The sequence below is a fragment of the Erinaceus europaeus genome, chromosome 1 (genome assembly GCF_950295315.1).
Source record: "Erinaceus europaeus chromosome 1, mEriEur2.1, whole genome shotgun sequence".
NCBI classification, from domain to species: Eukaryota; Metazoa; Chordata; class Mammalia; order Eulipotyphla; family Erinaceidae; genus Erinaceus; species Erinaceus europaeus.
Genome location: NC_080162.1, coordinates 130,275,072 through 130,347,160, shown reverse-complemented (window position 1 = coordinate 130,347,160; position 72,089 = coordinate 130,275,072).

Sequence of the window (72,089 nt, the reverse complement as noted above, 5' to 3'; positions counted from 1 at the left end):
ACAGTATTAGAATTCCATACAGTTACCACCACCAGAGTTCCATACCCCACCCCTTCCATTGGAAGCATTCTTTTTTTAAAAAAATTATTTATTTATTTATTTAAGAAAGGAGACATTAACAAAATCATAGGATGGGGGGGGTACAACTCCACACAATTCCCGACACCCAATCTCCATATCCCATACCCTCCCCAATAGCTTTCCCATTCTCTATCCCTCTGGAAGCATGGACCCAGCGTCATTGTGGGTTGCAGAAGGTGGAAGGTCTGGCTTCTGTAATTGCTTCCCCGCTGAACATAGGCATTGACTGGTCTATCCATACTCCCAGTCTGCCTCTCTCTTTCCCTAGAAGGGTGAGTCTCTGGGGAAGCTGAGCTCCAGGACGCATTGGTGGGGTCTTCAGTCCAGGGAAGCCTGGCCAGCATCCTGATGGCATCTGGAACCTGGTTGCTGAAAAGAGAGTTAACATGCAAAGCCAAACAAAAGAATCATGGACCCAAAGGTTGGAATAGTGATGAAGTGTTGGGGGGTACTCACTGCAAACTCTAGTGTACTACTGCTTTCAGGTATATATTTGCCCTAGTTTATGGATACCTGTGAAAATATGCTCTATCTCCTGGAACCTGGTGTATATCTAGGTTTTGGGACTTTGTTAGGAAGTGAACCACCTGGGATGGGATTAGAGAATACTATGAAAGGAAAGGTCTCACCCGAGTGATGAAGCTGAAGGGTTGTCGATCCACACCTGAAGTCTCTGGACACAGTCTGAAGTGAAGCATGCTGGGGTGGCACTCATTGTGTTGATTAGGTTGCAATCAGAGGATGCAATATTATTTGATAGGAATTGGGAGAAGCATACGGGAAAGTGGGCCCTACCCTCAGGTCCCAGGACTGGGGGAAGTTTAGGCTCTATAGTGGAAATGTGAGGTTCCTGCTGTCTTAGGGTTCGAGAAGACAATGGATAGTTACTGTTATCATCACATTTGATAATTGGGTTAGCTTTGAAAAGTCCCTTTGTTAGACATACAATAAGTTTTTCCCCTCTCATATTAATTAAATAGTGATTTATATTACTACAATTTAAAGGTGTGTACATTTTGGTCTATACTCCCAAAGGGATACAGAATAAGAATGCTCCCATTCCCAATCTTTTGTATCCCTTTGGGAGTATAGACCAAAAATCTCTGTTTCTGCAGAGGTGGAAGGTCTGACTTCTGTAATTGCTTATTCACTGGACAGGGACATTGGCAGGTCTCTCCATATCCCCAGCATGCTGCTATCTTCCTGTAGTTGGATAGGGCTCTAGAGATGTGAGGTTCCTGGACACACTGGTGAGGTCCTCTGCCCAAGGAAGTTTCTCTCCTCCTTTCTGTCTTCCCCTCCTCTTTCCATTTCTCTTTGTCCTATCTAACAAGGATGCCATCAATAACAACAACAATAATAACTACAACAATAAAAAACAACAAGGGCAACAAAAGGGAAAATAAATAAATAAATAAATAAATAAATATTAAGAAAAAAAGTAATCAAAATGAAATCCAGTTGACTTGAGAAAAGTGCTTCAGTCTGTTGATCAGACCCAAACCAGCCCTGGAATGAAAACAAAATGAAACAAGTCAGGATGATTGAATTGGAGGAAGAGAGACATTCTTAAGGAAGGAGTTGGGATCTTAGAGGGCAGATTAAAACTAGCTAGAAGGAAAATGAGATCTCAAAGGTCAGGCTAAACTGATAAGCTCTGGTATCCAACTGCTTTTAAACAGCCATTACATTAAAGTATTTTAAATGCATTACAGAAGTACTGACTGATTCTGAAAGAATTGTAATAGGTAGATATAAAAAATACTAGAATAGATGGACATCCCTCAAAAGGAAATCAGGGGGTTAGGATATATTAAAAGGTCTCTCTGAAGCCTATGGGTTATTGATAAATAACAAGAAGTATTAGAGAACTGCTCACTATTATTAAAAGTACACCTAAAAGATTATAAATCTAGACATATTTGAGAGAGGAAGACTAGGAAAGACAAAGTATCACCATTGTATGTAGAGATGAAGAAATACCTATACTCTAGGGAAACATCTTCAGGGCAAGAGAAGGCATAGAAATCTATCAGTGACAAAAAAAATAGTTACATCTGAATCAGATGTTGAGCATAAGAAAAATAATCTGGTAGTTAGAATCAGGGAAGTAAATGTAAACTAATGTAACTAATATTAACTGATAGTAACTTAATTATAAACAGTGTATCTGAAAAATTTATAAGCATACTAATAAGACCACAAGGCCAGTGACTTAAAGAACACAAGTATGACCCAGACATTGAAATACCCTTTGAGATTTGTGGTGTTTAGTGACTGAAGACCAATGTTCTGCCTCTGTCTCCCATTCTCTTTTCTCAAGTCACCTAACTCAAGTCATCTGTAAGTGCTACCTTTGCAGTGAGGTTAACCTTGACCATACTTCGTTAAAATGTCAAGTTTGTGGGAATCAGGCAGTAGCACAGCGGGTTAAGTGCAGTTGGCGAGAAGCACAAGAACCTATATAATGATACTGGTTTGAGCCCCAGGCTCCCCACCTGCAGGGCAGTCACTTCACAGGCATTGAGGCAGTTCTTCAGGTGTCTAACTTTCTCTCCCCCTCTCTGTCTTCCCCTCCTCCATTTCTCTCTGTCCTATCCAACAAGGACGACATCAATAACAATAACAATAATAACTACAACAATAAAAACAACAAGGGCAACAAAAGGGAAAATAATAAATAATTTTTTAAAATGTCAAGTTTGGCCATTCACTATATTTATTATTCTCTCTACACAAATTTTCAATGCATATAAACATGTATAGTTTTATTTAATGTATTATTGTATGTTTTATGTTATAGTATTCTGAAATGTAATACCTATGATATTTTATGTTTTATTCATTTGTATATCTTAATAATTTAGGAAAATGTCAACTACATAGGAAATATTCACTGTAGTAGGTTTAAAGATTGAATGTAATGCAAGTCCTAGAACTCTGTAGGAACCACACAATTCCAGAGGAGACATTTCAAATTGCTACGAGGCTATAAGTGTGGTGACAGTTTACTGGCTACCATGGATGGAAATCTCGGCACAGTGATCTGCACAGGTGCATGGTGAGCTGTGGGTTGATCCAGTCTGTGCTGGTGTACAAAGCATTGTGGGTAGACTGAATAGACTTAAAAGTACAGCCAACCAGAAGTCACTCTTTTTGGCTGCTGCTTCTTCTCCTGGTCAGAAGCACCTTGGTGGAGGTGCACCAGCTATCTGTCATGGCTACTTCTCCTGGGAACTGAACACTTGTGACTTTGCTAGCTGGTAAACTTTTAGATGCCTCTACAGCCAAGAACAACCTTTACCAGAGGTGATAATTGTTTATCTTATGGGACTAAACTTTTGATAACTATACTTGATGATAATTGCTTATTTTGCCTTTTACCTGTTTAAGCCAAAAAAACCTTTTATTATTCAAATCAGTTCCCAGCCCACTGCTGTGAATCCTTTTACACACCACAAAGTCTTTTTAAGTTAAATAACAACAATAAGAACTCCTCCAACAAGGAATTCTTAAGTGACCTGTAGAGCACACACATAGTTCTCAAAGACCCAGGTTCAAGACCCCAGATTCTACCTGCAGGAGGGAAACTTCGTGAATAGTGAGTCAGTGTTGCAATGCCATACCCTCTCTGTGTCTCTCTTCCCTCTCATCGTCACTCTATCTCTATAATTAATAAATAAATACAATTAAAAAATGTGAGAGGTAAGAAAAAAGACACTTTAGTTTTTTTCTTTAATTGTACATATTATTGGATAAAGACAGAGAAACTGATGGGGGAGGGAGACAGAGAAGGAGAGAGACAGAGAGATACCTGCAGCTCTACCAACCCTGGGTTGAGGGTGAGGGTGAATGTTTGGCTTCATGGTGGGGGTGGGTGGGATGACACACAGTCTTTTGGTGGTGGGAAAGGTGTTTATGTATACTCCTATTAATTTGTAGTCATATAAAGCATTATTTAGTTAATATGAGAGGGGAAAATTGATTGACTGTCTCAAACTTTTTAAATTACAGACTGAGTCTTTTTAATACATAGGCTGAGTCGTTGACATGTTGACTCGCTTAAAAGCTTATTCCAGGGAGAACAGAAGCAACCAGTGGCAGAGCTATATACCAATAATATCAAAGAACACACATTATGGTGATGTATATGATACAGCAAATCCTAACAAAGGGATATTTCAAAGTAAACTCAACTGTCAAATAATGTGATTATAGGAATAATTATCTATTGTCTTCTTAAACTCTAATATAACAGGAACCTCCCACTTCCTCTATAGAAACTATATTTCCCCCAGTCTTGGAACCACTAGGGTGGGGCTCACTTTCCTGCATGCACCACTCAATTCATACCAAATAACACTGCATCTGTCAATCCCAACCTAATCAATGCAAGGAGTATCACCTCAGCATGATGCACTTCAAACTGTGTCCAGAGACGTCAAGCATGGAATGTCAACCCTTCACCCTCATTACTCAGGTGAGACCTTTCCTTTCACAGGATTCCCTAATTCCATTCCAGGTGGTTCACTTCCTAACAAAGTCCCAAAACCTAGATATAAGCTAGGTACCATAAGAAAGAGCATATGTTCACATGTATCCATAAATTAGGGCAGAATATATACTTGAAAGCAAAAGTACCCAGTAGTCTGAAGTGAGTCAGTATAAAGTTCATAACGAGGGTATCTAAGTAGTGTCTACTTAGATACCCTCCTTACCTATGTCCTATTACAGTTCTCTCACTCATTCCAAAGCTAACCTTATCAAAGCAAGGACTGCAAAAGCTGAATAAGGGCAAGAGACTGGCATACTTTAACAATGACTCTTTAGTCACTGTCAGGTCCCCCCATCAGCTGGGGTCCTATTTGGGAAGTCCTGAGATTCCCAAACAGACATGATGGGCCAGACCTCGAATAAATCCCTCTCTCTGTTGTTACTGGCCATCTCTATCAGGAACAACAAAATAAACCCCTTTGTGAGCCCCCATAAGAACTTACCCTCAACGTGGATCAACAACAGTAGAGAATGTTCCATTCTCCAAAAGGAGGCTGGACAACATACTCTATGCTACACCTGAGGAAGATGGGTCCAGATATTGGGGCAGCTTGGAATGTTCCTACTCATGACCATAGAATGTGAGCTCAGATCTACAGGGATGCAGAGGTCACATAGTCTCCTAAGTTGAATATGGGCCCCAAATCACATCAAATTGATGGGGTTTACAGTCAACAATATTTATACCCCTTTCCCATATTAGGGAGCTACTCTCTTCCCTGATCCAACTTTTCCCCAATGAAGAAATAGAACTAGGGAGGGAGATATAAATTGTATATCTGTCTATGACAGCTGTCTGTAAAGACCAAGTACGATAGGTTTTTAATTTTAATTTTAAAATACATTTTTTTTCATAAGAAGTGAGTGCAAAAAAGAGGTCAAGGCATCACTTTGGTATAAGTTTTAGTAGCTTTCAAAGTTAGGGCCTCTTTTTTCCATGTTTCACATTCTACCTGCTGAGTCATTTACCAGTTGCATATATATATATATATATATATATATATATATATATATATATATATATGATTTTTTTTAACTTGGAGAGACAAATGTATTGTGTGTGCTTAACCAGGTGTGCCACCACCTGGTCCTTCCATTGAATGTTTGACATCATTCCAAGTAGGTTAAAACTTTTCGACTTAAAATTTTTTCTAAAAATACAAAACATGTTAAACTTGAAGTTGTTTCTCTAAAACTGAAGACATGTCTATTATTTGGTACAGTTTTTATTTTGTGGCATATTAATATTTCATTATTGAGATTTCTTCACTGTTCCAATTATTCTAATTGACATAAAATGTTGAATCATATACCTGGACTTAAATAGACATTAAAATAAAGCAAGGAGTGAATTTTAAATTGACAACATGGAGTAACTGTGAAGTTTGTCTAATTCATATAGTATTTGTATTCTGTTCAGAACCTTGGGAATTAAAAAGCTAAACTGGATGGTGATGCACTTAGACTGAATAAAGGACAATTTCTAGGTCTTTGGAGAAGTGAACTTATCAGACTTAGATGCCAAACCTGGACACATGGAAAGGCCACAGTATTATTCAGCATGGACATCTTTGTTAACCCCAGTGTATGTGGCGAGTCGTGATGTGAAATAGGAAAAACTTTCCTCTTGATATTTTCTTTCTTGAGAGGAAGCCCCAGGCTTCTCTCCACCTTTATTCACTCTTCTAGGTGTATGAGTAGTAAATAATTGTATTTAAAAAATTCAACAAAATAACTAGATAAAATCAGTTCAGCTCTAACCTTTCTTGGAAGCTAGTAAGTCCAAAGAGAATATAAATTTCATTTTTTCTCTCAATGAAAGATGTTTGGTAATTTGATTTATTGGATAATTTAGTTTGGAGGGAACTTTTGTATTCAAAGCTACACTTTCTACTACCGGTCTTCACTAATAGCATTAGTAGCAAAAAAGTATGTTTATATCTAAGGAGACTAAGACCTCATTCAGTACACATACCACCATATGTAAAGATCTAGGTTCAAGCCCCTGGTCTCCATCTTTACAATTGTGAAAGTAATGTGCTAATCTCTTTCTCATTGTCCACCCCCCCAAAATTTTCTCTGTACTATCAAATAAACATAGAAGTAGAAAAAAACACATTCTATCTAAATTTGTTTTGCTATTCATATCTAGGTGAGGGAGAGAGTTACTATTTATTGCCTTCCATTTTATTTTATTTTATTTTATTTTATTTTTTTTTTTTTGCTTCCAGGGTTATTACCAGGGCTCTGTGCCTGCACAATGAATCCACAGCTCCTGGAAGCCATTTTTTTCCCATTTTTGTTGCTCTTGTTGTTTTATTGTTATTGTCACCATTGATGTTGCTATTGGATAGGACACAGATAAACTGAGAAAGGAGGGGAGACAAAGAGGGGAAGAGAAAGACACCTGTAGACCTGCTTCAATAGGTGTGGAGCTAGCCCCCTGTAGGTATGGCGACAGACTCGAACCGGAATCCTTATGCTGGTTTGCGCCACGTGTGCTTAACCTGCTGCACTACCACCTGATCCCTTATCTTTTTTTCTATCGTTTTTATTAGCAATATTTAAGATGGGGTTTAAAAAAATTTAAGCTGGGGGCCGGGCAGTAACTGTGAAGCAAGTCTACATGTGTCTATTACCCCTCCCCCCTCATTGTCTTTCCTTCTCTTGATTTCATTCTTCTCTATCCAACAACAACAGCAGCATCAACAATAATGACAACAGCAACAGCAATAGAAAAAAGATGGCCACCAGGAGCAGTGGATTCCCATTGCAGTCACTGAGCCCCTACCCTGGAGGCAAAAAAAAAAAAAAATTGCAAACTTTTTAAGGGTGTAAGTTCATACCCATATATCTGTGCTTGTCACACACCACACACAGCAGCAAAGTTCATGTGCCCAGATAATCACCATAGTTCTTACAGAGTCTAAGGAAAAGGTATCTTAGCTCCTCTTCTCTTACTAACCCAATGATTGCTTTATTTTATTTTTGATTATCTACATTGGTGATTTTTTTTCATTGTTCAGCCTTTAGATGATGAGAAAAAAAATATATATATATATATAGCTATCCTGTGGGGCTTCCCTCCCCTTCCTCCTCCTTGCTCTTTTGTCTTTGGCATAATTTAACTCCAAAAGATCCAAGCACAACAGATTCAATGACTTTATGTCTCTCTATGAGAGTCAATAATAAGATAAAAGACATGTTATTTGATTCCTGCCAGGATCATTTCACTGACAGTGGAAGTCAAAGTAAAAGCTTTTCATTGAATGGTGCACAGTTGTAATCATAGATTGAGAGAACGGGTTTATATTTACTATTTTCTAAAGAAATTTCATTGCACTCTTTTGTTAAGTTTTTGCTATGTGAAATTCTTCACAGTTTCTTAAAAACAAAACAAAACAGGGAGTTGGGCAGTAGCACAGCAGGTTCATTGCAGGCGGCTCAAAGCAAAAGGACCTGATAAGGATCCTGGTTCGAGCCCCGCTTCCCACCTGCAGGGGAGTCACAGGCAGTGAAGCAGGTCTGCAGGTGTTTTCTCTCCCCCTCTCTCTTTTTTTATTATTATTTTTTATTTAAGAAAGGATTAATTAACAAAACCATAGGGTAGGAGGGGTACAATTCCACACAATTCCCAACACCCAATCTCCATATCCCACCCCCTCCCCTGATAGCTTTCCCATTCTCTATCCCTCTGGGAGCATGGACACAGGGTCATTGTGGGTTGCAGAAGGTAGAAGGTCTGGCTTCTGTAATTGCTTCCCCACTGAACATGGGCTGGTCCATACTCCCAGTCTGCCTCTCTCTTTCCCTAGTAGGATGGGTCTCTGGGGAAGCTGAGCTCCAGGACACATTGGTGGGGTCTTCAGTCTAGAGAAGCCTGGCTGGCATCCTGATGACATCTAGAACCTGGTGACTGAAAAGAGAGTTAACATATGAAACCAAACAAATTGTTGAGCAATCATGGACCCAAAGCTTGGAATAGTGGAGAGGAAGTGTTAGGGGGGTACTCACTGCAAACTCTAGCGGACTTCTGCTTTCAGGTATAAATTTTGCAGTAGTTTACCGATATGTGTGAACATATGCATCCACAGGATTCAGAGTTCCTAATATGTCCAGTTATAAACATAATGTAGGATTCCCAGCTCATGACTGCTAGACTAGTATATTCTTCATTTAAATTGCTTTACCCATGGGGCCAGGCGGTGGTGCACAGGGGTTAAGCATACATGTATAGTATGAAGTGAAAGGAACCAGGCGAGACTCTGGGTTCAAGACACCTACACCCCATGTGCAGGGAGGGGTCACTTCACAAGCGATGAAGCAGGTTTGCAGGTGTCTATCTTTCTCTCTCCTTCTCTATCTTCCCCTCCCCTCTCAATTTCTCTCTGTCCTATCAAAAAAAAAAATTAAGAAAATGTCACAGGAGCAGTGGATTTGTAGTGCAGACAGCAAGCCCCAGCAATAACCCTGGAGGAAAAAAAAATCACTTTACTCATATGTGAATCTTTTTTAGTGTAGTTTCTGCTTTCCTGAATCGTTAATAATCACTGCATTAGAAAACCACAATAGATGCACCTTCACAGTCCAACTTGCTATTGATTGAATGTTCAAGTTTCCCCAAAAATATTAATCTGAAACTCTTAATTATTATTTGGAGATGGGGACTTCAGGTTATGAAAGTACATGGAACATGAGAGAACTTGTCTCTTCTCTCTCAGTCAGGTAAGAGAATGCAAAATGGGAATTTTCATTTGCAAATTAGGTGCAAACTGGCCAGTCCCTTGGTGTTGGACATTTCAATCTTCAAAATTGAGGAATAAATTTTTACTGTTCATACCATCAAGTCTATCATGTCTTTCCTATAGCAGCCTCAACTGAACTAAAATGATAAATTTCCTACCTATAATTGAATAAGGATGTAGTGGAAAATGAAGCAGTGGGAAAAATTATTTTTATTAATGATCTTTTTAAAGACTTTAAAAATTTTTACTTATTTGTTGCCCTTTGTTGCCCTTGTTGTAGTTATTGATGTTATTGTTATTGCATAGGACAGAGAGAAATGGACAGAGGAGGGGAAGACAGAGAGGGGGAGAGAAAGATAAACACCTGCAGACCTGCTTCACTGCTTGTGAAGTGACCCCCCCTGTAGGTGGGGAGCCAGGGAACACGAAAAGGGATTCTTACGCCGATCCATGTGCTTTGCACCACCTGTGCTTAACCACTATGGCTTGACTCCTGGGGAAAAATTATTTTTAACACCATGCCACAAAGCGGTAACATAATTCACTTCTTCACTCAGGATTTTATTTTCTCTACAAATGGTCCTTCCCAATAGCAGGCTTCGGATTTTTCCACTGTCTCTTTCTCGTTATTGTCAGAACACTACTCAGCTGTGGCTTATCATAGCATGAGGGATTGAACCTTGGACTTGGGAGTCATAGGTATGAGAGTCTGTTTGCATAACCCTTATGCTATCTTCCCCACCATTAAAAAGTTTTTAAAAGAGTTTATTCATATATTAATGAGAAAGATAAGAGGAGAGAAACAAAGAGAATCAAATATCACTTAGTATATTTGCTACAGGGGATCAGACAGTGGATCTCACTAGAGTCCAACAATACATCCTCTGCGCTACTTCCCAGTCCACTCACTATAATTTTCATGACAACACAAGGTCCAAGTAAACAAGGAAATAACTGTATTTAAAGTAAAAACTTTTTAAAATCCTAGAGAAGCTAAAAGCTAGCAATCCAGGAAAAGTTCTAAGTTTTTCTATGTTCATTATTCCACAGACAATATCTGAACAACATAAAAACAATTCAGTAGAAACCATTCAGTCAATTATAAAAAGTCAATAATACACCAGGTAAAAAATGTAGCGCCTATGGCAAAGTATGGTAAACATAAACCTCTTCGGACTTTCTGATTTCTCAGACACACACACACACACACACACACACACACACACACACACACACACACGCATTTAAGCCCAGGATTAAAAAAATATATATTTGGAAACTTGCATACACTATAGTTTTCATTTTAAAATACATACAAAAGCTCCCACAATATCAAAGAAACAAATGCATTTACATTGCTTCATTCAGAATGTTCCAGATTGGGGCTGGGTGGTAGCACATCTGGTTGAGCACATATTACAATGCGCAAGGACTCAGGTTCAAGCCCCCCCTCCTAGTCCTTACCTGGATGGGGAAAGAACCACAAGAGGTGAAGCAGTGCTTCAGGTCTCTCTCTCTCTCTCTCTCTCTCTCTCTCTCTCTCTCTCTGTCTCTCTGTCTCTCTCTCACTCTCTTTTCCCCTTTCTCCTCAATTTCTGGCTGTATCTATCCAACAAATAAAGATAATAAAAAATAAATAAAACAAAATGTCCCAGATTTATTTGAGCAGAGAATTTATATTTATTTCTTGATCTCTCACTCTTATCCTGTAGAACACTTTGGCTTTATAAGAAAGCTGAGTATGGTGTGTCATAGCTTTTTTTTTCTTTCTGTGTCCAGAGACATCAAGAGTAGAATATCAACCCTTCAGCCTCATTACTCAGGTAAGAGCTTTCATTTCATATGATTCTCTAATTCCATTCCAGGCAGTTCACTTCCTAACAAAGTCCCAAAACCTAGATATAGACTAGGTCCCATGAGATAAAGCATATGTTCACATGTATCCATAAATTAGGGCAAAATATATACCTGAAAGCAAAAGTACACAATAGTCTACAGTGAGTCAGTATAAAGTTCATAATGAAATAGTATCTAATTAGACTTAGATACCCTCCTCACCTACTCCCTATTACAGTTCTCTTACTCATTCCAAAGCTAACCTTAGCAAGCAAGGACTGCAAAAGCTGAATAAGGGCAAAAAACTGGCATACTTTAAGGATGACTCTTTAGTCACTATCAGGCCACCCCATCAGCTAGGGCCCTATTTGGGGAGTCCTGAGATTCCCAAGCAGACATGATGGGCCTAGACCTCATTGTTTCTGGTCATCTCTATCAGGAACAACAAAAAAGACCCCTTTGTGGACCTCCATAGGACCTTGCCCTCAACTTGGATCAACAATGGTAGAGAATGTTCCATCCTACGAAGGGAGGATGGACAGTATACTCTATGCTACAGCTGAGGAAGATGGATCAATATTGGGGCAGCTTCGAATGTTCCTACACAAGACCACAGAATGTGAGCTCAGATCTACAGGGTTGCAGAGGTCACATAGGCTCCTAAGCTGAATATGGGCTCCAGACCAAATCAAACAGATGGTGCTTTGAGTCAACAATATTTATACCACTTTCCCATATTAGGGAGCTATTCTCTTCCTTGATCCAGTTTTTTGTTCCTTTTCCAGCCATGACATCATCTCCCCAGACAATAACTTGGATCCACTTGCATATCAGATTTCAGGCTCTAGGGCAAAAAAAAACCTAGTATAGCCACAGGCCCTTTATATAAATAAAATATGCCTATTAGCTATCTACAAAATGGAGGACCCCCCAACTCTTCACCTGCATTATTCCAGCCTTTAGGTCCATGATTGGTAAACAATCTGTTTGGCTTTGTATGTTAACTTTCTTTTCAGCCATCAGGTTCCAGATGCTAGCATGATGCTGACCAGACTTCCCTGGACAGACAACTCCACTAATGTGTCCTCTGCTTCCTCAGAGCTCTACCCTCCTAGGGAAAGAGAGAGGCAGGCTGGGAGTATGCATTGATCAGTCAACACCCATGTTCAGCGGGGAAGCAATTCCAGAAGCCAGACCTTCCACTTTCTGCTTCTACAGTGACCTTGGGTCCATACTCGCAGAGGGTTAAAGAAAGGAAAGCTATCAGGGGAGAGATGGGATAGGATATACAGTTCCGGTGATGGGAATTGTGTGGATTTGTACCCGTCTTATCCTATGGTTTTGTCAATGTTTTCTTTTTATAAATAAAATAATAATAATAAAAGAAAGAGAGAGAGAAACAATTCTGAAGATATGAGAGTGGTGATGCAATATCAACTTTTTGAGGGATACAACAAGTACTGATAATTTTCGGCTATAATATTAAAATTCACTAAGGACATGTCATAGAGTAAAAGTTATGTGGACTATATAAAAATAATTTTCTTAATATTTGTTTATTTATTCCCTTTTGTTGCCCTTGTTTTTTTATTGTTGTAGTTATTATTGTTGTTGTTATTGATGTCACCATTGTTGGATAGGACAGAGAAAAATGGAGAGAGGAAGGGAAGACAGAGAGAGGGAGAGAAAGATAGACACCTGCAGACCTGCTTCTCTGCTTGTGAAGTGACTCCCTTGCAGGTGGGGAGCCAAGGGCTCGAACCAGGATCCTTATGGCAGTCCTTGTACTTTGCACCAGTTGCGCTTAATGCACTGTGCATGACTCCCACTTCATAGCTTTATAAACCTCTCTAAATATATCACCACTGAACTGAATCACCTTGCTTGAAGAACCATTATTTCAGCTTTAAAATGAAAGTTCATTCACAAATTCCTGTGATGATTTCTTCTTTCTTTCTTTTTTTTATTTCAATGTTTCCATTTTATAAATAAATAAATTTAAAAAAATAGATGTCTAGCTTCCCATCAGGCCTTTTTAAAATTTTTCTTTATTGGGGAATTAATGTTTTACATTCAATAATAAATACAATAGTTTGTAAATGCATAACATTTCCCAGTTTTCCATATAATAATACAACCCTCACTAGGTCCTCTGTCACCCTTTTGACCTGTATTCTCTCTCCTACCCAACCCAGAGTCTTTTACGTTGGTGTAATACGTCAATTCTAGTTCATGTTCTACTTGGGTTTTCTCTTCTGATCTTGTTTTTCAAAATCTGCCTGAGAGTGAGATCATCCCATATTCCTCCTTCTGTTTCTGACTTATTTCACTTTACATGATTTTGTCAAGCTCCATCCATGATCACCTGAAAACTGTGAAGTCACCATTTTTAATAGCTGAGTAGTATATATCCATTGTAGTATATATCCATTGTAGTATATATCCATTGAGTAGTATATACCCATTGTATATATAGACCACAACTTGCTCAGCCACTCATCTGCTGTTGGACATCTGGGGGGTTGCTTCCAGGTATTGGCTATTACAAACTGTGCTGCTAAGAACATATGTGTAAACAAATCTTTTTGGATGGGTGTGTTGGGTTCCTTAGGATAGATCCTCAGGAGAGGAATTACAGGATCATAGGGAAGGTCCATTTATAATTTTCTGAGAGTTCTCCAGATTCTTCTCTACAGAGGTTGGACCAATTGACAATCCCAACAGCAGTGCAGGAGGGTTCCTTTAACCCCACAACCTCTACAGCATTTGCTGCTGTTATCTTTTCTGATGTGTTACATTCTCACAGGAGTGAAGTGGTATCTCATTGTGGTCCTTATTTGCATTTCTTTGACAAGCAAAGTCTTAGAGCATTTTTTCACGTGTTTCTCAGCCTTTAGATCTCTTCTGTGGTGAATATTCTGTCCATGATCTCTCCAAATTTTTGGATGGGATTATTTGTTTTCTTGTTGTTGAGTTTGGCAAGTTCTTTATATATATTGAGTCTCTGTTTGTCTTATTGAGTTAGGTGGGTTTCCTGTAGACAGCATATTGTTGGGTTTTGTTTTCTGATCCATCTTCCTACTCTGTGTCTTTTAATAGGTGAATTCAGGCCATTGACATTTATTGATATCAAAGACTGAAGATAGTTTAATGCCATTCTTGCAGATTTTTATAGTGTTCTAATATATGGCTATTTATGGTGGACTGACTCATTATAGGAGAATTTACAGAACTTCTTTCAGAGTAGGCGTGGTGATAGTTGATTCTTTCAACTGTTGCTTGTCTGAGAAGGTTTGTATGCCTCCATCTAGTCTGAATGACAGTCTATCAGGATACAGTAGTCTTAGTTGAAAGCCTTTCTCATTGAGCACTCAGTAGACATCTTGCCATTCTCTTCTGGCCTGTAGTGGTTGTGTGGAAAAGCCTGCTGCTAACTGATGGGTTTTCCTCTGTAGGTGACTCTTTTTTTTCTCTTGCAGCTTTCAGGATCCTTTATTTATTTATTTTTCTTTTTTATTTAAGAAAGGATAAATTAACAAAACCATAGGGTAGGAGGGATACAATTCCACACAATTCCCACCACCCAATCTCCATATCCCCCCCCCACGCCCCCCCCCCCGATAGCTTTCCCATTCTCTATCCCTCTGGGAACATGGACCCACGGTCCTTGTGGGTTGCAGAAGGTAGAAGGTCTGGCTTCTGTGCTTCTGTAATTGCTTCCCCACTGAACATGGGCTTTGACTGGTCGGTCCATACTCCCAGTCTGCCTCTCTCTTTCTCTAGTAGGGTGGGTCTCTGGGGAAGCGGAGCTCCAGGACACATTGGTGGGGTCTTCAGTCTAGGGAAGGCTGGCTGGCATCCTGATGACATCTGGAACCTGGTGACTGAAAAAAGAGGGTTAACATACGAAGCCAAACAAATTGTTGAGCAATCATGGACCGAAAGCTTGGAATAGTGGAGAGGAAGTGTTAGGGGGGTACTCACTGCAAAGTCTAGTGGACTTCTGCTTTCAGATATATATTTTGCAGCAGTTAACAGATACGTGTGAACATATGCTCTCTCTCACAGAAACTGGTGTATATCTAGGTTTTGGGACTTTGTTAGAAAGTGAACCACCTGAGATGGAATTAGAGTATACTATGAAAGGAAAGGTCTCACCCGAGTAATGAAGCTAAAGGGTTGTCATTCCACATGTGAAGTCTCTGGACACAGTCTGAAATGAAGCATGTTGAGGTGGCAATCGTTGTGTTGGTTACATTGTGATCGGCAGATGCAATATTATTTGATATGGATTGGGAGAGGCATACGGGAAAGTGGGCCCTATCCAATGGTTCCAAGACTGGGGGAAGTAGAGGCTCTATAGTGGAGATGTGAGGTTCCTGCTGTCTTAGGGTTCCAAAAGAAAATCGATAGTTAATGTTATCATCACATTAATTGGTAACTGGGTTAACTTTGAAAAGTCCTTTTGTTAGGGTTTGCTGTACAGTACCCAGTATCTTGTATATAGCTGTGCTATTGGTTGCTTGTGATCTACTAGGTCTAGGCTTTTGAGAGAGTCTGCATATCAATTACACAGCCTATATATTGAAAAGATTCGGTTTGTGTTTTGAAAAACTTTGAGACATACAATTAATTTTCCACCCTCGTATTAATTAACTAGTGAGTTATATGACTACATTTTAGTAGCAGTGTACATAAACACAATACCCACCACGTAAAGACTGTGACCCATCCCTCCCACCCACACCCAACCCCCACTGTCCCAGGAAGCTGCATGTCTACCCCTCACCACAGGGTTTTTACTTTGATGCCCTACTTACAATTTGGTCAGGTCCTGCTTTTAGTTTCCCTTTCAGATTTTTTTACTCAACTTCTGCTGATGAGTGGGATCATCCCATACTCATCTTTATCTTTCTGACTTAGCTCACTTAACATAATTCCTTCTAGCACTGCCCAAGATGGGTCAGAGAAGGTTGGTTCATTGTTCTTGATAGCTGCATAGTATTCCATTGTGTATATATACCACAGCTTTCTCAGCCACTCATCTGGTGTTGGGCACCGGGTTGCTTCCAGGTTTTAGCTATTATGAATTGTGCTGCTATGAACATAAGAGTACACACCTCTTTTTGGTTGGGTGTTATGGAGTCCTTGGGGTATAACCCCAGGAGAGGAATTACTGGATCATATGGAAGGTCCATGTCTAGACTTCTGAGAGTTTTCCAGACTGATCTCCACAGAGGCTGTACCAATTGACATTCCCACCAGTAATGTAAAAGGGTTCCTCTGTCCCCACACCTCTCTAGCATTTGTTGCTGCTGTGTTTTTGATGTATGCCATTCTTACAGGAATGAGGTGGTACCTTAGTGTTGTTTTAATGTGCATTATTCTGACAATCAGTGACCTAGAGCCGTTTTTCATATGTTTGTTAGCCTTCTGGATCTCCTCTGTAGTCAATCTTTTGTTCATATCCTCTGCCCATTTTTGGATGGGGTCATATGTTTTTTTGGTTCTAAGTCTGCTGAGTTCTTTATATATTTTGGTGATTAGTTTCTTGTCTGATGTATGGCATGTGAAGATCTTCTCCCATTCTGTGAGGGGTCTCTTTGTTTGTATGATAGTTTCTTTGGATGTGCAGAAGCTTTTCAATTTGATGTAGTCCCACTGGTTTGTTTCTGCTTTAGTCTTCCTTGCAATTGGGTTTGATTCATCAAAGATGTCCTTGAGTTGTAGGTGGGAAAGTGTTTTACCAATGTTTTCCTCTAATATTTGATTGTTTCTGGTCTGACATTTAGGTCTTTGATCCACTAGGAGTTGATTTTTGTTTCTGGTGAGATAAAGTGGTTCAGTTTCATTCTTCTGCATGTTACAACCCAGTTTTCCCAGAACCATTTATTGAAGAGAGCCTCCTTTTTCCATTTAATCCTTTGGGCCCCCTTATCAAAGATTAGATGTACATAGGCGTGGGGATTTATTTCTGGGCTCTCAATTCTGTTCCACTGGTCTGTGTGCCTATTTTTGTTCTAGTACCAGGCTGTTTTGATGATGATAGCTTTATAATATAGTTTAAGGTCTGGGAGTGTGATGCCTCCATTTCTGTTTCTTTTCCTCAAGTTGGTTTTGGCAATTCTAGTTGTTTTCAGGTTCCAGATAAATGATTGTACTGTTTGTTCTATTCTCTTAAAGAAGCTTGGTGGAACTTTGATGGGTATTGCATTAAATTTGTATATGGCTCTGGGGAGGATATTCATTTTGATGATATTTATTCTTCCAATCCATAAGCATGGGATATCTTTCCATTTCTTGGTATCAGTTTCTATTTCCTTGAGTAGCGACTCATAGTTTTCAGCATACAAGTCTTTCACTTCTTTGGTCAACTTTATTCCTAGGTATGTGACTGATTTTGCTGAAACAGTAAATGGGAGTGATTTCTGGATGTCTTCTTCTTCAGATTTAGTGTTTGCATAAATAAATGCCACTGATTTTTGTACATTGATTTTGTAGCCTGATACCTTGCTATATTGCCTAATAACTTCCAGAAGTTTTCTGCTGGATTCTTTAGGTTTTTCTATGTATACTATCATATCATCTGCAAATAGTGAGAGCTTTACTTCTTCCCTTCCGATCTGTATTCCTTTGATTCCTTTCTCTTATCTGATTGCTGTAGCAAGAACTTCCAATACTATGTTGAAGAGTAACGGTGACAGTGGACAGCCCTGTCTAGTCCCCGATCTGAGGGGGAATGCTTTCAGCTTCTGTCCATTGAGTATGATGTTGGCTGTAGGTTTGCTATATATAGACTCCAGTATCTTGAGGAATTTCCCATCTATTCCCATTTTTGTAGAGTTTTGAGCAAGAATGGGTGTTGGATTTTGTCAAAGGCTTTCTCTGCATCTATTGAAATAATCATGTGATTTTTGGCTTTGCTTTTATTGATGTGGTGAATGACATTGATTGACTTATGGATGTTGAACCAGCCTTGAATTCCTGGGATGAATCCTACTTGGTCGTGATGAAAAATCTTTTTGATATGTTGCTGTATCCGGTTGGCCAAGATCTTGTTTAATATTTTGGCATCTATGTTCATCAGAGATATTGGTCTGTAGTTTTCCTTTTTTGTTCTGTCCCTATGAGCTTTTGGTATCAGGGTGATGTTGGCTTCATTGAAGGTGGAAGGGAGTATTTCTGTTTCTTCAATCTTATGAAAAAGCTTAAGAAGTATGGGTACTGTTTCCTGAAAGTTTTGTAGAATTCATTTGTAAAGCCATCTGGTCCAGGACTTTTGTTGTTGGGGAGGTTCTTAATAGCAGTTTTAATTTCTTTGTCTGTGATTGGTGCATTTAGATTTTGTAGTTCTTCTTGGTTCAGTTTTGGAAGGGCATAAGCTTCTAGGAATTGTTCCATCTCTTCCATATTCTCTAGTTTGGTGGCGTACAGTTTTTATAGAAGTTTCGCAGGATTCTCTGGATTTCTGTGGTGTCAGTTGTGATATCTCCTCCATTGTTTACAATTCTATTAATTTGAGTCTTCACTCTGTTTTGTTTGGTGAGTCTGGCTAGGGATTTGTCAAATTTGTTTAATCTTTCAAAGAAACAACATTTGGCTTCATTGATCTTTTGTATGGTTTTTATTTTTGATGTTGTTTATTTCTCCTCTAACTTTAGTGATTTCTGTCCTTCTGGATGCTTTAGGGTTCCTTTGTTCCTCTTCCTCTAAGTCCTTGAGGTGTGAAGTAAGGTCGTTCATTTCAGCTTCTTTGTGTTTAATATGTGATTGTATGGCTATAAGTTTCCCTCTCAGTACTTCTTTAGCTGTGTCCCAAATATTTTGATAGGTTGTGTCATTTTCATTTGTTTCCCGGAACATTTGAATTTCTTGCTTGAGTGAATCTCTGACCCAGTGTTTCTTAAGGAGTATGTTGTTTAGTTTCCAAATTCTGTGACTTTTAATAATTGTTTGTTTGTTGTTAAATGTTAGTTTTACTCCACTGTGGTCTGAGAAGATACTTGGGATGATTTCAATGTTCTTGAATTTATTGATGCTCTCTTTGTGGCCTAACCTGTGGTTTATCCTTGAGTATATGTTATGTGGATTTGAAAAGAAGGTGTATTCCAGTTTTTGCGGTGAAGGACTCTGAAAATGTCCAAGGGGTCTACTCTGTCAATCTCTTCATCAAATTCTCTTGTATCTTTGTTGCTTCTCTGCTTTGTTGATCTAAGTGTGAGAGTGGGGTATTGAAGTCTCCCACTATTATTGTTATTACTATTGATGTATTTTTTAAATTCTTTCAGTAAGTGTTCGATGTATTTAGATGGGCCCTCATTGGGTGCATAGATGTTAATGATTGTTAAGTCTTCTTGGCTGATTGATCCTCTAATCGTTATGTACTGTCCTTGCATATCTTTTATTACTTTATTTAATTTAAAATCTATCATGTCTGAGATGAGAATGGCTGTCCCTGCCATTTTTTGTCGTCCGTTAGCCTGTATGATAGTTTTCTATCCTTTCACTTTAAGTCTGTGTTTATCTTATTGTGACAGGATTCTTGCAAGCAATATATGGTTGGATTATGTTTTCTGATCCATCCCCCAACTCTGTGCCTTTGATGGGTGAATTTAAGCCATTGACATTTATTGATATTATGGATTTAATGTATTGTAGTGCCATTGTTAAAAAAAAAAGTTTTTTTTTTGTTTGCTCTGGTAAATTGCCACTATTATAGTGATGTTCTTATTTATAAGAGGTCTCTTAGAACCTCTTTCAGGGCTGGTTTGGTGATGTTTGCCTCCATTAACTGTTGTTTGTCTAAGAAGGTTTTGATCCCTCCATCTAGTTTGAATGAAAGTCTAGTAGGATATATTATCCTTGGTTGAAACCCTTTTTCATTCAGGGTTCGATAGATATCTTGCCATTCTCTTCTGGCTTTTGGAGTTTGAGTGGAGAAGTCTGAAGATAATCTTATAGGTTTTCCCTTGTGTGTGACTTATTTTTTCTCTCTCTTGCAGCCTTTAGGATCCTTTCTTTATCCTTACTTCTTCTCATTGTGACGATGATGTGTCTTGGTGTCTTCAGGTCTGGGTTGATTCTGTTTGGTACTCTCTGGACCTCTTGAATCTTGATGTCCTTTCTGTTAATCAGGGCTGGGAAGTTTTCTTCTACTATTTCCTCTAGAATGTTTGCTTCCCCTTCCTCTCTTTCTTCCTTTGGCAGGCCAATTATGCGAATGTTACTTCTTTTGAGATCATCCCGTATGTCTCTGTTGTTGTTTTAAGTGTCTCTCAATCTCTTTTTAAGCTCTTTCACCTCTTTCTTCATTTTCTCTAACTCATCCTCTGTCTGACTAATTCTGTTTTCTGCTTCTGTTAGTCTGCTTTCCTTTGCCTCAGTTTCTTTCTTCATTACAGCCATTTCAGCTTTCAGTTCTCTAATTGCCTCAAGATAATCAGTATTTTCCTTGTGGGTCTCAACTGTTGTTTCCCTAATACTGCCATTCCTTTCCTCCAATGTTGTTTTCATTTCTGTGATTAATAAGTTTATTATTGCTTGCATACTTTTCTTATCTATGGTTACTTCTGGCTGATTTGTATTTTCTTTTTGGCTCTTGTCTTCATTCATAGGAGTAGCAGTTTTATTTGTTTTTGATCTACCCATTTTTTTGATTTATGTGTTTCTTTTTTTATGCTCTGTTGTTCCTCAGTTGTTGTGTCTTGAGCACAAGCAACACTGTACTAAATACCTTTATGACAATGCACTCACCAACCTCAGGAATTACAGTAGCAACTGAAGCAAGTATTGAAGCTTTTAATCACTACCAGTTAACCAAACAATTTCTCCTGTTCGTGAAAAAATAGTAACCAAATCCCAGTGAAGAAGAAAGAGAAAAGAAAGAAGGGATAGCAAGAATAGTCAGTTATGCAAATCTACTATACATTGTATATTCTAGGGGTAACAAGAGGGGAAAGGGAACTAGAGCAGAGATACAGACATAGAGAGTCCACTCTGAGTCAGATTTCTTCCCCAAAATAATCCACAAATTCAGAAAGGCAAAGAAGAAGGAAGGAAGAAGTGTATGACAAGATAAAAAAAAAAAGAAAAAGAATAAAAAGAAAAAAGAGACAAGTGAGAGAAAAGGGAAAAGATAAGAAAAAGAGCTGTAATTAAAGAGCAATTAAAGGAAAGGGTTTTTTTTGATTACTTTATTTTAAATTTAATTTAATTTTTTAAATTAGCTAGGAGGAGGAAGGAGAGGAGAGTCTGTAGAGGAAGCAGGAGTAAGGAGACAAGTTCCTCCCACAAGAGATAAGATGCCCACTACCCTAGTAATGAAAGATACCCTAAGAGTTAATTCTGGTCAACCTAAAGGTGGGTAAGATATATGCCTTATATAATATTAATAATTAAATAGAGCAGGGTAAAAAAAAAAAACCTGTCCCAGGTTACCTCAAACCTCGTGATCAGATGCAGCTGATTGTTAAGAATGAGGAAAAAAAAAACAAAAGACCTCAAGACTAGACAAGGATAGCTGAAATAGACAGTTATGCAAATCTACTATCCACTGTATATTCTAGGGATGGCTAAAGGAGGAAGGGAAGTTGAGCAGAGATACTTGCAGTGAGAGTCCACACTGAGTCAGAATTCTTCCCCCAAATAATTCCCAAATGTGTATCAGTGAATTCAAAAAAGCACACTGTTTGGTGGTGTGGGGTTGGAGCCTGTGGCTTTGGAAGCTGTAATATTAAGGAAGAAAGGATGACAAGAATGAGAAAAAGAAAAAAAAGAAAGAGAAAGAAAAATGAAAAAGATAAGAAAAAGAACAGTCATAAAAGAGCTGCAAAAGAGTTTATTTATTTATTTTTAATTATTTAATTAGCTATGTGGGTGAGGTGGGGGTTGGTTACTTAGAAAGAAAAAAGGCCAGAGGTTTCAGAAGGGTATAGACTTAGATTGAATGATACTCCCTGGTCTGATAGGAATTTGGTAAAGACAGAAGCTCAGCAGGGGAGCCTGCTAGGAGCTGCTCCCCAGGGACTGGTTATGGGGGGGATGGGGGAGGAGGTGTGCTTAATAATTAAAAGAAAAAAAATGTTTCCCTTTTTTTCTACTCTATTTCTTAACCCAAATTAAGTTATAGTCATCTCCTTTGTGTCACCCCTAGGACCCCATATTGACTGGCCTACTAAAGGCAGAAAATTCTACCGTTTCCAGAAGATGTGGTCAGAGCTCAAGCCACTAGCAGCTTCTCAGTTTGTGGGGTCACTTCACAAGCAGTGAAGCAGGTCTGCAGGTGTCTATCTTTCCCTCCCCCTCTCTGTCTTCCCCTCCTCTCTCTATTTCTCTCTGTCCTTCCAACAACAATGACATCAATAACAACAATAACTACAACAATAAAACAAGGGCAACAAAATGGAATAAATAAATAAAATAAATATTTAAAAAATAACCCCAAAACAACACTATTTCAACACCCATTGAAGGGGATATTAATCCCTGACAATGTTTCCTTGCCTTCATATAATGTCCTATATCTGTGTTTATTTGTCTTCATTATTATCCATTCTTTGTTATTCAGGTAATGTAGTTTATAAGGGATTTGTCTTTCTTGAATCCTTTTTAAATATATAGAAACACTGTCAAATGACAAGGAAACAGTACTTCTAACTTTGGTAAACTAGAGAATGCAAATTACATTACAATCACAAAGGGTAATCCTATTTAAATGCTAAAAGCACCCTTTTAAGTAAAATTCATAGTGTTTTGAATTTTGGTTACTATTAGCAGTTCTGTAATGATTTTTGTTGTCTTTCCATATCTATGTGTAAATTAGAGAAATAGATAAAAAATAGGTTATACCACAGAGAAAAGTTGTACTCATATGTCCACAACTGTTCTGTAATTCATTAACCCTCACCTTTCTCCATTTAAGAAAAAAAAAAGGATATACCTTTGTTAGCTTTCAGAGACTCTTTTTATTTATTCCCTTTTGTTGCCTTTGTTGTTTTATTGCTGTAGTTATTGTTGTTGTTATTGATGTCATTGTTGTTGGATAGGACAGAGAGAAATCAAGAGAGAAGAGAAAGACAGAGAGGGGGAGAGAAAGATAGACACCTGCACACCTGCTTCACCACTTATGAAGCGACTCCCTGAAGGTGGGGATCCTGGGGCTCGAACTGGGATCTTTATGCCAGTCCTTGAGCTTTACGCCATGTGCGCTTAACCCGCTGCACTTACCTCACGATTCCTAGCTTTCAGAATTTCTATCAGTTCATTTCCCAAAATGGTTACCTAAAATGCCTACATTCACACATGGCAGATGAATGTTCCAAAAGCCTTGTATAATTGTTTTCAGTTGGTATTTTACCCTATTAATTTGTCTTCAGGGTTAGCTATATTATTGGGTACGAATTATTAATTTATATTGAATTAATTTATCTCATTAATATGATTTTAAAAGATCCATACATTCTAAAGTCTACTTGGAAATCCCTTTTCTAAATATCTCCACTCATACTTTCCTTTTCACTTACAAAAAACCCTGTTATTTGTGGAAACAAAGTTTAAAAATTTACTATTTTAATTTGTTGTGGATTGCATTTTTTTAAATAATTTAAAAGTGCTAAAATAATCTCAAAGTGCCGAGGATGATAGTTCAGCCTGTAAAAACACAGACCCCTTGCATCAGATCCCTGACACTAATTTATGCCAGAGTTGAGTATAAGCTTTTTATTTCTCTCACATTCTCTCTTTCATAATAAATAAATAACAAATGCACTGTGTGCTTTTGTTGGAGTATCTCTTCAGCCTATTTATTATTCTCTCTCTCTTTAGAGATGGTAAGAGACAGAGAGTAAGAGAAACAGAAGGAAGGAATGCTACATCACTATTCCAACACTGGTGAAGTTTCCTTTTGTATGATGTTCCTGAGTGTTGACTGGGAACATGAACCCATGTCCTTGCACTTGGCCATTTTCTTAACCCACTGTGCTGCCACCCAGCCCCCATAACACTTGGCCATTTTCTTTGCCAGTTTTTCTTTCTTGAGTTATCTCCTGGCCCCCTATTGATTTCTATTTAAGTTTCTTCTTATCAAAAATCAGATTTTTTTTCTTCCAGGGATTTATTTTATTTTATTTTTTTTGCAGATTGTATCATTTTTTAAAAAATTTCTTTATTGGAGAATTAATGTTTTACATTCAACAGTAAATACAATAGTTTGTATATGCATAACATTCCAGGGCTTTATTTTTAATCGACAGTATTCTATTAGACTTAGTTTGCAATATATATATATATATATATATATATATATATATATAGAGAGAGAGAGAGAGAGAGAGAGATCACAGAGCTGAATTGTGCTTCTTGGTTCTGTTCTCCTTTTTATTCTCTAACTCAAAATTTTCAATGTGTATTCTAGGAGTTATAATTCAAAGGGTTTAAATAAATACATTGGTAATAAATGTAAAATACCATAGTACTCATAAGTACCCGATAAACATATTTTAATATAATTAATTAAATTATATTTAATTAATGTGATGTGATGGGCTCCAGGCTGTTTTAATTGAGCTGGACTCTTACACTATATCTGTCACAAAATTTAAATCAAAATGAATTAAAAATTTAAATGTAAAATCTGAAACCAGAAAACTTCTAGAAAAAAAATCACAGGAAAAAATTTTTAAAAACTCACCAAGTATTGGCAACGAATTTTTAAAAATTATTTTATTTATTTATTGGATAGACACAGTCAGAAATTGAGAGGGAGAGAGACAGAGCAACAACTGCAGCCTTGCTTCACCACTCCCAAAGCTTTCCCCCTGAGGTGGGGACTGGGAGCTCAAACCAGGGTCCTTGTGCATTATAATGTGCACTCAACCAGGTACCTGGCCCATTGGCAATGATTTGTTGTTGTTGTTGTTTTGGTACCAAACAGGGAGTAGAGTAAAAGTAAGCAAACTGACATATATTGAATTAAAAAGTTCAATACAAAAAAGAAACAATCAAGAAAACAAATAGTTTTTTTGTTTTTTTCCCCAAAGAAGACATTGAAATGACTGGCCAGTGAGCACATGAAAAGTTGCTTGGATCACTAATCAGAGAAATTCAATTCAAAACCACAGTGGGATACCACTTGAGACATGCTAGAGAGCAATTATCAAACAGAGAAGAGGCTACAGAAGTGGAGAATGTGGAAAAAAAAAAAAGACTCCTGGCAACTGCTAGTAGAGGTAGAATTTTTTTTTTTCTTATGAATGGGTGAAGAGGACTCATTCTTTCATGCTACAATTTAAACTTTACATGAAGCAAACAAAATACCTTTCTTCGGTTAGGATGTTCACATAAATTTGTCAATAAAAGAAGCAAGTCTTTGCTTTCTAGATAAATCATGAAAAAAGGATAAAATATAATTACATAATATAAATATATGGGTATATACATATATAGCTATGCCTATAAGTTAGTCCCTATTATGTAAACTTTGCTTTTAAGCGTTCCAATTATCCATAGTAAATTACAATCCAAAATCACTAGGTATCACAAAATATTTTGAAGAGGACATATTCACATGACCTTTATTACATTGTAGTTTACAGTTATTCTAGGTTATTATTATTTATTGCTGTGAAGCCTTTGCTGTGTCAAACATAAATTATACCTTACTGTATGTGTACGCCTCTAAGAAAAAGCATAGTATACATGCTTGGATACAGTTTTCAGTTTTAGGTATCCTCTAGAAGACTTAAGACATATCACTTATAGATAAGGACATATGATTGTGCCTACTTTTGTCATTTTTTAAAAAAATTATTTTGTTTTTGTTTTTTTACCAGAGCACTGATCAGCTCTGGCTTATGGTAGTGCAGGGGACTCAAGCTGGGACATTGTAGCTTCAAACATGAGAGTCTCTTTGCATAACCATTGTGCTATCTACCTGCCCTATTGTGTGTAGATGATATAGTTTATCATCTGTCTCAAGTATACATAATGTATGATATGTGACCATGAAAAGTCAGGAGTGGCAAGTAAAAAGTAAAAATAAAAAGTAATAGTAAAAAGGGTCATGTGAAAAGACTAAACATTATAAAATGGGTATTGTTCTTGAATTAGGATAATCAGAGAGGGCATCTTCTGGCTATAGGTTTTAACTAAAATACACTGTGAAGGAGGGTCATGTTCTCATGTAATGGAAGAGTACTTTATGTTAGAGTATCAGCCAGTGAAACATTTCTAAACACCAATAAATATAGATCAGATCAAGTAGAGACTTGCCTAAAAGACATTGATGAACGAAGAAGAGGAGGATATCTTAATTACTTTTGAAAGAGTATTTTTGGATGCTGAGCAGAGCACAGTCAGAATTAGTGCAGTAGAATCAGGGAGACTGGGCATTTAATGTTAAAGATACAAAGTTAATGAAAAAATGGAAAGATAAAAACATTCAACGTAAAAGATTTTAGTACAGATGTTGGCAAATGCTTTCTTTGTATGTCTGATAAATTGTAGAATTCTGGACTTACTGGTAAACTACTATATGTTAAGTATAGTTAGCATTACTTAATGGTATCTCATTGAGAATCCCAAGAGAAAGTTATTAATAAGTTTGTGTCACCTTGGAATGAACTGAGATATTGAACCTGGTTCTTCATTTACCCTATTGAAAAGTTTTACCTGTGATTCAGTTAGATACATGGGCAACGTGCTAAAGAAATTCAGATGACATGTTATAAGGTACTACAACAGACAGGAAAATAGTGTTACATTTACCAGAGAATCCATAGTTTTGCTTCAGAAAAGCAAATCTAGGGCACCAGAAAAACATTTCAGACAAAACAAAGATCACCAATAGTCCAAACATTCAAGTCCCGTGAGCAAGATAGATATCAGACTGCACTTATAGTGGCTACAAGAAAGTACTAGCAATGTGTCAAAAATTTCAGGAATTTCTGGTCAGTAAAGAAAAAGCAATTTCATATTCCACAGAGAAAGACAACCAGGAAATACACTGTTCAAATCAATAGCAAAAATGTATTGTAGAAACTGTAGGAATATTTCAAGGGATATATAAACCAGAGTTATTAGAAATGCCACTGAACCCTCTGGCAATCACAAGCCCTAGTAAAAATAGGTGGTTGATCAGTCAGTACTAAGACTTAAGGAAGGAAATTCTTCAGAGAAGTTGTAACTTCCACAAATTCTTACCCTTTCATGAACTCAACAGAATTATATACACACTTATATTTAATGATGATTGGTGAAATGCATATAAATGTCATAGTGCATGGTATCTCAGTATTTCAACTGAAATAAGTGAAGGATCCATACTATTGGTATGCTTCTAAATTCTGCTTCTAAGACCCCTCCTGTTTCATTGGTTTAACCCCTTCTGCTTAACATTGTATTCTATTTACATAACCACTGTTAACTAAGCACCACCCTGCCTCCAGGGCATTGGTTTAATCCTCATTGTTTTGCACGCTTTTTCCTTCTCCCCACCCCCATCCTAAGTACATCTTCTACGGACCTGACTCTTCCACCTCAGGATATATAAGGACAGGACTGTGATTAGAGATAGCTTAGATTGCACTGCGTTCCACATGAATAAAGACTGAATTGCGTACCACTCAGCCATGAGTCCCTGGTCTTCTCTCTCTCCCGCCTGCGAAGCTAGCCCGACACCATACTTCTCCTCTTCCTTCTATTTCCCATTCTGCTCCTCTTCTTCCTCCTCCTTCTTCTCAGTCTCCTTCTTTTTCATTCTTCTTCTTCTAGCGTTTGCCCTTCTTCAGTAGCCAGTCAACAGCAAAGCTGTCAGGAGCTGCTTGTTGCTGGCTTTGAAAGTGACTGGGATCCATGTGGATTCAGTTGGCTAGGAAGGATCGTCAGTTTCCCCAATGAATGGGTACTCACTGGATGCACCACGAGAAGGTCGATCCAATGCAACCCATTAATAAGGTTTTTCATTAATAAGGTTTCACTGTTGCAGGATGATCTTTTCAGATACAGATAGAAACAGAAAAAGCAGAGGGAGAAAGGGAAAGTTATGACAGTGTCAAAGCTTCCTCCAGCACAGTGGGAGAGGGTCTTGAAGCTGGGCTATATGCAGGACAAGACAGGCACACTATCCAAGTGAGTTATCTTGCTGATCCTCAAGACTTGTTTTCTAGAGTAAAATGAAACACAATAAACATTGGTAAACAAAAAGTATTCATTTAATTAATTAATTAATTTTATTATATTTATTTATTTATTTATTGAATATACACAGCCAAACCTTGAAAGATAAGAGGATAATGGAAGAGGGAGAGAGACGAAGAGACACCTACAGCCCTGCTTCACCACTCATAAAGATTTCCCCTTGAGGATAGGTACTGGTGGATCGAACCCAGGAACCTTGCTCACTGTAAAATGTGTGCTCAACCAGGTGTGCCACCACCAGGCCCCCCAAATTATTCATTTTTTAAAAAGGCAGGAAAATGTGCCTGGGGATATAATTCAATGGGTAGAAGTTGTTCCTGGTTCAAGCCTTGATGCTATACACACTAGAATGGTTTTCTGGGGTCTCTCCCCGAGCCTTGACTCTCTTTCCCTCCTCTCCTCCCTCTCTCCTTCTCACTCATGTGGATAAATCACTCTTTCAGATAGTTATTAAAATGAGAAAAAATATGGGGAAACAAACAGAAAGAAAATGAAATTCATGGCTAGAGTCATAGCTCAGTTGGTAAAGCTCAGGGATTGCTAGTCTCGAACCCTTGATTTTATCCCTGACACTGAAACCACCCAAAAGATGCGTGGACTTCTCCCTCTTTCCCTCTGTCCTTCATGCTAATTGTACTCTCTCTTGTGTGAATAAAGTAAAATAAAATTAAGAAATCTCATGAAGAGCCAAAAATTAAAAAATAATAACATTAAGTGACTCTAATTTTGCAAAACAAAATTAAGAAGTTTTTGAAACTATTATAATTTATATCTGAAACCTGATTCTAAAAATCTGGCAGCAAATAAAATGGAGCAGTTAAAGTCCTCTAAATTAAGACACCTTACTAAATTAATTTTAAGAAGAAAAGTATTGGATTGGAGGGGGCTGGGTCGTAGCACAATGGATTAAGCACACATGGTGCAAAGTACAAGGACTGGCTTAAGGATCCCAGTTTGAGACCCTGGCTCCCCATCTGCAGGGAGGTAGCTTCACAAAGCAGTGAAGCAAATCTGCAGGTGTCTATCTTTCTCTCCTCCTCTCTAATTTCCTGTCCTCTGTCTCGATTTCTCTCTGTTCTGTCCAGCAACAACAGCTATAACAATAACAACCACAACAAGGGCAACAAAATGGGAAAAATAGAATCCAGGAGCAGTGGATTCTTAGTGCTGGCACTGAGCCCCAGCGATAACCCTGTAGGCAAATATATATATATATATATAATATATATATATATATATTATATATATATATATATATTATATATTATATATATAAAATATATATATAATATATATATATTATATATATAAATAATATATATATAATTACATATATATAATATATATAATTATATATATATAATTAAATATATATATATATGTATATATATATATTTAATTGGAAAATAGGGATGGTATTCAATGACATAGTAGGAAAATATGTGGAAAAATGACTAAATATAAGGAATTATCTCTAGATGTTCATACTAGACATAAGAGAAGATAAATGGAAAATGCAAATACTTAAGATAGTTTAAAATTCATGAAAAAAGCTCAGTGACCAATTAATGAGAAAAAAGCAGTCTATATAGTTTAGGGAAAGACAGACTATACTTTCATAATAAAAAATCTCCAAATTTCATTACTGTCAAAGAACTACAATTTGTGTTTGTTCCCTAAATAGCCATATTGACTTGACCTTGAGCATGAGTCAATTTTATCTTCACTCTAGGGTCCTGGAGAAGTAAACTATTGCATCGAGTTCAAGTCTGGAGAAGCAAACAAAAAATTGCACATTGCCTTTAGAAGAGTTCTTCAAGTGTGGATATAGTACATATTATTGCGATGATGATGAGCACCAGAGTTATAGAAATAGTAGCTTTCTCCCCTAGACTCTAAACATGCAGATCTACTTTCTTATTTCACATATCTACTTGCCTTTCTATCAATTATTGTGATTATAGCATCAAAAAAGAATTCTTGCTTTCTACATTAAGTTCAACCTTTTGCTCAAGAATTCTTTTTTCCTTTGTTGTTCCATATCCAAACTATTAACTTTATTTACAAAACATTTAATATCATCTCTCTCCCTGCAATTATCACACACAAAGCATTTATTCATGAGATCTGTTCCCGGGAATTAGAGCAAAATTTGCTTTAACTCCCTTCAAATTTCTTGCATTTTCAATTTTCTGGCCTCATATAAACTCGTAATTTTCTGTATTTTAATAAAGGTGGTCTTTATATAGATAATCAAATCCTGATGCTGCTTTGCTTAAATCTTGACTGGATTATCATGAATCTTGGAACAAAATTCAGACTTCTTATAATATTCTAAAACATCTGACATTTGCTAAGGCCCTATTGACTGATTCCATTTTTTTCAAATACTCCAGCACACAGTTTGCAATTCCTCCTTTCATTTCACCTTCATGTAAAAGCCTTTGCATGACCTGCTTCCTCTTTCATATTTGCTACAAGTCTGGTACCTGGTACCAAATAAAATATAGCAGTTAAAATCCTCTAAATGAAGATACCTTACTAAGTTAATTTTAAAAAGAGAAGATTACCATGGATACTGGCAAGTCTGCTTACTTCTTTTCATTGAAATGTTATGTTGAATAGTACCAGAGTAAAAATTTTTCTGGAAGTTTAACAAAATCATAACCACCAATGCTTTATATGTATTAATATTTTTAATTTCATAGTTTGTCAGTACTGATCAATCTCTCTCTCTCTCTCTCTCTCTATATATATATATATATATATATATATGTAATTTCATTTACCACAGGGAAAGTTTCATTAAAAAAAAAGTGATCTTCCCCATCTGCAGGGGAGTCACTTCACAAGCAGTGAAGCAGGTCTGCAGATGTCTCTCTTTCTCTCCTCCTGTCTGTCTTCCCCATCTCTCTCTATTTCTCTCTGTCCTATCCAATAATGACACCAACACAATAATAATAACTACAACAACAATAAAACAACAAGGGCAACAGATGGGAAAATAACAAAAAAAATTATATAAAAAAGTGATCTGCTTGCTTATGTTTGTTTGATCAGAAGCCAGAATAGTACATAGCATGCAGTGAAACAATAAATATTTAGAATAAAATGTAGAGTGAATTATTGGGAACCATATTCTCTTGATGTCTTAACTGTGATTGTAGATGCCAACCATAGTGTGTGAAACTTACTAGCTTTCCTCTCTACACTTTAAAGATTGATATGTGAAGTTATTTCTAGATTAATTTTATCCTTGAAGAATGTAAATAATTTTACTTAATTCAAAATAGGTTTATAGGCTGGTAGGTGGTGCACCTGGTGAATTGCACACAGTACAGTACTCAAGGACCCAGGTTCAAGCCCTTGGTCCCCACCTGCAGAGAGGAAACTTCATAAGCAATGAAAAAGTGCTGCAGGTATCTCTCTTCTTTGTCTATCCCCCCTCTATCTTCCCCTGTCTTCTTGACTTATCTCTGTCTCTATCCAATAAATAATAGATAAATACAAATATGAAACTGCATTATCAGCTAATATACAGAGCCAACTGAATTAATTATCTCACTAATGATAGGACTCCTACTTCACGGGTGGTTAAAAGGTAGGAGTTATCTTCACACTGATCTACATTAAGAGTTAGAGCCCCAGGAGTTGGGCACTTGGGCAGCGGGGTTAAGCACATGTGACTTGAAGCTCAAGGACTGGCTAAAGATCCCTGTTGGAGCCCCTGTCTCCGCAGCTGCAGGGGATGCTTCACAGGTGGTGAAGCAGGTCTGCAGGTGACTGTCTTTCTCTCCCCCTCTCTGTCTTCCCCTCCTCTATTCATTTCTCTCCTATCCAGCAACAACAACATCAATAACAGCAACAATAATAGCCACAACAACAACAACAAAAACAAACAAGGGCACCAAAAGGGAATAAATAAATATTGAAAAAAAGTTAGGACCCCTTGGAATATACCTAAAATTGATCTACTAGCTTTTTCCATATTGGAGACCCCAAATATCATCTCCTATAGTCTTACCTTTAGATTTCTGATTACCAAACAATTTGTTCTGTTTTATATCTTAATGCTTTCCCAGCCACCAAGTTGTAGATGCTACCATAATGCAAACCTGAATTCACTGGACAGATGACCTTATCAATCTACCTTGTAATCCCAACTTTTCATACCCCTGCCCCACTAGGGAAAGAGAGACAGACTGGGAGTACGGATAGCAATGTCTATGTAAAGTGGGAAGCAATTACAACAATTACAGAAGTCAGACCTTCCACCTTCTGCATCCCATAATGATCCTGGGTCCAAGATCCCAGAGGGCTAAAGAATTGGAAAGTATCCAATGGAGGAGATGGGATATGGAATGCTGGTGGTGGGAATTGTATGGATTTTTTCCCTCTTATCCTATGGTCTTGTCTACCATTACTAACTCAATTAAAAATATTTGAAGATAAAAAAAACGAGAATGAAATTCTTTTTCTAGAAGCTGCAGTTTTGGGCAATAAATTAATTGGAAGTTTGAGAATGACATCCTTTAGCAACAGCTTTTTTGTAGAAGATAATATTCTATGACTCATGTTTTTGCTATTAGTTCTGCTATCCTCCTCCCCTCCCTCCTCTTCCCTTCCTCCCACCCCAAGATATCCTGGCAGTCTGGGGCACTGGCAGACCATTGGGGATGGGGTTGGTGTGATTAATTCATAGCCTGTTGGTGCTCAGGGCTGGGCTGTATTTCCACTCCAGGGAACAGAACCTGTCCTTAAGCCTCACCAAAGTCAGACAGGGTGTGTATTGATTCTAATATAACTTGTTTCACCACGAGTGAAGCTTTCTCTCTGCAGGTGGAGAGCTTGGGCTTGAACCCAGGTCTTTGTGCACAGTCTGTTAGCCTTTTCTAAGGTTATTCCTTTCTAGAATATCTAACAGTAATCAACATTTTAGCTGTCTAGTCAATTAAAAACTGGTATTCACATCCCTACTTAACATATACTAAAGTCAACATACAATAATTCTAATATAACCACTATATGGTTTAATGTCATATAATTTGAATTATATATTAATATATAGCTTTTAAATTTAATAATATAGTTTGTTAACATAACATTTATTGAATGTAGGCTAACAACAATATATATGAAAATTATATTCAATTTAAACCTGATATTCTTTGCAGTGATTACTATTCCTGTTGTGGCTATTGTCACTGGGGCTTTATGGTTCCAGGCCACCTTTTTTTAGACAGAAAGAAAGAGACAGAGGAAGAACAAGGGGAAAACACCACAGAACTGAAATTACTTCTACTATACCAAAGACCAGTTTTCAAATTCATTCAGGAGCACAGTAAAGCAAGTGTCTTCCCAAGGGAGATACTTTACTTCTTTACTTGGCCATTGATGATGATGATGATGATTAATTCCCATTTTGTAATGAAAAATAACACTCAGTTATTGAAGAAATTCAAACCCACACATTCATAAGCATATGGTTTTAGTTGAAATACCTGGCTTATATTCTGTTACTGAGAAGGATTTTTTCCTCATTAAAGAAATATTTAACACCTTTGTGTTCATGGCATAGGAAAATGGTTGGTATGTTTAGTCATGACAGCAGAAACAGGGATTTTCTCATATGTGAAGGAGAATACTAATATATATGAAAAATAACTGTTTCAAATAAAAGAATGTAATAAATAGGAGGCCAGGCGGTGGTGCACCTGGTTGAGTGAACATGTTGTGATGTTCAAGGACCTAGGTTCAAGCCCCTCATCCCTACCTGCAGAGGGAAAGCTTTGTGAGTGGTGAAGTAGTGTCTCTCTGCCTCTCCCCCGCCCTCTTGTTAAATTCTGTCAGTCTCTATCAAATAACTAAATGAAGAAAATTTAAAAAATAAATAAAAGAGTGTAAGATACTGCCATATCATGAAAAATTTCATTAGAGAGGATATCTCTTTCTCTTGAAGATAAAGATACACTTCAGTCAAATTTTATATAACTTCTATTTGGACTGTGTTGGAGCTGACCCATTGTGTTTTAAGTGCTGAACAGCAGGATATAATTGGTAAAGCTTATCTGGTGCTTGGAACATAGCAAAATAAAAGAATTCACAGTAAGCAGGAATGGCCTCTTCTTTTTATAATAAGATCTCTTGAAAAAGTAGGAGAAAATCCAATTTAGCTTACTGAGAGATAATTTTAACTTCCTGGATTGTCTAACTTCAGTTTTCTAGTGAAACACTTTTTCAAGAAGTTGACCTAAATTAATATTACAACATTCCATTTTAATGGATAATTATTCACAAAGCATTTAAATTCATTGTTGACAATATGAAAAGTATAAAAGCTAAAGATACAAAGTCAAGTTCCCTATCTGATTTTGTGATACTATAACATGTAGTGAGTTCAGTAGCATATAGGCATGAATGTGCATGCGTGTACACACACACACACACACACACACACACACAAACTTTAAAGAGAAAATGTAAAATCTGAATATAGGAATAATTACAAAAATGAAATAACTCTTCTCTGGTAATATACATTTCATACAGGGATATATTTGTATAAATAGAAAGCAGTATAAAATTGTAGTTTTCTTTCAATTCACTCTATTCTAGTTACTTAGGCAGATACTTGTATTTTGCTAATACATTAAAAATAAATTGACTTGTTTACCAGTTAATGCTTTGTTGTATTATAATGCCCAAGCTATGACTACCACTTATGCTGTGGTTTGCACCGGTAAATTAAGTCCGTTTATGAAGGTACAGAAAAAAAAAAATCCAGAACAGTGAGAAGGGAATTCCAGTTAGCTACTGTTCCACATGTACCACTGTGTAGTTGAATCTAGACACTGCTAAATAATTCAGCTTTGGAGCTAAGTATATGTTTCATCTATTGACCAAGAATTCAGAACATCTTGCTTAGCATCAATGCTTACTATGTTATAAATACTATTATTTATTGGGGGAAACATTAACATCAAACAATAGATGTGTACTATTCCTAAATAACTATATTTTTGTCCTTTGGGTATTTCTATTAATGATTTAACAATGCTTTAAAATATTATAAGATTTCAGGGTGTACTTTGGTATCCATAAATGGTGTGTTTAAGAATGTCCACCAAATTCTAAATAATTTTTAAAGTATTATTATTATGCTGAAGACTTTTATTTTTATTTTATTGAGGGATTAATTGGTAGCAATCTAATTTTTAACACATAGGCACACATTCTGATTTACCCTTGATTAGTATCTAGGAGATACACCAAGACGTCATTGTTTCTTCATGATGTCTGTCACCCTCCTTCCTTTAACTTTCTGCAGTTAAAATTAAATTTAAAATTAAATCTTATGAATTCCTTGAGCATTTTATGTTCATGTTCCACAAGGGCATTATTCTGTTGTGATGCAGTATACTGGTCTACCATAGGAAGTCGGGCACAGCGCTTGGTTGACTTCAGCCTTGGCAACAGAGCATACAATGATCTGTGCAAACACACAATGAACTGTGGGTGGATCTGGCCTGTGAAAATGCACAAAGCATTGTGGGTGGAATGAGCAGACTTAAAAGCACAACCAGCCAGAAGTCTGCTCCCTTTTTGGCTACTGCTTCTTCTCTTGGTCAGATGTATCTCAGTTGAGGCTGTTCAAGGAACCCACCATGGCTACTTCTCCTGGGAATTGAACGCATGTGACTCAGCCAGTCAGTAAACTCTAAGACTCCTCTACAGCCATGAGAAACCTATACCTCGGCTGATAACTGTTTATCTCATTGGACTGAACTTTTGATAATTACTCATGAATTTTATGGACATAGCATATTTTAACACCTGATGATAATTGCTTAGTTTGCAGTACCTAAAATAGATATTATACCTTTGTACTGCCCTAATAAAACCTTCATTCCTTTAAAGCTACTCCCAACTGTCCCTCAGCAGAATCCATTACATGCCGCCAAAGCCTCTTTTAATTTTTAATTAAAACATTATTCAATCTTTTTTTTTCTTTATTGGGGTTAAATGTGATAAGATAAAATGAGAAGGATGGATACAGGGTATCTTATTAATAGTTGGGACTTAAGAATAATGAGCACAAAAGGAGAACAAAAAGTGAAACTTGGATGGGATGTATTGAATTGCTCCAAAACAAAGGGCTCTGGGAAGAGGGGCACTAGGGAGTTGGAGGTGGGCTTTGGGGTCCTGGTACATGATGGTGGAGAAGACCTAAATTGGAGGTAAGAATGTTTTGCAGACAACTGTCACAGGAGATGAGAAATTCTACCCATATGTCAATAATATTCAATCTTTAAATAGGGATGAAACAATCCAATTAAATATAGGCTGCCTTGTAACACTGTAGCTCTTAAATTATTATTATTACTCGTAGTATTAGTTGTAGTAGTAGTAGTTGTAGTAGTAGTTAGTAGTTGTAGTAGTAGTAGTAGTAGCAGTTGTAGTAGTAGTAGTTGTAGTAGCAGCAGTAGTATTAGTATTAGTAGTAGTAGCAGTAGCAGTAATAGTAGTAGTAGCAGTAGAAGTAGTAGCAGTAGTAGCAGTCCAGTAGTTGTAATAGTAGTTAGTAGCAGCGGTAGTAGTAGCGGTAGCAGCAGTGGCAGCGGCAGCAGTAGCAGTAGTAGTAGTTAGTAGTAGTGGTAGTGGCAGTAGTAGTGGTAGTAGTAGTGGTAGTGGTAGCAGTAGCGGTAACAGTGGCAGCGGCAGCGGTGGCGGCGGCGGCGGCGGCGGCGGCGGCGGTAGTGGTAGTGGTAGCGTTAGCGGTGGCGGTGGCGTTGGCGGCGGCGGCGGCGGCGGCGGCGGCGGTAGTGGTAGTGGTATTAGTAGTAGTAGCATATATTTTTTATGAAGCTGGGACCTCATGTAGACAGTTTTATTGCACCCAGGTTGTTTTTCACTCAAATGAAGTGACAGAGATTGGGAGACAGAGAGAGAGAGAGGTAGAGAAAGAGAAAGATAGATAGATAGATGATAGATAGATAGATAGATAGATAGATAGATATAGATAGATAGACAGACAGACCAAGGAAGGTACCATAACACCTCCTATATGGTGCCTGCATTTGAACCTAGGCTACACAAATAGCATGGCTTCTACCATTCCTGGTGAACAATCTCTGTGACCTTCACTGTAATACTTAATCTTTTGAAAAGGCATTTCTTTGTTAAATTAAAGGAAAATAATTGAATATAATATTTTCATTGCTTATAGTTTATATAGTGATTATGACCATTCAGAGCAGTCAAAGTGAATCTGAAATGTATGTATATGCTCGTATTTTCATCCTTTCTTTTGGTGGGCATCTTCTTTTGTGTTTACTGTCACAGGAAAAAATTTATAAAAGAAAAAATGGAATGATGGAAGGGAACAAGGAAGCACTAAGTTGCACAATAGGAATTTTCAGATGACTATTGACAATACAAAACATTAATGGAAAAAGAAAACAGACAATAACTGTTATGGCCTTATATTTATAAACCAAAAATATTTGTAAAACATAATGTAATCCATAGAGGAAGATAAGTAAGGACAGGAGATTTGAAATGGATTAGATATGTTCTAAATTATCTCTAAGAGTATTACAGGTGGTAGTAAAACTAACATCTTGTGTTCATTATAAAAAAACCCAGATAAAATAGTTTCAATATCTACTCTTTGTACTAAAGGTTACTTAATGAGTTCAACCAGTAAATGAAATACTGGGGAAAGCCTTCTGATTAATTCAGGGAAAAATAGAGAGATTATTTTACAAAGAAGTAAGCTTAATTGAAAACAGATAATATTAAGACCTTACTATTTCAGTAATTGGTAGAAATGCAAATGAACTAAATATTTCGTGTGACTAAGACAATTAAAATAAGAACTATTTGCTATTTGTGAGTGATAAAAGAGAGATTGAATGTTAGAAAAATATAACAAAAAGAAAAAATAGATGCAAATTTGCTACTGTAAAACACTTTAAGTGTTAAGAAAAACACATTATTAAATACAAAGTAGGATTATTAATAACAATAAAATGGTAAATGTGATAGGAAATATTTCTAGTCCTACGTGCATGAGCACACAATATCACATTCACAGACATACATATAACAAGTGAAAATGACAGCTACTCTAAAGTTTACTAAGATTAGTCCTCTATAAAATTTACGGGAAAGGGAGCTGGGAGGTGGCACAGCAGGTTACGCACACATGGCATGAAGCACAAGGACCGGCTTAAGGATCCTGGTTTGAGCCCCCAGCTCACCACCTGCAGGGGGGTCACTTCACAGGTAGTGAAGCAGGTCTGCAGGTATCTATCTATCTATCTTTTTCTCCCCTCCTCTCTTAATTTCTCTCCATCCTATCCAACAACACCGATAGACAGCAATAATAACAACAACAACAATAACAGCAACAATATGATAAATAACAAGGACAACAAAAAGGGATAACAAATTTAAAAAAATAAAAGAAAGAAACAAATAAATATTTAAAAAAGTTATGGGAAATGTGGCAAAAACGTTCAGGATCAGATTTTCTAGAATTCTAGAGAATAGTCAGACTTGCAAAAGCCTAAGAGACACTTCCTCCCACCTGTTCTCCCCCCCCAACAAAAAAGTAATACTTATTAAGAACAGAGAATTATGGTAATAAATGAATTATCCTCTCTAGGACAGTGGCAGTTTTGAGAAATAATAACTTGTACTCTTGGGAGGAAAGTCTCAATCCAAAGAAAGACATTTAAGCTGCTTTGTGGTTTCCTGGTAAGACACCAATTGCCAAGATGATGACTCCCTCATAGCAATAGGGTTGCTCTCTACTGTGGAAACACTACAAATATAATAATAATAAATAAAATTAGAAAATGATAGCTAAGAAATAAATGAGTAGCATTAAAAACAGTCAAACAAGACGATCAATGAAGCGAAAAAGCTTTTTCTTTGAAAGGATCAGCAAAGCTAACATATCATTAGGCAGACTCAGTCAAAAGAAAAAAAAATAAGTAGGGTAAATTAAAGGGGAGAAATCACAACTGACACTGTAAAATTCAAAGTATCACACAAAGATTCTGTAAAAAATATATTCCAACAACCTAGAGAAACTGGAAGAGATGAGTGAAGTCCTAGAAACACACAAACTCCCAAGACTGAGCTAGGAAGTGCTGCAAAACAAGAGTAGGCCACTTACAATCAAGTATACTGAGACTGTAATTAAGTTTCCTCAACAACAAAAAGTGCATGCCAAACATGATGGCGGAGGAGGATCTAATGGGGATTGAATTATTATATGGAAAACTGAGAAATGTTACTCATGTATAAACTATTGTATTTTACTATTTACTTTAAACCATTAATCCCCAAATAAAGAATTTTAAAAAATCAAGGCCAAGTTAGTTTTAAAACATGATTCTACAGAACTTTTAAAGAAGAGTTATTGCCTATACTTTTAAAACTTTTTAAAATATCAAACACAGACATATTACCTACCACCATCTGTTAAGTCTATGTCACCTTGATACCAAAACCAGAGAGACAATAACAAAAGAAAACTATACATCAATATCCCTGGTGAATATAGATGCTAATATTTTTTATAAAGTTCTATCTAACCATTAGAGCAGGGCATTAAAATCATTGTGCATCATACCAAGTAGGATTTACTCTAGGGATTCAAGTCTTACTTGTGGTTGATGGGATCCACAAAATCAACAACAAGAAAATCTAAGACCATGGTGATTCTTTTAATAGATACAGAGAAAGCTTTTGGTAATATCTAACATCCTTTCATGAGCAACACATTAAAAATATGGTGCTAAATGGAAAAATTCCTCAAATGGAGTCTATATATAGCAAATAAACAACCTGCATCATGTTCAGTGGTGAAAAACTGAAACATGTTCCTCTTCATCCAGGCACAAAACAGCGTTGCTCACTGCCACCCTTACTTTTAACATAGTCTTAGAAGTCCTACCCATAATAATTAGGCAAGGAAGGAAAGGGATTGAATTGATGTATAAAAGTCAATAAAATTGTTCTTTGCAAACACTAAGGTACAGGAAGAAGAACTCTGGAAATTGATCCCATTTCCTAGAGCAGCAAAAACAAGTGTCTGGGAATAAACATAACAAGGGAGATGAAAAATCTTAAATATAAAAATGTACAAGAAATGTAATGATATACAGATTTAACGTAATCTGTATGGGGGTGGGTCCCACCAAATTTCTGTAAGAGAATATAACAAATACTACAAAAGTTTATCTGGAACCAGAAAATCCTAGAATTACCAAAACAACCCTAAGTAAAACAGGACTGGAAGTATCATGCTTCCTAACCTCAAATTATATTACAGGGTTATTATAAACAAAATTGACTAGCATAAGAAATAAAATAGATACACAGACAACTGGAATATAATTCAGTATCTAAAAATAATCCCTCACACCTATGGGCGACTAATTTATCACAAGGGGACCCAAGACATTAAGTGAAGAAAGAAGAGTGTATTCAAAATGCTGCTGGGAAATTGGATCAAGACATGCAGAAAAATTAAACAGGACCAACACGTGTCACAATGCACAAAAGTCAACTCTAAATTAATCAAAGGCATGAGCATTAAATCAGAAACCATCAAATACATAGAAGAAAACACTGGCAGCACATTTCAAGATATCTATTTTATAAACATATTTGAGGACTCCAATCCATTGCCAAGGAAAAAATTAAATACATCAGGCGATTACATTTTTCTGAAAATCTGGGTTCACAGCAAAGGAAACCATAACCCCAAAATAAATATACTACAGAATGAGAGAAGATTTTTACACCCTATATATCACATAAAGGGTTAATCACCAAAATATATTTCTTGAAAGCAATTGAGGTATCTAAGAAGAGATATTGTTGTATAAATATACAATGGGATTCTAATTGACTATTAAAATGGTGGAGTTATCTCCTTTATTTCATCTTGCATGGAATGTGAAGAAATCATGTGAGATAACCCAAAAAAGAGGACAAATACTAGAGTATCACACTTAAATGTAGAATTTAAGAAAGAAACAAGACCAGAAGGAATTAATCCATTTAGGGGGCATCACTTTTAGCATCATTCTCTTTATCTTCCACAAAGTTTATTTATTTTTTTCATCAGGATTGTAGCTGGAGCTCTATGTCTGTACTCTCGCACCACTCCCAGTGAACTCTTTATTAAAAAAAAAAAGTGAAGGGGGCAGGGATTAATTCCTTCTGGTCTCTGTGGGTTTGAACCCAGGTTCTTATGCATGGTAAAGTATATGATCTACCAGGTGAGCCATTTCCTGACACCCCAAAGACAGGAGTTAAGGTACCATGTGAAAATTATTGTAATTTTTATTATGATAAAAAAGTATATTTTAATAGTTAATATTGCATAATCTATAAATATAAATATATATGTGTATAGAATCAAATGATATATCTATGCTGCTGAGTACCATGAGTTTACAGATAAGCTTGTTATATATATATTGTAAATTATCACAGTTATTCAGCCATATGTTCTTTTTATATTAGAAATTATGCAGTTTCAACATCTGTGTGTGAGAATATATTATTTTACAGTGCTAGAAAAATGCTGACAAAAGTGAAAATCGAAAATATAAACCAATGAAACTTCAAAAGAGCTTGTATTCTTCTAATTTATGTAGATTTATCTCCTGCTTCTAAAGTACATCTGTTATTGTTTGTACCAAAACTCTAAAACTAATCAAACTTCTTTTGAGAACAAAAATGCATTTAAATTAAATTTTAAATACTTGGTATATTTATTTTTAAATAGCACTAATTTGAACTAGGTTGTTGACTATCAGTAAAATAATTTTCTGTAAAAACTACATTTGTAGACCAGGTGGTGACTGGGCTGAGCACACATGTTCCCATTCTTGAGGACCTGATTTCAAGCCTGGGGTCTCCATCTTTAAAAGGTAGTTTCAAGAGTAGTTAAATAGTGCTTCAGGTGTTTCTCTTTTTCTCTCCCTCTCTGTCTTCACCTCTCTTCTGTTCTATCAAAGAGTTTCAAAATAAAGGGAAAGAAAATATAGCCACCAGGTGAGGTAGATTTGTAGTGTAGGCATCACACGCCAGTGCGAATCCAGGTGGTAGCAAAAAAGGAAAGGGAAAGGAGGAAGGAAGTATAGAAGGACGAAAGGAAGGTAGGAAGGGAGGGAGGAAGGAAGGAAGGAAGGATGGAAAGAAGGAAGGAAGGAAAAGGGAGAGATGGTTAGTTCTTCTCTTCAAAAGAACATGAATACAACAGTTTATTACAAAAATTCTTTTTGTAAATTGTTATCTATGACCACCTGTGGCCATTAGTTTTGTATTCTTTAGGTCAGCTCCTTGCAGTGCTTGCTAATCCTCCAGCAGAGACCCTCAGACTCTCTTCCTCCTTTCCTTATTTTAGGCAAAGGGGAGATTGTGAGCTCTGAAGCCCAGCCCAGGGGTGGAGGAGACAATTCTGTGTCAGGTATAAAAGATGGGAGAAGGGTGAGGGGGCATGGTGCTGCCTGATGGCCACTGTTGGCAGCATGCCCTTTTGCAAAAGAATAAATGCCTTGCTTCAACTCCTTATTTATGCTTTGATAAGTAATTTTAATTGGACGTCATTTACAACAGAAGAAAATAAAGGAGGAAGGGAGAAAGGGAGGAAGGGAGGAAGGAGAAAGAGAAATGAATTCAATTGCTTAAAAGAAACTAGTAATAACTTGTGTTTTGTTTATTTATTTACATATATATTAATTTAATTTGTTAAGCTAGATTCTTTTTTTTGATGTCAAGCTGTTTTATTAATATCCACTTTTGACATGCAGTTTTGTCACTAATATGTTGGTAAAAGCTAAATTTTTGTGTATGTGCTAATTCAGCACTCTTAGGTTTACTTTTTATTTTCATAAAAGAAGAGGTATACAGAGACAGATACCACAGTACCACTTCATTTGTAGAGCTTCTCTGCTATAACATATAGTGTTTTCATGTGGTACAGGGGATTGGGGCTGTGGCCTTATATATGGTAAGATATGCATTCTACCTAGTGAGATATTTCCCTGTTCTCAATAGAGTTTAAAGAATTAAGGTAATCACTTACTGAGGGTACATTTTCTTTCCTGATCATAAAAAATCCACATACATGTCATTAATTAGATAAGAGAGATAATATGCTTTCTAAAATCTATTTATCTGAAGTGCCTATAAAAAGGATATATTACTCTCTGTTCTAGGGAAAAAAGCAAAGAGAAAAAATGATCTGAGAGGATGGAGGGGAGCTTAAAGGCAGAAGAGAAGAGAGAGGACTGAAAAACAGTGAAAGAATAAGAAAAAAATAAAGACTTAAAAAAATGACAAGAGAGAAGTGACAGAAAAGAAATATAATTCACCGGGCTGGGTGGTGGCACACCTGGTTGAGTGCACATGTTACAGTGTACAAGGACCTTGGTTGGAACCTCTGGTCCTCACCTGCAGAAGAAAAGCTTTGCCAGTGGTGAAACAGTGTTGCAGGTGTCTCTCTGTCTTGTTCCCTTTCTGTATACCCCTTCCCTCTGGATTTCTGGCTGTATTTAGCCAATAAATAAACAATGATAATAAAAATTAAAAAAAGAAAAAACTAATTTACAGAATTTACATACTTTAAATATAAAGTAATTTAGGATGTAAAAGGTTAGCACTTGAGATAAAAAATATGTACACCTTATAAAAAATTTGAAAGGGGGGTGGCAATAGTGCAGTGGGTTAAGCACACACAGAGCAAAGCAAGGACTGGCACAGGATCCTTGCTCGAGCTCCTGACTTCCCACCTGCATGGGGGTGGCTTCACAAGTGGTGAAGCAGGTTTGTAGGTGTCTATCTTTCTCTCCCCCCTCTGTCTTCCCCTCCTTTCATCATTTCTCTCTATCCTATCCAACAACAGCAATAACAACAACAATAACAATAACAACAAGGGCAAGAAAATGGAAAAAAAATGGCCTCCAGGAGCAGTGGATTCATAGTGCAGGCACCGAAACCCAGTGATAACCCTGAAGGATAGAAAAAAGAAAAAAGAAACAAAAACATGCTCTTAGATAAGAAGAAAAATTAACATAATCAAAATTACCATCCTACCCTGAGCCATATACAGATTTCATGTCATCCTCATCAAAATACCATCAAATTTCTTTAAAGAAATAGAACAAAAACTAAAAGAGAAAATATGAAAACAAAAGTCTCTATGATTGCCAAATCAATCTGGGAAAAAAAAAAAAAAAGACTAGAAGCATCACACATCCTGACCTCAAACTGTACTACAGACCTGTGGTAATCAAAACTACTTGGTATCGAAACCAAAATAGACATATAGGTCAGTGGAACAGAACTGAAAGTTCAGAAATAATTCCTTACACCTTACACAACTAATTTTTTACAAGGGGGCTTAGACCATTAAATGAGGGCAAGGAGAGTCACCTTAACAAGTATTGTTGGAAAAATTGGATTGAAACATGGAAACTAGTGAAATAGAACTGTTACATACCACTGTGAACAAAAGTCTATCCCACGTGGATCAAAGTCATGGACATTAGATGAGAAACTCTCAAATACCTAGAGGGAAATATTGGCACAGAGCACTTCATGACCTATGCGTCTGTGCTTCAAAAAGTTTTCAAAGACTCAAACCCAATAGCAAAGAAAGCAAAAACAAAAAATAAATCAATGGGAATATATCAAGCTCAAAAGATTTTCCATAGCAAAAAACACCATGACCTTAACAGAAAGATACCCTATAGTGTAGGAAAATATATTTATATAACATACATCAGTTAAAAACTGATAATCAAAATAAACAAAGAGCTCACTAAACTTAACACTAAAAAAATAAACAGGGGCCAGGCAGTGATGCACCTGCTTAAGTGCACATACTACAGTGCTCAAGAACCTGGCTTCAATCCCTTGTCCTCCCCCCACCCCACAGGGGGAAAGATTCAGAAGTTGTGATGAAGAGCTGCAGATATCTCTCTTTCCCTTTCTTTATCTCCCCTCCCTTCTCAATCTATCTGTCTATTCAATAATAAATAAATAAAGTATTTAAAAGTATTCTTTTTAAAAAAACAACCAACCCCATTAGAAAGAAGGGCAAGGGCATGAACAGAAACTTCAATGAAGAAAAGATCCAGAGGGCCAACAGACAGATAAAAAGGTGTTAAAAGTCACTGATTACCAGAGAAATACAAATGAAGACAGCCATGAAATATTACTTTAAACTACTGAGACTGTCATAAAGTGTTGGTGAGGATGTTGATGGGCGTAACGACACTTCTGCACTGCTGGTAGAAGTGTACGTTGGTCCAACCATAGTGGAAAAAAAAAATCTAGAGATTTCTCATAGCACTAGAAATGTGCCTACTCTATGACCCAGCAATTTCTCTCCTGGGGATTTACCCAAAGGAAATAAAAGCACCTATCAGAATATTTCTTTGTATGCCATGTTCATAACAGCACAATTTGTAATAGAAGCAACACAGATTTCCAACGAAAGATGAGTGGCTAAAAATATTTTGGTATATATCCGTGATCATGATGGAATACTAGGAATACTACTGAGCTATTAGAAATGATGAATTTGTCTATTTTGTGTCATCTTGGATGGAATTAGAAGACATCCTGTTACATGAGATAACCAAAAAGAGATAGAGAATTACCAGATGACATCAATTATAAATGGGACTTAATAAATGGGGACAAGAAGGGACTGGACATGGTATATTGCATCAAATCAAAGGACTCTGGGGAAGGAGAAGGGTGAGGTGAAAGAGAATTGTGGGGCCCTGGTGCATCATGAAATTGTACTCATATGTCAATGACTTCATGGCAAAGTATTAAAACTTTAAAAAAAAAAAAGAATATGTTAGGAAGTGAACCACCTGGATGTGTCCTGGAGCTCCGCTTCCCCAGAGACCCACCCTACTAGGGAAAGAGAGAGGCAGACTAGGAGTATGGATCCACTAGTCAACGCCCATGTTCAGGGGGGAAGCAGTTACAGAAGCCAGACCTTCCACCTTCTGCAACCCACAATGACCCTGGGCCCATATTCCCAGAGGGATAGAGAATGGGAAAGCTATCAGGGGAGGGGATGGGATATGGAGATTGGGTGGCGGGAATTGTCTGGAGTTGTACCCCTCCTATCCTATGGTTTTGTTAATGTCTCCTTTCTTAAATAAATAAATAAATAAATAAATAAATAAATAAATAAATAAAAATTCAAAAAAATATATGTATAAGCAAAAAAAAACCTATTAGAAATAGCCTCATTATTGTGAGTGGACAAACCTTTATTCTGTTTGCATAGGGGAAAATTAAATGTTTAAATATATCTAATTGATTGGTTGCACTTATTTGTGAGACCATAAAATTTTCTATAGTTCAGATGTATTATAGCTGTCAAAATATTATTCTGTCCATTTCTTTCACCTCTTTTATCTTTTTCTTGAGTAATCATCATAGTTTTTTTTCATTCTGTTTTGAAAAATAGACATGTTTAAAACAATGTCATTGTGGGGCAGTAAGGGGAAAGTCCCCAGTCTTCTGAATTATTCTTAGACTTACATTTCATCTAAGCGTTAGACATATCAGCAAAGAAAAATTAAGTTAATAAAATGCACAGGGAATTATAATGACATGCTTTTCTTGACACTGCTACATAAGAAAAAGAATTTATATTCAAAAGTATGCCTTCAAGGAATTGAAAAGAGGGAAGGTGGTCACAGGTGACAGAAAAGTTAAAGAAAGTAACACTCACCAACTTTGAAATCTGAAAAAGGCAATGATTGTGAAATGGTTCTCACTATGATAGGTGGAAGGTATTGGTTAGTCTGATTGACACTTTTTAGCTGAAAATAATCTGCATACCAAAGGAAATGTTGAGAAATCAAACTCTGAGAAATTCAAAGTGCTCTGTTTCGGGCACCTTCATCACATTATAATTTCAACTCATAGCGAACACACAAATGTCACATATTGTATTTAAATCCTAGCCAGCTGAGATTATCTTTGTCAAACTGGAACAGCACAGTAGTTTCCATGAAGTACCAAAAAGCTTTTAACTGAAACAAAAGAGAGGAATTCTGATCATTGTCTGAGACTTTGTCATTATAGTCTAAGGTTGCAGTTGCTTAAGGAAAGATGTAGTCTTTAAAATATTTTAAACAGCTCTCTATGGATTGACTCTTAACCCCATAATTACTGGTGATTATGGCAATACTTAAGGTAACTACAAAGTGGATAATGATATTGGATTATAAACAGCAGTTAAACTGTCTCACTCTTAAGAATGCAACAGAAATGTTGGATCTCACTGATGGATAGGATCTAAGATACAAAGCAAAGCACAATGCAGGGTGAAACCACAATGGACACTGTCACATATAAAAACAGATTTGGGAAATCAAAAGTAAAAAGATAAGAGCACTATGGAATAGTTAGGGACCTAAGTCCCTAGGGTGGAAAAGGATGACAGTTGGTGGAGGGCATTCTGGCACCTATTTTGTGGAAATGGAGAAATGTTTCCTTAGACAGTAATCCTGTAAATCAGTATTCCCTCAGTGAATTCATAATAAAGTTAGGTCGGGTCATGGCAAACCTGGTTGAGTGCACATGTTGCAATGTACAAGGATCTGTGTTTGAGTCCCTGGTCCCCACCTGCAGGGGGAAAGCTTTGCAATTTTCTCAGCAGTGCTGCAGGTGTCTCTCTGTCTCTTTCCCTCTCTGTCATCCTTGTCCTTCTCGATTTCTAGCTGTCTCTATTCAAAAATAAATATAATAATTTAAAAAATTGATAATAAAGTTGAAGAAAAAAGAATAAGTGTAAAATAAACTCACTTTCATGCAATAGTCTGCAGTGATTAAATAAGCGTGGCAAGCAAGTAGATAGACCTAAAAAAGACACCATAAAGTACTTAATGAAAGAGTTTCCACTTGGACCTAGATACCCTCACCGACTTTCTATTTTACTTCCCTCAATCTCTCTAAGTATAACTATGCCGGATAAAGTAAGAACTAAAAAAAAAAAAAAGCTGGGTAAGTGAAAGAGGCCAGCACATTTTCTTTTCTTTTTTTATTTTATTTTTTAAATTTTATTTATTTAATTTATTTATTCCCTTTTGTTGCCCTTGTTTTTTATTGTTGTAGTTATTATTGTTGTTATCGTTATTGGATAGGACAGAGAGAAATGGAGAGAGGAGGGGAAGACAGAGAGGAGGAGAGAAAGACACCTGCAGACCTGCTTCACCGCCTGTGAAGCGACTCCCCTGCAGGTGGGGAGCCGGGGTTTGAACCGGGATCCTTATGCCGGTCCTTGTGCTTTGCGCCACCTGCGCTTAACCCGCTGCGCTACAGCCCGACTCCCAACCAGCACATTTTCATGATGATCTTTTTGGTCACTATCAGGCCACCCCATCATCTGGGACCCTAGTTAGGGAATCCTTGGATTCCCACATAGAGATGATGGGACCAGACCTCTTAACAGATGCCACTCTCCACCAACACTGGTCATCTTCACCAGGAACATCATAAACCCTCTTGTGGGCCACTACAGGACCTTGCCCTCAATGTAGAACAGCAATGGTAGAAACGTTCCCACTCTCCAAAGGAAGGGATCGGTCAACACACTCTGCCAATTGAGGAAGACTGACCCTGAAATGAGTGCAGCCTAGAATGTTCCAGGCTGTGACCATACACTTAAGCTCAGACTGACAGGGATGCAGAGGTTGCACAGGCTCCTGTGCTAAGTATGAATAGACATGGGCCCAAGGTCAGATTGATGGGGTTATATTCAATAGTATTTATATACTTTTCCCATATTTTGGAGCTATTCTCTGTTCTGATTCATCTTTCTAGTCCTCTTCTCAACTCTTACACCACCTTCCCAAACAATACTTTCAGCCTGTCTGCATGTTAGCTGTTGGATGCAGGCAAAAATTAGTAAAATCATGGATCCCTCAGAACATACCTAAAATAGACTTCCTAGCTTTTTCCAACATAAAGACCCAAAATCTCATCTGCTATATTCTTATCTTTAGTTTCCTGATTATTAAACAATATGTGCTGCTTTATATCTTCAGGTTTTTCAGCCACCAACTTGTAGATGCTACCATGATGCCAACCTGAATTCCCTAGTAGATGACCTCACCAATCTACCCTGGAACTCCACCTTCCAGTGGGAAAAGGTCCCCACTAGAGAAAGAGTAACCGGCTGGGGTTATAGATTGACCTATCAATGCCCATGTCCAGCAGAGAAACAATTACAGAAGCCAGACCTTTCACCTTCTGCACCCCATAATGGTCCATACTCCCAGAGGTATAAAAAATAGAGAATCTTCCAATAGAGGGGATTGAATATGGAACTCTGGTGGTGGGTATTGTATTGAATTGTACTTGTACCCCACAATCTTGGCAGTCAATATTAAATCACTAATAAAAAAGGCAAATATCTTAGATAAAGCCAGGATAAAAAGTGAAAAAAAAACCCTCATTTTCTTTTTTTTTAATTTTTATTTATAAAAAAGGAACACTGGCAAAAACCATAGGATAATAGGGGTACAACTTCACACAATTCCCACCACAAGAACTTTGTATCCCATCTCATCTCATCCTATCCCATCCCATCCCATCCTCTGATAGCTTCCCTTTTCTTTACCCCTCTGGGAGTATGGACCCAGGGTCATTATGGGGTGCTGAAGGTGGAAGGTCTGGCTTCTGTAATTGCTTCCCTGCTGAACATGAAAATTATCAGGTCAATCCATATTCCCTGCCTCTCTCTCTCTATCCCTAGTGGGGCAGGGATCTGGGGAAGCAGGGCTCCAGGACACATTGGTGGGGTTGTCTGCCCAGAGGAGTTCAGTTGGCATCATGTTAGCATCTGAACCTGGTAGCTAAAAAAAGAGTTAACATATAAAGCCAAAAAAATTCTTGACTAATCATGAATATAAAGGCTGGAATACTGCAGATGAAGATTTAGGGGTCTCTGTTTTGTAGATAATTTAGTAGGCTTATTTTAGTTATATTCCAAGGGGGGGTCCATGAGTATACTAGATTTTTTTTATCAATTTGATCTGATCTGGGGCTCATATTCAGCTTAGGAGCCTATGTATCCCCTGCATCCCTGTAGATCTGAGCTTATAAGTAGAAATGTTCTAAACTCCCCCAATTTCAGAACCCATCTTCCTCAGGTGGAAGAGTATGTTGTCCATCCTCCCTTCAGATGATGGAACATTCTATATCATTGTTGATCCACATTGAAAGAAAGGTCCCATGGGGGCCCACAACGGGGTTGATTATATTGTTCCTGATGGAGATGATCAGTGACAATGGAGAGAGGGAGGGATCTATTCGAGGTCTAGGCTATCATCATGTCTATTTGGGAATCTCAGAACTCCCCGATTAGGGCCCAAGATGATGGAGTGGTCTGATAGTGACTAAAGAGTCAATTTTAAAGTATTCCAGCCTCTTGTTCTTATTCAGCTTTTGCAGTCCTTGCTTTGATAAGGTTAGCTTTGGAGTGACTGAGGGAAGTGTAATAAGAAGTAGGTGAGGACTTCTAGGTCTAAGCAGAGACTACTAGATCTAAGTAGAAACTATTTCATTGGGCACTTTATGGTGTCTTTTTAGGTCTTTCTACTTGCTTCATTTATTGATTGACTGCAGACTATTGTGCATGTTTCTTTCAGATGTATATTTTGCCCTAATTTATGGATACATGTGAACATATGCCCTATCTTGTGGGACCTGGTTTATATCTAGGTTTGGGGGCTTTGTTAGGAAGTGAACCACCTGAAATGGAATTAAGGAGTCCTGTGAGAAAGGAAAGGTCTCATCTGAGTAATTAGGCTGAAAGATTCACATTCCACAACTTATGTCTCTGGACATAGTCTGAAATGAAGCATGCTGAGGTGATATTCTTTCATTGATTAGGTTGGGATCAGCAGATGCAGTATCATTTGGTATGAATTGAGAAATGAAGGAAAGTGAGCCCCACTTTAGAGGTTCCAGGACTGGGAGAAATACGGGCTTTATAGAGGAAGTGTGTGTGTGGGGTTTCTGCTGTCTTACGGTTTAAGAAGGCAATAAATAGTTATTACTATAATCAAATTATTTGGCAATTGGGTAAACTTTGAAAATCCCTTTGTTAAGACTTGCTGTATCATACAGGACATCACCATAATTTATGTCCTTTTACATTATTTATATATAGCTGTATCTTATAAAGTAACACCACCAGTTGCTTCTGTTCTCCCTGGTCTAAGCAAAATATATATATATATATATTTTTTTTTCTACCAAAGTAAAAGAAAGGAAAGATGTTTATTCATTCTTTGCAAATCACCATTGCTATCCTTTACAGAAGCTTGTTGTTATTCACTTATTTTTCTATGTAACTGTACATATTTAGCCACAATTTCAATAACTTGACAATCATAGGATGCATTCAACCTGTATGTATGTAACTAGATAAACCAACAGAGAATTCCAAGTGTCCGGAAAGCTCCTCAGAACTTTGGGAAAGTTTATTTACATCTTGAAGAATTAGCCAAAATCCTTATAATCTCTGTCTCATGTTGATTTATTTAAAGAAGGTTTCATATCTCCTGAGGTATTCAAAATTTGTTTATTTCCTGCATGTTTTTGAATAGATGAATCCATGACAGGAGGATTGAGACATTTACTTTCATTCAAACACGTCAGAATTCTACAAATAATAGGTGATTATGTTCCCCCTCATTACCATTCTGTCTACTTTTTCTTCTAAGATTTTAGTATTAGGTCAACTCCTAGTATTAGTTCATGGCATTATGATGTTTCATGGATTTCTGTGTTTTCATAGGTGCAATGGTGTAATGTGAGGTGTTACAATGCAAATGAAAAACTTATAGCATATTCATGTAAACTTTTAAGTGTCCTTAAATATGCTTTTTAACACTAAAGCTGATTAGATGAAAAAATCCAGAGGGTTTTTCTTTTTCTAATTCCTCATCAAATATAACCTCTCTATTCACTACATTTCCAAGAACTGTGAGTGGAAAATATTTTCTTTCTGTAATTATTTCTAAGTACTTTGGGCTCGATTTGTTTGCTGTTTAATTTTGAGATGTATTATTTTATGGTTTTCATTTATAGAAACTATGATTTTTTAAATTTAATTTTTATTTATTAAAAGGAAACATTGACTAAACCATAATGTAAGAGGGGTACAAGTTCACACAATTACCACCACCAAAATTCAGTATCCCATCCTCTTCCCTGATAGCTTTCCTAATGAATAGAAAAGAAACTATGATTTTTTTTGTGTGTGTCTTCTGTCCTGCTTTCTCCATTTTTATGAGAGGCACATGATTTGTTAATAAAAGTAAACTTTTTGTTGTAAAATTAAAGCTTGGTTTGATTTTAAACACACATTGTCAATGCTATACATACCCATGAGCTCAATTTAGCAACATACGTGTAATAAATTGATCAGATCTTAATGCCAAATGGAATGTGTGGGACAGACTCATGCCAACTGGCAGAATTATCTTTAGTTGATATCATCATAATATAAAGGGGGCCCTGAAGAAGCTTCAGACATAAAGCTGAAATGTTTTTGGTCATGATATATGTGCCAGTGCTTTAAGAATATTTATATTCTTATAGATTCATAAAAAATGGTTACTATTTTAAACCTTAATACCATGATTTTATGCAATGTTTTGAATGATTAAAATTAATTTTATGGTTATTTTTATTAAAATTTCACCAACAAAAGGGATTCCCATCTTAATGGAATTTATCCAGCATTATTTACATATATTTTATCACTTTATAAAAAACTTTCTGTGCCAGGCCTGCCTAGAGCTCCGATGTTATGTGGGGGCTGTAAATACTACAAGGGCACACAGGACATCCTGGTTTTATTTATTTATTTATTTAATAAAGATTTACAAGATTGTAGGATAAGAGGGTACAAATCCAAACAAATTCCCACTACCAGAGTATTTTATCACTTTCTTACAACTGCCCAAATTGATAATCTTTACAGAAATTTCCTTGCTATCTATAGGTATATAGTCTTAAAATAGGCATCCATGAGTAAGGCAGTGAAAAGGATAAAAATCAAATAATTGTGTGGAGTTGTACCCCTCCTACCCTATGGTTTTGTTAATTTACCCTTTCTTAAATAAAAAAAAATCAAATAATAAATTTAGAAACACTATAATTTTGAATTTTCACACAGAATATCTCAAAACTGTGCACTGTACAACTCAAAATACCAAAACAATAAATGGATGTACATGTCACACAACTTTGGTATTATAAAAATAGTTTTCTATATAAATACATCACAATAATGGAGTTTTGAGGAATAGTTAATACATAAGAGCTTTTCCCACTGTGAAGTCTTTTAGAATTAGACAAACAGGAAAAATAATAATTTGCATTTACCTTATTTTATGTGAACTCCCCTGCTTGATTATACTCAGTTGTAGACATTTCAATCTCAGGAACTCATGAATAAATGAAAAAAACTGGAGCTCACAGCAAAAGTAATATGAGAGATTAAGAGAGTGAATAGATTGACTAATGAGAAGGGATTAAGATGCCTCAAATTTTATGAGCCAGAGTGAGGAAAGTCTACCAGGGGGCATGAAATCTATCTATAAATATCAAATACTTGCAAACATGGATTAGAAGAATGCCTTTTAATGCAGACATACAATCAGGAACACTAGATGAAAAATATAAAATCAGAGAAAAGCTACTAGATGTTTTAAAAATAGCCCCATTGCTTCAAAATGACGAGAGGGTCCTAACTATTCTATTATTTTTGAAGTATCTTCATGGAGAACTTGGTGGAAGAGTAGTATCACCACTCTGTGGGCTGTTGCTCTGAGTACCCCACTCCCTTGGCCACTGGTGGGGAGGGTTGAGCGGCCCCTTGGGAGTCTTGAGGTAACTGTGTGTGGAGGACAATGTGCAAGGAGAGAATTACAGACTCATTAAGTTCCAGGAGTGTCCTCAGAAAGGTGGACAACTCTTTTATTGAGAGAGAAAGCAGACAAATTATACCCATTACACAGGGAGGTCAAGGTAATCATTAACCCAAACACAAAGCAACACAATGCATAGTCACATTTTGACCTGCAAACTATTTGATCACAAGTGGAAAGTTACCATACAAGATTTGATCATGAACTTCACAATGCAAATTTCCATTTCCCTGGGGGTAAATTACAGGCACCTCAGGGAAAGGGGGAGGAGGAGGGGGTGGTTGAGTAACAGGTGTTTGTGGTGGTTTTTCAAGTTTGGCCAAACACATGTCTTTTGTTTTAAGGGGAGAGGAGGGGCATGTGCAGGAGGTAGCCCCAATTCTGGAGAAGCCATCCATCATTAGTTTAGGAGGTCAGGGGAACCTCAAAGGAAGGGAAATTTGGTGGGTCAACCCACTTGGAACTCATGGAAACAATGGTCTGGACTTTCTGGGACAGTGGGCCCCATCCTCCAACAATCACTCTATGACACAGAAGCCTATATTAATTCCACTGGGAAATATATATATTTACTTGGAAAATACAAAGAAATTAAATTTAAATAAGTATCATTCTATTACAACATTTTGAGACAGAAACTCAAGTTCCTTATAGATAACATGAAAAATATTTTCCTTTGAATTGTTCTAAGATTATATGAAACTCATAGTAAATAGAGCACATAGACTATAGATTTTTTTGATGACAGAAATATAAGGGTTTAAAGACACAACTTGTCAAGTGAAAATTAATTTATAATGTTTACATTTTAATGTGTAAGAATCTTTTATCAAACTCTGGACTACGTGCAAGCAATCATCCTGCATGTAAGATTGTGAATAACCATTATGTGTACATTTTTCATCTTGTACATTCTCTATCCTAACACTTTCTGATCTCTGACTATGGATGATGTGATTTAAATTCCAAGCTCCATTCTTCTTTTAGATTTACATCTGTTAGTACTGATATCAGTAATTAAATCTTTCATTTTTTAATTTTCCCCCAAATCTTGATATAACATTAAATTTCCATTATTCATATAGAATTTCTTTTGATCCTTTTAGTTTCTGCAAACATTATATCAATAACCACTTTATTCTTATTAAAATAATAGACAGGAGATTAGTAAAGTACCTCACTGGGATTGTTTTTTAATTTTTTTTTTTTCCTAACCAAGGTTATAACTGGGGCTTAGTGCCATGGATTATGGCTCCTGGAGGCCATTTTTTTTCTTTTTACTATTGTCTTACTGTCATCATAAGCCCTGTTGTGGGCATCTCCAGGACCTTACTTTTACTATAAAGTAGCAATGGTAGGGGCATGCCACTCACTAAAGGAAGGCTGGGTCAACACACTATGCCACTTGAGGAAAAATGACCCTGAAATGAGTGCACCCTAGAGTATCAAACCGAGTTCAAGTTTCACCTTAATTCCTCCCTTACTGTCCTTTATTCTTAAGTTCCCACTATAAGTGAGATCACTCAGTATTGGTCTTTCTCTTTTTTGGCTTGTCTCAATCAACATGATGGCTTTGAGTTCTGACTAGTACTGCAAAGGAGATGCATCGTTTTTAACAGTTGCATAGTACTCTGTTCTGTATGTGTGCCACAACATTCTTAGCCATTCATCTGTCATTGAGTATGTGGGTCGTTTTTAGTTTGGTCTATTATAAACTGTGCTGCTGTGAGCATTGATATGGATATGGCTTGTTGGATAGTTTCTGTTTTCCCCAGGTAAATCCTTAAGGAAGGGACTACTCGGTCATAAGATAGGTCTCTTTCTAGAGTTCTGATGACTCTTGAGACTGTTTTCCATAAGAGTTGGAGCAACATACATTCCTACCAGCAATATAGGAGAATCCTTTTCCTCCCTCAGACTTTTTGGGTAAGAACAAAACCAAAAATTTGACTATAAATAAAAGCTTCTTGGTCTGTCCACCTCTCTAAATTTACGTTAGGTATGAGTAATTACACTCTACAGAGCTAATACTATTGATTATGTAACCTGAATGTTTATCTGCATTTCCTTCGAAAAGAAAGAACAAATTCTGTTCGAAGTATTCTTATCATCACCAAAACTGAGCATAGTCAATTTTTACTTATTGTTTTATTTTATTGTTATTATTATTATAGTCATTTTTTTTTCCTTTTTACCAGAGTACTGTTTAGCTCTGTTTTGGTGGTGTAGGGGATTGAACCTGGGACTTCGGAGCCTCAGGCACAAGAGTCTGTTTACATAACCATTAGGCTATCTACCCTCCTCCCTATCATGGTCATTTTAATGTGTGCACAATGATGTGTTATTATGGATTTTATTTGTGCTTTTCTTGATAACTATTTATGGTTGGATTTTGTGTGTGTGTGCCTACATGACATACACATGACAAAATATTTCCTTTTGTCCATTTTTATTAAATATCTTGACTTAATTTTATGATTTGTCATCTTTATTCTAATTTTAATTGCATTGTATAGTGTATATTACAAATAATTATTGTTCTATATAGGATTTTTAGATAAAATTATAATATTAAAATTTACTGTATATTTCAGTATTCACATGTGCTTACATGAACTTATTAGTATGCATATATGTATATTTTGTGTGTAATGATGTGTGTGCATGAATATGAGCACATGTGTGTGCATGTCGGCATGTCTTAATATGAAGTTTTTAAAAATATTTTAATGTATTTTGAAAATCAAACATTAAAGACATCTGTCACAAAATAATATGTACTTCTTTTTAACAATGGTCAATGTATATGTATAATATATATATACATATATATATATTTAATTATGTCTACTCCACATGGCAAAAATATATTTCACTTGTTTTCTAGTAGATAAGCCTATCTATTTTGAGTTACCTTAATTTGCATTTTAGTTAAGTGTCCATATTCATATTAAAAAGATTTTCCACATGGAAATAAATAAATGATGCCTCTTTAATCACTACCAAGCCACTACATCACCTGGGGTCCTGGTCAGGGAGTTCTGTGATTCCCATATAGACATGGTGAGTCTAGACTTCTAACAAATCCATCTTTCCACTGTCACTGGTCATCTCCATCAGCAACAACATAATGGATCCCTTTGTGGGCCCCATAGGACCTTGTCCTCAATGTGGATCAACAATGGTAGGGAATGGTCATTATCCAAAGGGAGGTTGGACAACATACTATACCACTTGAGGAAGACAGGTCCAGAAATTAGTGCACCTGGAATGTTCCTATTCATGAGCACAGAATGTGAGTTCAGACCTACAGGGATACAGAGGTTGCATAGGCTCCTGTACTGAATAAGGGCCCCAGATAAAATTGATGGGGCATACAGTTAATAATATTTATATACTTCCCCCATATTTGGGAGCTACTCTCTTCCCTGATCCAGCTTTCTAGTCCGTTTTCCAACTATAAAACTATCTCCCTAGACAATACCTTGGGTCCACCTGCATGTTAGCTCTCAGACTCAGGCAAAAACTAGTAAAGTCATGGACCCCTTAAACTATACCTACAATAGACCTATTAGTTTTTTCCAAAATCCAGAATCTATATCTGCAACATTCTTGCCTTTTGGTTCATGATTAGTCAACAATTTATTCTGCTTTATATCTTAATTCTTTTTCAGCCACCAGGTTCCAGATGCTACCATGATGCCAACCTGACTGCCCTGGGCAGAGGACCCCACCAATGTCCTGAAATCCCACCTCCTCAGAGTTCTGTCCCACCAGGGAAAGAAAGAGACAGGCTGGGAGTATGGATTGACCTGCCAATGCCCATGTTCAACAGGGAAGCCAGAAGCCAGACCTTCCACCTTCTTAATCCCATAATGATTCTGGGTCCATATTCCCAAGGAATAAAGAACAGGAAAACTTTCAAGGGAGAGGATGCTATCTGCAGTTCTGATGATGGGAATTGTGTGGAAATGTACCCCTCTTATCCTATGATCTTGTCAATATTTCCATTTATAATTAATTAGTTAATTAATTAAAATGAGGGTTTAGCAGTGTTGTACTTGGTTGCACATATATGCTACAAGGCACAAGGACCCAGGCTCAAGCACCCAGTCTCCAATTGCTGAAAGAATCTTACTGGGCAGAAAAGAAGTACTGCTTGTGTACTTTACTTTCTTCCCCTCTATTTTATTTTTCCTCTCAATTTCTGTTTGTCTCTATCAAAAAGAAATAAAGGAAAAAACAGGGAATTAAAATAGTTAAATCCTCACAAAGGACATAATAGTCTCAGTATGAGGAAAAACCTATGGAATGTAAGTTATGATTTCATTTAGACCACATTGAGGAAGGGCCATGAATCTCTTGGACTGAAGTTAGTTCAACCAAAGGTAAAGAGCTGACAATCAGATGGAACACTCTGGAGAGCAGTGATCAAAGTCTCTGGGCATAAGACAAGCCACTGTTAATGATTTTCTTATTTCCTGAGGTAGAATTGAGATGCTGAGCCAAAGGGAGCACCAGTTGTCTATTTGTTTCTTTCTTTGCTTTCTAACTATAATAGACCATGAAGCTATGCAGTGTTCAGAAGGTAGGCCTTTTAGGAATCCTTATTAGACATAGTCAACTTAATATGAGTGCCAATAAGAGACACCGGACTGTAACCAGTAAGTAAGCACATTTAATTGTTCAGAGGGACACAGGCAGTATTTCAGTCTATTGACTCACTCCATGATCTTTTATGAGCTTTAAGGGTAAGCAAGATGATACACAATCAAAGACCCTATCACCATTTAGTGAAGAAGCTAAAACATTCTGGTATTGTAAAGAAGGCCAAGGTCATTTGTTAAAAATATAGGAACAAGACATTGTGTGATAAAACCTGTGAGACAGTTCGTCTCTTTCAAAAGTCAGAGCATTTGAGGCTGGAGGAATTGCTATAAATTAAAACGTTAAACTCAACTTATAAGTGTAGTAGGTGATTATACAAGAGTCTTATCTCTAACCAAAACCCTAGATTCACCCCTAACAAGGAAAAAAAGAAATCCACTGAATTCAGGAACAAAACTATTTCCTTAGACCATGGTTCCATTTGGGGACAGCCTGTAGTATTAGAAAAGTTCCCTTTCTGAATTGCAGGGATGTCTGAGAGATTAATGGGTGCTGGCTCTAGGCCAAAGTCCTGGAATATTTGCCAGCAGTTGGAAGCTCTGCGACTGATAGAAAATGAAACTGGATATGAAACAACAGATAGGAGAAAATTGTCAGAACTGGGCACACTGGGATAATGACAAGAATACTAAGACAATTTTAGGGGAAGAGATATCCTGAAGATAAATGAGGACAGGGACACATCACTAGATGGACACTATGTGAGGAAGGACTTTGTTAAGGTAACCACTTTTCTCTAAAGATCTGGGCTATTTATTCCTACCTACATAATACACAGTCTCTTGAGTTCTTAAACTTACAGAGAAGGAAGTTTGCCTGTATTGACACAAAAGTACTTAAAAAAAAATTTCTCCTCTATTCAGATTGCCATCCTGCCATCAGACTTCTCATAGTCTGCTCAGACAAGAGTAGAACAAAGCCTACAAGGCAACAATGTCTCCCTAGACAGTGTCTTGCTGAAAGGAAAAGGGAACTCCTAACATTCTTGAGCCAAGTAAACACCAGAGCCCTGGAAACTGAGTTTTGGCTCATTTGATGGAACTGCAATTTATTTTTTCAGACAAATAAAGCTAGCACAGTTCAGCTTGGTTCCTAAGACAGACGGATGGTCTTTATAGTGATAGATAGGTCAAATCAGAATTTGGTGCAGACTGAAATGCTGATGGGAAAGATATATCTACATAATAATCTTAGCTTTTAATTGGAACCTCAGACTTCCAGGAAGAAGTGAGCATGAAAATAGGAAGCAATGAACATAATATCCTTTTAAAAGTTTTTAATTAATTAATTAATTAATTTAGTTTTTTGCCTCCAGAGTTATTGCTGGGGCTCAATGCCTGCAGCATGGATCTGCTGCTCCTGGAGGCCATTTTTCCTCATTTTGTTGCCTTTTATGTTGTAGCCTTGTTGTGGTTATTATTGTTATTATTGATGCCATTCATTGTTGGATAGGGCAGAGAGAAATGGAGAGAGGAGGGGAAGACAGAGAGGGAGAGAGGGGGAGAAAAAGACAGACACCTGCAGACCATCTTCACCACCTGTGAAGTGACTCCCCTGCAGGTGGGGAGCCTAGGCTTGAACTGGGATTCTTACACTGGTCCTTGCGCTTTGCGCCATGTGTGCTTAACTTGCTGTGCCACTTCCCGACCCCCTATATTATCTTTCTTATATCAAATTCAGCAGATAAACAGATATTTACTCTTGAATAAAGACTTGCAGAGAATTTATGTGAGGATAATAATAATAAACTATATTATCTACTTGTGTCACTCCTGGGGGGGCAGACATCATTGAGTAGACTCAGTGCATCTAAAAATTCATTTTATAATAAAGGGTATTTGGACTTAAAAACAAAAACAGGAAATTATCCCTCTTAGTACGAGCTGTGTTTGTTCCTCACATGTTTAAAGGCTTGTCACACATAATCCCAACAAAGAACTGTGAAGAAAGCATGATTTTCAGGAATTTTAAACTTTTTCAGGAAAATAGAGGACAGTCACTTGTTGGAGTACACATGGGCTGAGAGAGCCAGAAAGAAAGGAAAGAGGGAAAAATGGGAGAAAGTAAGTTAGGAGCTAGGCATTAAAAATAAATATATACATGCCTTCTTACTAGGCTTGTCACTTCTAAATCCATGAAGATACACCAAGTTTTCCTTGGAAAAGTCCATGTTATTTCTTTATTAATAGGGTGCTATGTGTATTATGACATATTTTAAAACATTTTTTATAGCTTATTCCCACAACTTTGGCATGTATATATACAAAAACATCCAGTTTACTTACTGCTTTTGTTTACCAGGTTCTATGATAGAACATCATGATTTATGAAATGTCAGTGCTAACTCCCCTGTGAATTAAATTGTGAATGAGTGTAGTAACAGCATGCTTACTAGTTTTAGACTGTTGTCCATCTAACATAAAACTGAAATGCTTTTGAATATTTTATCATAAAAATTTTAGAAGCTATTTTTTTTTTGTTTAGCCATTAGTGCTATATTAAGTTTTCTGTGTGTCACTTGGGTATTTTCTCAGACAATGCTCATTTGTACATTTATTAAATCCCCTGACTCAGACACTCCTTACAAATAACTGGGATAAAAATTAAAGGAGATTTTTGAGGTCAGAAATGACAGGAAGTAACTAAGGGAACACAGATATGGCTGCGCCACACCAGAACACATGTTCCCCAGGCACACCTGATGCCTGGGGGGGGAAGGAAATTGCTGCATAGGAAAAGGGAATGGTAACATCTCATCATCACAGCTTGCTATCATTGTGGGTAAATCTATACTAATATTTGTCTCATTAGGCATTTGAATAGAAGTTACTTTAGCTGTGCTCCACTTTATTCAATGAAACAGAACTTTCATAGAAAGTAGTATAAGCATGTTTCATCCCCACAAAGTTAATTAATAGCATATATATCTTGGCACTGACTTAAAATGATCATTGAAAATGTGATGTATATCACTTAAAATAAGAATAAAATGGAACTAATTTATTTTCCTCATATTTTATTTAATTTCTACTTAAATTTTTATTTAATGGTGAAAATTTTGATTTTCTGAAATTTAAAAAACTTGTAAGATTGAGCCTTAAAAATAAATAAATTTAATAGCATGTTTTGATTTTCTTTTTATCTCTGGGATATATATTGTGCTTGTTTGAGTATGTATTCAAACATGATAATCATTCAACACTTTATAATAAGAACTATATAATAAAATTGTAATTATAATTAGGCATTACAAATTAATAATACACAGAAATACACAGTAAGCTATGAAAAATTGATTAATCACTTCACTGATAACAGATGTGAATGCATCACAGCCTTACATACCTTTTAAACCTTTTGAGAGTTGTGTAAAGAATAAGCTTTTCCTGGTTTCTTTTTTTGTAACACTGTATAAAGTATCTATGGGAGAGGTCAGGTAAAGGACATGACCTGACCACAGGTTGACCCAGAGCTGTACTTGAGTAATCTGAGCTTTTTAAGAGCACTCCACCTCAACCCACCCTGTCTCTGACCTTAACACCTCCATTTCACCCACTAAGTATCATTTAATGTACCTGCCTTGTTAGAAGAATGTGAATATGTAAGTGAACTCATTAAAGCTTCTATATAAACTCCAGATTCTGACAGAGAGATTTGTCACTGCCAAAGACAAGCCTCACATCAGTTTCCTAGTTAGTTAAAAACAGCTGGTAGCAAAATCTGGAATGGTCTCTTCTGATGGAAGCTATTTTTAAAAATGTTTTTTATATTTACTTTCCCGTTTGTTGCCCTTGTTGTCTTTTCTTTCTTTCTTTCTTTCTTTCTTTCTTTCTTTCTTTCTTTCTTTCTTTCTTCCTTCCTTCCTTCCTTCCTTCCTTCCTTCCTTCCTTCTTTTCTTCCTTTGTTGTATGCTTTACATTGGGTTGTTCTAGTTCTCCCCCGCCAAGAGAATTGGATCAGTCCAGTTAGTTTCGCGGACCCGCTTGGCCCCGCCCCTAGGAACCCCGCCTGAGTTAGAGAGTTCCACAGTTGGAAAGTTGAAGATTCCAGAGTTCGAGAGTTTGGGAGTTAGAGGGTTCCTGAGTTCGAGAGTAAGAGAGAGTGCTTGCGCCGCCGCAAAGAGACAGCAGAGTTCTGTTTGGTCATTAGTTTGGTTTAGTTTATGAATCGTTGTTCCTGAATAAAGAAATACAGCTTCCCTGCCCAGCCGTTGTCTCCACGTCTCTGTTACCCGCCCGTGAAGCTAGCCCGGTCGGCTGGAGCCTACAAATTTTTAACAACAAATGGCGCCCAACGTGGGGCTGACCTGCGCATCTCTCAGATAAGTAAAGACAATTTGGCTACCTATGCACTATGGCCTTCTCTTCTGCTTGTGAAGAGATCTCCAAAGGCCTCTGCTCTTTCTTCACGAGACTGTTTTGCTGTTTCTGGAACATTTATGTCTGGACCACTCTGTGGTTTCCACTCGCTCGGGCGAACTCAGAACAGCCAGTGGGAATAGCCAGCGGGCGAGAGGCGAGGCGCGGAGCTTCTGTTTCCACCTGGTTAAACAGCCAGCCAGCCGGCTGCGCCCAGACAACCCCGTGCACCGCGCCCACAGCCCCGCAGCCCGCAAGAGGCTGACGCCAACACGCTGGAGCCCGATGCCAACACACTGGAGCCCGATGCCAACATGCAAGAGCCCGAGGCCAGCCCACAGGAGCTGGCTATCCACCGCGTGGCACAGGGCACTGGATGCGTGATCCCTCCATGCCGCTCAGCCACTGAGAGCAGGGCAGCAGACATGGCAGGGCCATGGGGCAGGGCCGTGGCGGCCTATCATGGCCGCCACCCCTGGGCACCTAGGCCCACGCCTTCTACAAAGCTGGCCCGCCTGCCCTCTTGCTATAAATTCTAGAACCATCCCGGACCTCCCAGACCCCCGGGCTCCCTGCCGAAACTGGGCACACGAGATCTCCAGCTGCCAGTCTGGTCTGAAGGCAGACAAGCTGGAGTACACAGAGATTTGTGCAGAGATCGCAACCTACAATTCCTAGAAGTGAAGCTGCCCAAGAGACCACCACTGGACAACGCACCCCCCCAACAACTAAGACAGTACATATCTAAATTCGTGTTTAAAATGACATGTCTTCGTAACAAAGGTTTCTCTCCTTGTGTATTAATGACCATGTTTATGTGTATGTTTAAAGTTTGGTAAACAGTAACTTTAAGGCTAAATTCTTACTAGACAAAGTTAAATGAAAAAGCTTCTCAACATAATTCTCATAAAGATAAAATTAACTTGCATTTAAAGTCTAAGGTAAAAATTAGTTAACAATCAATATATTTTAACTAAGTTGGTCTAAACAAAAGGTTAAATAGACTTGTTGATGTATAAAGCTCTCGATTACCTTCTCTATTAAAAATGGTAGATCGCACAATGACTATGCTAATTATTCTCATGCCTGAGGTTTCCTTTCCTGACTCCATCTTGAATGGGTGTAACAAAAGGTTAAAAGACGTTGTTGATATGTAAAAGTCTCAAATTCCTTCTCTATTAGAAATATGCTAATAACAAGTTTTGTTTCATAGTAAGTAAATTGCAGCCAGCTGCCTTTGGGACTCTAGGCCGTTCCCCGCCCCCATGCAAATGCCCGTCAAGAAAGTATGCCCCCCAGAGGCAAGAAATGTTTTTTTTTAAGCTGATAAAGTTTTGCCCACAGAGGCAAAAAATGGCCGGCCCCCTCAGGGCTTCCCTTGGCAACACACTGGTTCTTGTTACTTGCTTACATGTTTCTCCATGTTTGTGCCAGTTTCTTTTTTGAAAATGCCTGTGTGATATATGTTTCTGTTCACCCCACACCCTTGATACTATAGTCATTTAGTTAAAAAGAAAAGGGAGAATTGTTGTATGCTTTACATTGGGTTGTTCTAGTTCTCCCCCGCCAAGAGAATTGGATCAGTCCAGTTAGTTTCACGGGCCCACTTGGCCCCGCCCCTAGGAATCCCGCCTGAGTTGGAGAGTTCCACAGTTGGAGAGTTGAAGAGTTCCAGAGTTCAGGAGTTAGAGGGTTCCTGAGTTCGAGAGTAAGAGAGAGTGCTTGCGCCGCCGCAAAGAGACAGCAGAGTTCTGTTTGGTCACTAGTTTGGTTTAGTTTATGAATCGTTGTTCCTGAATAAAGAAATACAGCTTACCTGCCTAGCCGTTGTCTCTGCGTCTCTGTTACCCGCCCGAGAAGCTAGCCCGGCCGGCTGGAGCCTACAAATTTTTAACAACATTCCTTCCTTCCTTCCTTTCTTTCTTTCATTTTTACTGTTGTTGTAGTTTTATTGTTGTTGTTATTGATTATGTCCTTGTTTGATAGGACAGAGAAAAATGGAGAGATGAGGGGAAGACAGAGAGGGGGAGAGAAAGATGTGAAGCGACTCCCCTGCAGGTAGGGAGCCAGGGGCTCTAACCGGGATCCTTAGGCTGGTCCCTGCACTTTGCACCAACTGCACTTAACCTGCTGCACTACTGCCCGTATCTTGGAAGCTAGTTTTGAATTTCAGAAATTAACTATGAGAGGAAAAGTATTTTGCTATAAAAAATGCAGAAAATTACTTCCAAAAATTGATAAGCTACTTTGCATAGTGAGGTCCACACAAAGCTTTGACATGTCTTCTTTTTTTGCCCCTTCTATCTCTCTATTTTAATTTTATTTTTGTTATTTCTGAAGATTCACTGCTCCAGGTTGACTTTTTAAAACAGAAAGGTGAAATCACCTAGGGAGAAAACAAAATGGTTATGCTAAAGGCTTTATTATTATTATTATTATTTATTACTGGATAGAGGTATAAATGAATTGAGAAGGGAGAGGAGGAAGAGAAAGAGTGAGACAGAGAGACACCTGAAGCCCTGCTTGACCACTCATAAAGCTTCTCCCTTTAGCTGGTGACCAGGGGTTTGAACTTGTGTCATTTGGCACTTTAATGTGAGCACTATACTAGGTAACTGCGGTTGGTCCTCAAAAGGCTTTTATTCTTGAGGCTCTGAGGACCTAGGATCTATCCCCAGTACTACCATAAACCAGAGCTAAGCAGTTTTCTCTCTCTCTGAATGTTTCTATATACCTCAAATAAAAATAAATTAAATTAAAATAATAATAATAATGGGCATCAAAGATAGAAAAACACTAGAATGCCAGTTTCCTTTAGTGTTCTGGAGGCCTGGCTTGTGTTGTGTGCATGACAAAGCAAAAGCATTATCCAAGAGAGTCATTCTGCTGGCCCAGAAATGTCTTCTATTTAAGATAAATCTACTTAAGCATTTATTCATTGTTTTCAGGAGATCAAATTTAGCACAATAATTTAAATCAGACATTATTACATTAAGCTGCTTTCAGTAGAATGATTTTGAAGATAAGTGTGTGTTTACTTAATAATGTGTATAATGCAAGTATTTTACACACTTAAGTATTTTCTAGTATATTTGACTTTATTTAAATTTTCAAGCAAGAAAGCTAAAATCTGTTTACAGATATTTAAGTTCTTATTTATAATTCTATACAATTATATCAATAAACTCTGTTCCACCATCAATTACTGAAACTTCTAGTTGCTGCACTTAGCCATGTGGCCCAAAAATCTTCTCTGAAAACTGAAAGAAATAAAGCTCACAGTCATATGTGGCTTATCTCAGACACACAAGTTGAGGATTCTGGCTCTAATCCACACATCTATTTTGTAAATCTAAAGTGCTTTTCCTTGAGTTTTTTTTTTCTTGTAAAATGGAAAACATTACCAATATCTAAATCAAACTTTTCAAGCAACATGAAATGATGTATTTTATATATAAAGTAATTCACATTGAGTTTGGTTCATATTAAATGTTAATAAGTGTAACTGATTTTTATCATCATTATCTCTGTTTATTGGAGAATACTGGAAATGTAATGCTTTCAGATGGATTTATATATAATTAGAATCTGTTCAGTATTCATTATGATTATAATAATACACAGAACAAAACATGCACACAGACAACTAAGCAAATCAGCCTAGGCTGGTCTCTGAATATTACATCAAAGACAATAGTGAAAGGTGTAAGTAAAGATTATTTCTTTTCTTTTCTTTTTTTTTTGCCTCCAGGGTTATAACTGGGGCTCAGTGCCTGCACTACAAATCCATTGCTCCCCACCCCCATCCTACGTATTTCCTCTTCGGACCTGACACTTCCGCCTCAAGAGATATACAGGACAAGATTTTCTAATGAAAATCTAATTTTCTATTGATTGATTGCACTGCATTCTCACTCATCAATAAAGATTGAACTGTGTTCCCAGCTCAGCCATGAGTCCCTGGTCGTCTGTCTACCACCCGAGAAGCTAGCCCAGCATTTAGCGCCTGAACAGGGACTGGCAGGAAGCTCCTGGAAGTTATCAAGAAATGTAGTAAGGTGTCAGGATAGAAAATTAACATACTTTAATTTTCCTTTATGTAAACACTATGTCAGGAGAAGAATAAACTCAGAAATAAGTCCAATTCATTTTATCATAAATAAAATAAAATACCTAGGAGTAAACCTAACAAAAGAAGTGAAAGACTTGTATGTTGAAAATTATGAGTCACCATTTAATAGGAATAGAAAAAGACATAAAGAAATGGAAAGATATGACATGTTCATGGGTTGGAAGAATTAACATAATCAAAGTAGATATTCTACTTAGAGCGTATATACATAATGCAGTTTCCATCAAGGTCCCATCAGTTGTTTTTTTTTTTTAAGAGAATAGAACAAAAGTTTATCCAAACCAGAAAATATCTAGAATCATCAAAAACAATCTTGAGGAAAAAGAACAGAACTGGAGGCATCATACCCCCAGACCTCAAACTATATTAAATGGTTATTATATTCAAAATTTACTGGAACTGGAAAAAAATAGACATACTAAACTGTGGAATAGAATTGAGATTCCAGAAATAAGTCTCTACACCTATGGACATCTAATTTTTAACAAAGAGGGTTAATCTATTAAATGGAGAGTGGTAAGTCTCTTCAACAAGTTGTGCTGAGGAAATGGGGTTGAAATTAAACTGAACCACTACACTAACCACAGAAAAAAGTAAAGTCTGAATAGATCATGTATCTGGATGTTAGACCAGAAAATATCAAATAGAGAAAAATATTATGAGAACTTTTTTCAATCTAAATTTTATTGGCATCTTTAATGTTACGAATCCAATTGCAAGGAAGACTAAAACAAAAATAAACCGATGAGACTATGGCAAATTAAAGTTTCTGCACAGAAAGGAATCCACCACCCAAACAAAGAGATTCTTTATAGAATGGGAAAAGATCTTTATATGCCTGAGATGGCAACTTGGAGACAACAGGTGGCTTGAGCTCCACAAAGAACCAGCTTACAACCGGGGATTCTCTGGAGAAGGTAGAATAGTTGGCGTGTCCGTGAAAGGGTGACTAAGGGGCTGGGGGTTCAGGGTGACACCAAAAAAGAGTCCTTTAACCCACTCTTGGGCTGGCAGAGGCCAAAAGGAAAATGAAAGGAAGATCTTTGGCTTGACTATTTCTGAACTCATCCTACTCCCCCACCCCAGAATCAGCCCCCATGGGCTGACCAGCTGCTCTTAGCAGGCTTCCTATGGAGCTATTTTCTTTACCAAGATTCCTGGGTCAGCAGGGGTGTCATTCCAAGCCTTTTTCTTATATCTTTTCCTTTTATTTTTGAAGGGGGCTGGAGCTCTATTTGAGTGACAGAATACCTGACCAATCAGGGCCTCAGTTCTGCCTGGGAAAAACTAGCTGGGGCTTTGTTGTTGTTGATACTTCTTGTAGTTGGATGTCTTTGCTTGATTTAGAAAGGGGACCAGTTGTTTACAGCCAATCTGGAGCAGTTGAATCTGCAGACTGACTGTTAGGGTATTTCATTCTATTATATTTTATTATTAATATTATTATATACATGTGTCCCTTTTTCCTCCTTTTCATGTTGACCAAAATTAACTGTTTTTTCTATTGATAGGTGACTGGCTGTCCTATCCATTGTGGGAGGAACTTGTTTCTCTCACCCTCCTCCCTCCAAACTCTTTTCTCTCCTCCTAGCTAATTATTTAAAAAAAAAAAACAACTTTCAATTCACTTTTTTTTTCTTTATTCTTCCTTATTTTACTTTCTGAATTTACTGACACTCATTTTTGAATTATTTTGTGGAAGAACTCTGTCTCGGAGTGGACTATCTCTCTCTCTGTCTCTTTGTCTCTCTCTCTCTCTCTCTGTGTGTGTGTGTGTGTGTGTGTGTAGCTCTATTTTATACTTTCATTTCTCCCCTTGCTATCCTTAGAATTTATAGTGGACAGTAGATTTGCATAATTGTTGATTCTTGCTTTCCTTTTCTTTCTTTCTTTTCTTTTTCTGTCTTTTTTTTTCCCTTGAACTGAAGGTATTGTTTGGATAACTGGTATTGATTGAACTTCATAAATCCTTGCTTCAGTTGCTTTTGTTGTAATTTCTGAGGTTTGTGAAAGACTATAGTATAGTGTGGCTTGTACTCAAAACACAACAACTGAAGAACAACAGAACAGAAAAAAAAAAATCACATTGCAGGCTGGCTTCAGGTCCCCTGCCACCCTGGTAACTGACAGCTAAGGTCAAAGCGGCCCCATGGGAGATCTATGGTGGTGCTGTATGTCAGGGGTTACATGCACAGAGAGGAAAGAATCACAGGAGACTCTTCCAGACCTGTTAGAGGCAAATCCCTAGCCAAACTCACTAAAAAAAAAAAAGGAGAAGACTCAAATAAATAGAATTGTAAATGAAAGAGGAGATATCACAACTGACACAACAGAAATCCAGAAAATAATGCAAAACTTTTACAAAAAACTAAATGCCACAAAGCTAGAGAATCTGGGAGAAATAGAAGAATTCCTAGAAACATATACCCTTCCAAAACTGAACCAGGAAGAACTAAACAACATAAGTGAACCAATCACAGGCAAATAAATTGAAACAGTTATTAAGAATCTCCCCAACAACAAAACTCTTGGACCAGATGGCTTCACAAATGAATTCTAAAAAGGCTTCAGGAAACAGCTAATACCTATACTTCTAAAGCCCTTTCAAAATTGGGAGTCAGGAGGTAGCTCAGTGGGTTAAGTGCACAAGGAGCAAAGCACAAGGACTGAAATGAGGATTGCTGTCTGAGACCCTAGCTCCCCACCTACAGGGGAGTAGCTCCACAGGTGGTGAAGCAGGTCTGCAGGTATCTATCTTTCTCTGACCTTCTCTGTTTTCCCCTTCTCTCTCCATATCTATCTGTCCTATCTAACAATGACAACATCAATAAAACAATAACTACAACAATAAGAAGACAGCAAGAGCAACAAAAGGGAAAATAAATTTAAAAAATAAAAAAAAAGCTCTTCCAAAGATCAAAGAAACAGGAACACTCTTTTCCACCTTCTATGAAGCCAACATCACTCTGATACTAAAAGCAGACAGGGACACAACAAGAAGGGAAAACTACAGACCAATATCTCTGATGAACATAGATGCCAAAATATTAAACAAGATCCTGGTCAACTGGATACAGCAGGATATCAGAAAGATTGTTCATCATGACCAAGTGGGATTTATCCCAGGAATGCAAGGTTGGTTCAACATATGTAAGTCAATCCATAATACCCAACATGTTAATAAATGCAAAACCAAACACCACGTGATTATCTCAATAGATATAGAAAAAGCTTTTGACAAAATCCAATACCTATTCATGCTCAAAACACTGTAAAAAATGGAAATAGATGGGAAATTCCTCAAGATATTGGAGTCCATATATATCAAACCTATAGCCAACATCATACTCAATGGACAGAAGCTAAAAGCATCCTCCCTCAGATCAGGAACTAGACAGGGCTGCCCACTATCACCATTACTCTTAAACATAGTGTTGGAAGTTCTTGCCATAGCAATCAGGCAAGAGAAAGAAATCAAAGGAATACAAATTGGAAGGGAAGAAGTCAAGCTCTCACTATTTACAGATGATATGATAGTATACATAGAAATACCTGAAAAATCCAGCAGAAAGCTACTGAAAGTTATATGGCAATATAGCAAGGTGTCAGGCTATAAAATCAATGTACAAAAGTCAGTGGAATTTATTTATTCAAACACTAAATCTGAAGAAGAAGACATCCAGAAATCACTCTCATTCACTGTTGCAGAAAAATCAATAAAATACCTATGAATAAAGCTGACCAAAGAAGTAAAAGACTTGTATGCTGAAAACTATAAGTCACTATTCAAAGAAATAGAATATGATACCAAGAAATGGAAAGACATCCAATGCTAATGTTTTAAAAGAAGTAATATCTTCAAAATGAATATCCTCCCCAAAGTCATATACAAGTTTAATGCAATACCTATCAAAGTTCCACCAAGCTTCTAAGAAAATAGAACAAAAATTACAAAGATTTATCTAGAACCATAAAACACCTAGATTTGCCAAAACCATCTTGAGGAAAAGAAACAGAAATGGAGACATCACACTCCCAGGTCTCAAAGTATATTATAAGGCCATCATCATCAAAACAGACTGGTCCTGGAGCAAAATTAGGCATACAGACAAATGGAACAGAACTTAAAGCCCACAACTAAACCCCCACACTATGAACATCTAATCTTTGATAAGGGGGCCCAAAGGATTAAATGGAGGAAGGAGGCTTTCTTCAATAAATGGTGCTGGGAAAACTGGGTTGAAACATGCAGAATAATGAAACTGAACCATTTTATCTCACCAGAAACAAAAGTCAACTCCAAATGGATCAAGGACCTGGATGTTAGACCAGAAACTATCAAATACATAGAGGAAAACATTGATGGAACACTTTCCCACCTAAATCTCAAGGACATCTTTGATGATACAAAGCCAACTGCAAGGAAGACAAAAACAAAAGCAAATCAATGGGACTGCATCAAAATGAAAATCTTCTGCACAGCCAAAGAACCCATCGCACAAACAAAGAG